The sequence below is a fragment of the Pan paniscus genome, chromosome 15 (assembly GCF_029289425.2).
Source record: "Pan paniscus chromosome 15, NHGRI_mPanPan1-v2.0_pri, whole genome shotgun sequence".
Lineage (NCBI taxonomy): Eukaryota > Metazoa > Chordata > Mammalia > Primates > Hominidae > Pan > Pan paniscus.
The window spans coordinates 108,082,528-108,154,062 of record NC_073264.2 but is presented as its reverse complement, the minus strand read 5'-3'; the positions used below and the strand labels follow the sequence as shown (position 1 = coordinate 108,154,062).

General features: G+C 44.8%; 2 protein-coding genes, 1 pseudogene and 1 gene segment (V, D, J or C); 1 reads left to right on the top strand and 3 right to left on the bottom strand.

Annotated features, from left to right (window-relative positions):
* Positions 1–1,240: 1,240 nt before the first annotated feature.
* On the bottom strand, positions 1,241–6,822 carry LOC117975729 (putative uncharacterized protein FLJ46235; annotated as a pseudogene).
* A 9,415-nt stretch (positions 6,823–16,237) lies between these two features.
* LOC129393895 (putative protein FAM157B) lies at positions 16,238–36,629 on the bottom strand. 4 transcript variants are annotated; one of them, XR_010109787.1, is made up of 5 exons: positions 35,706–35,785; positions 31,116–31,181; positions 26,081–26,276; positions 18,319–18,406; positions 16,238–17,662 (listed from the first exon to the last, which is right to left on the bottom strand). XR_010109787.1 is itself a non-coding variant. In XM_055098116.2 (4 exons), the coding sequence occupies exons 1-3, from the start codon at positions 36,117–36,119 to the stop codon at positions 18,339–18,341; spliced, it is 678 nt and encodes a 225-aa protein (XP_054954091.1). In that variant the 5' UTR covers positions 36,120–36,629; the 3' UTR covers positions 16,238–17,662; positions 18,319–18,338. The 4 variants fall into 4 exon arrangements, 2 of the variants coding, with proteins under 2 accessions (XP_054954091.1, XP_054954092.1); XR_010109786.1 differs by lacking the exon at positions 35,706–35,785 and having other exon boundaries at positions 31,077–33,331; XM_055098116.2 differs by lacking the exon at positions 31,116–31,181 and having other exon boundaries at positions 35,706–36,629.
* Positions 36,630–41,243: 4,614 nt separating this feature from the next.
* On the bottom strand, positions 41,244–48,494 carry LOC117975918 (uncharacterized). The gene is made up of 3 exons (XM_034938312.3): positions 48,096–48,494; positions 46,902–47,033; positions 41,244–43,611 (listed from the first exon to the last, which is right to left on the bottom strand). The coding sequence occupies exons 1-3, from the start codon at positions 48,203–48,205 to the stop codon at positions 43,071–43,073; spliced, it is 783 nt and encodes a 260-aa protein (XP_034794203.3). The 5' UTR covers positions 48,206–48,494; the 3' UTR covers positions 41,244–43,070.
* Positions 48,495–65,319: 16,825 nt separating this feature from the next.
* LOC100983792 (probable non-functional immunoglobulin heavy variable 7-81) lies at positions 65,320–66,507 on the top strand. The segment is given in 2 exon segments: positions 65,320–65,365; positions 65,450–66,507. Coding segments are annotated over 2 exon segments (378 nt in total).
* The last annotated feature ends 5,028 nt before the right edge of the window (positions 66,508–71,535 follow it).

The following is a 71,535-nucleotide window of genomic DNA, read 5'->3' as shown; positions in this document are numbered from 1 at the left end:
CAGGGGATGGTGCGAGGCAAGGGGCTCACGCTGACCTCTCTCAGCGTGGGAGGGGCCGGTGTGAGGCAAGGGCTCACGCTGACCTCTCTCAGCGTGGGAGGGGCCGGTGTGAGGCATGGGGCTCACTCTGACCTCTCTCAGCGTGGGAGGGGCCGGTGTGAGGCAAGGGCTCAGGCTGACCTCTCTCACCGTGGGAGGGGGCGGTGTGAGGCATGGGGCTCACTCTGACCTCTCTCAGCGTGGGAGGGGGCGGTGTGAGGCAAGGGGCTCAGGCTGACCTCTGTCAGCGACGGAGGGGCCGGTGTGAGGCAAGGGGCTCAGGCTGACCTCTGTCAGCGAGGCAGGGGACGGTGCGAGGCAAGGGGCTCACGCTGACCTCTCTCAGCGTGGGAGGGGCCGGTGTGAGGCAAGGGCTCACGCTGACCTCTCTCAGCGTGGGAGGGGCCGGTGTGAGGCAAGGGGCTCACGCTGACCTCTCTCAGCGTGGGAGGGGCCGGTGTGAGGCAAGGGGCTCACGCTGACCTCTCTCAGCGTGGGAGGGGCCGGTGTGAGGCAAGGGGCTCACGCTGACCTCTCTCAGCGTGGGAGGGGCCGGTGTGAGGCAAGGGCTCACGCTGACCTCTCTCAGCGTGGGAGGGGCCGGTGTGAGGCAAGGGCTCACGCTGACCTCTCTCAGCGTGGGAGGGGCCGGTGTGAGGCATGGGGCTCACTCTGACTTCTCTCAGCGTGGGAGGGGCCGGTGTGAGGCAAGGGCTCACGCTGACCTCTCTCAGCGTGGGAGGGGCCGGTGTGAGGCAAGGGGCTCACGCTGACCTCTCTCAGCGTGGGAGGGGCCGGTGTGAGGCAAGGGCTCAGGCTGACGTCTCTCAGCGTGGGAGGGGCCGGTGTGAGGCAAGGGGCTCACTCTGACCTCTCTCAGCATGGGAGGGGCCGGTGTGAGGCAAGGGCTCACTCTGACCTCTCTCAGCGTGGGAGGGGCCGGTGTGAGGCAAGGGCTCACTCTGACCTCTCTCAGCGTGGGAGGGGCCGGTGTGAGGCAAGGGGCTCACGCTGACCTCTCTCAGCGTGGGAGGGGCCGGTGTGAGGCATGGGGCTCACGCTGACCTCTCTCAGCGTGGGAGGGGCCGGTGTGAGGCAAGGGCTCACGCTGACCTCTCTCAGCGTGGGAGGGGCCGGTGTGAGGCAGGGGGCTCACTCTGACCTCTCTCAGCGTGGGAGGGGCCGGTGTGAGGCAAGGGGCTCACGCTGACCTCTCTCAGCGTGGGAGGGGCCGGTGTGAGGCATGGGGCTCACTCTGACCTCTCTCAGCGTGGGAGGGGCCGGTGTGAGGCAAGGGCTCACGCTGACCTCTCTCAGCGTGGGAGGGGCCGGTGTGAGGCAGAGGGCTCACTCTGACCTCTCTCAGCGTGGGAGGGGCCGGTGTGAGGCAAGGGCTCACGCTGACCTCTCTCAGCGTGGGAGGGGCCGGTGTGAGGCAGGGGCTCATGCCTCTGGGCAGGGTGCCAGAGGCATGGGCATCAACAGGCCACCGTGAGGGAGGAGCTGGGCCGCACGCGGGCTGCTGGGCGGCAGGCAGGGACTTGGGCCTGAGAGGCCGCCGTGGGGTCAAGAGCTGGGCCTGGAGAGGCCCCTGGGAGGCAAGAGAGGGGACCTGCATAGGCTGTTCTCCAACCATTGCTGGGCCCGTACAGGCCACCGGGCGGCAGGAATTAGGCCCGAAGAACTTGGCTGGAGAAAGTTCGGGGCCCACAAAGGCGGTTGGGAGCTGGGCAGGAGTTGAGCCAAAAGAGCTTGCTTACTTGCTGGGAGGCACGGCCGGGAGATGCCAACTTCAGGACAACTTGGGCCTGCAGAGGTCGCCGGGAGGCCCAAGCTTGGCGTGGAGGAGCCCACCGACCGGAGACCATTTGGGGCCTGCAGGTGCCATCGGAGGGCAGGAGCTCATCCTGGAGAGGCCACCGTGAGGCCTGACCTGGGCCTGGGGAGCTTGGCTTGAGGAAGCTGTGGGCTGTGGATATTGGATATATCCAATATCCGATGGAGCTGTGCCTGTGGAGGCTGTTGTGAGGCAGTAGCCTCATCTGCGGAGACTGCCGTGACGTAGGGTATGGGCCTAAATAGGCCATTGTGAGTCATGAGCTTGGTCTGTAGAGGCTGACTGGAGAAAGTTCTGGGCCTGGAGAGGCTGCCGGGAGGTAGGAGCTGGGCCAAAAGATTTAAGCACATTTACATTTATTAGGCACTTTATTTCCATTATTACAATATATAATAATATATTTAATATATTAATATATTTAACATATTAATATATCTAATAAATATATATATTTATTATATATCCAATATATAATAAAATAATTATAGAACTCACCATAATGTCGAATCAGTGGGCGTGTTAAGCTTGTTTTCCTGAAACTGGATGGTCCCACCTGAGCGTGATGGGAGAAAGTGACAGATCAATAGGTATTAGATTCTCATAAGGACAGCGCAACCTAGATCCCTCACATGCACGGTTCACAACAGGGTGCGTTCTCCTATGAGAATCTAATGCTGCTGCTCATCTGAGAAGGCGGAGCTCAGGCGGGAATGTGAGCAAAGGGGAGTGGCTGTAAATACAGACGAAGCTTCCCTCACTCCCTCACTCGACACCACTCACCTCCTGCTGTGTGGCTCCCTATGGCTCCATGGCTCAGGGGTTGGGGACCCCTGCTCAAGTGCATCCAAAGCGACCCTTCCCAAAACAGTCTTCACAGTGGTCAAGGGCAGAAACCACTTAGCTCCCAAGGCATGTGCCTCAGCTGGCATTTCATCACAATCAACAGTAAGAGGTAGCTTGAGTCACTGTGAGGTCACCTACTGGAAATCACCAGCATCCCATTTCCCACTGGCAAAGAGCTCAGCACTGCCCCCTGGGAAACCAAACCTATGCCCAAATCCCATCTGTGTGGGTTTACCTCCTGGGACCCTTCCTAACATATTAGTCAGAGTCCAATCAGGAAGCATAAACCACTCAAAAGTTTAAAGTGGTAACATTTAATATGGAGAATTATTCATTATAACAGGTGAACAGCATAATGAGAGATTGGCTAGCACAAAGTAAAGAGAACTCTAGAGAATATGGGACTAGCCCAGGCCAGGCATGGTGGCTCATGCCTGAAATTGCAGCCATTTGAGAAGCTAATGCAGGAGGATTGCTTAAGGCCAGGAGCTAGAGACCGGTCTGGACAACACAGTGAGACCCTGTCTCTATCCAAAAGAAGAAAAAAGTTAGCTTGGAGTGGTGGTGCACACTTGTAGTCCCAGCTACTCGGAATGCTGAAGTTTGAGCCTGGGAGGTCAAGGCTGCAGTGAGGCATGATTATGCCGCTACAGTCCAGCCTGGTGACAGAGCAAGACCCTGTCTCAAAGAACAAAACAACAACAACCATTTACAGACAGAAAAGAAATAGAGCTAATAAGCTGAGGAAAGATGTTGAAATGTGACAAGTAGAGTAACATGAGGTCTTTTGTCTATTTAAAATAATCAAACAAAAAATGACTTACTAAATTATAATACCCTGTGCTGGCAAAGGTGCAGTGAAATGGGCACTTTCTTATACTATGAGGGGTGTTGAAATTGTGTATAAGCCTTCCCGGGTAAAGCCTGTCAATTTTTTAAAATAATGGAGACAGGGTCTCACCATACTGCCATACTGCCTCCTCCAACTCTTGGCCTCAAGCAATCCTCCTCTCTTAGCCTCCCAAAGTGCTAAGATTATAGCTGGGAGGCACCCAAAACCCTGTCGATTTACATCAAGGGTAATGAGAATGTCCATTCACCATGACTCACAGTAATCTTACTTCTGGGGAGACAATTCAATCCAAACAAAAGATCATCTGTACACACACAGTAAAAATCTGGGAGTAACTGAAGACAGAGTTGCTAAGTGAAATAAGAAACAGTTCTAAGAAATTAAACTATGGTATCAGTAGGCACCTGGTAAAAGGTCAGTTGATGTTAGCTGCTACTTTTTTGTTGTTTTGAGACAGGGTCTCACTCTGTCACCCAGGCTGGAGTGCAGAGGCCTGATCATGACTCACTGCAGTCTCAGCCTCCCTGGGCTCAAGTGATCCTCCCACCTCAGCCTCCCAAGTAGCTGGGACTACAGGAACATGCCACCACACTAGGCTAATTCATGTGTTTTTCTGTAGGGATGGTGACTCCCCCTGCGTTTCCAAGGCCTATCGCAAACTCTTGGCCTCAAGCCATCCTCCTGCCTCAGCCTCCCAAAGTGTTGCGATTACCAGTGTGAGCCACCACACCTGGCCAGCTGCTACTTTTAGCAATATTATTAGTATTCCACTCAATTAAAAATTATTATTTTCAAGGCTATGCAACAGTATGTATCCTACAGCGTAATTGTAAAAACATATACAGTCGTCGTCCCTCAGTATACAGAATCAGTTCCAGCCCCCCATCTCTGCATATACCAAAATCCATGCTTACTCACGGTTCGCTGTCACCCCTCTGGAATCCACGTATACGAAAATTCCAAATATTAGTTGGGCATAGTGGCAAGCACCTGTAGTCTCAGCCACGTGGGAGGTTGAGGTAGGAGGATCGCTTCAGCCTGGAAGGTTGAGGCTGCAGTCAGCTGCGATAGCGCTACTACACTCCAGCCTTGGACAACAGAGGGAGACCCTGTCTCAGAAAAAAAATAAATAAATAAAACAGGTTAGAAACTGTAATGAGGTCTGCTGGGCAAAATTCCATATAAGCAAAGTATAAATTAATAAAGCAAATCGTGATAAATTACTACGATTCACTTTCTGGAGTTTCTGACAATAAAAGTAAGGAAAATGCAGAACACAAAGACAGAGAGTAAAAAGAGACATTAGGAAAGCATTCTACATGTTGAATAGGAAGACACTGGCCATGTTCGTGCAGCGGCAGTATGTCGTGACATGACATACCTTGGAGAGAAGTTAACAGATGAGGAAGTTGATAAAAATCATCAGAGAAGCAAAATACTGGTAGCGACACTCAAGTAAACTACGAAATTTCCATAACTTATGTCAGCAAAGTGGGAATACTGTACAGTGCGTGTTGAAGTTCCTATACAACATTGTTTACCTGCCTTTTGTTTGTTTGTAAGGAATGTATATACTAAAAGTTCTTCTTGCTGTCAAAAGAATATGTGTGAATAAGTCATTTTAACTTATTCTTCTGTTTTTCTTTTATCTTCCTGCCATCATCCCACAGCCTTACTTTAGAAATTTCTTTTTTAGAAAATTGAACAAGTGCTCCTTGTGGTGGCAAATACCTCGAGGATGGCAGGCAGGGGTGGAAGGGTCACTTGAGGCCATTAGTTTGAAACCAGCCTGGCCAACAAAGTGAGACCCCATGTCTACAAAACAATTTAAAAATTACCCAAGTATCATCATGTATACCTACAGTCCCAGCTACCTCAACTTACGGAGAAAGTTCAGGGCCTGGAGAGAAGGCTGGGAGGCAGGAGCTGGGTCTAAAGAGGCCATTGTAACGATGGAGCTGTGCCTGTGGAGGCTGTTGTGAGGCAGTAGCCTCATCTGCGGAGACTGCCGTGATGTAGGGTATGGGCCTAAATAGGCCATTGTGAGTCATGAGCTTGGTCTGTAGAGACTGACTGGAGAAAGTTCTGGGCCTGGAGAGGCTGCCGGGAGGTAGGAGCTGGGCCAAAAGATGTAAGCACATTTACATTTATTAGGCACTTTATTTCCATTATTACACTGTAATATATAATAAAATAATTATAGAACTCACCATAATGTCAAATCAGTGGGCGTGTTAAGCTTGTTTTCCTGAAACTGGATGGTCCCACCTGAGCGTGATGGGACAAAGTGACAGATCAATAGGTATTAGATTCTCATAAGGACAGCGCAACCTAGATCCCTCACATACCCGGTTCACAACAGGGTGCGTTCTCCTATGAGAATCTAATGCTGCTGCTCATCTGAGAAGGCGGAGCTCAGGCGGGAATGTGAGCAAAGGGGAGTGGCTGTAAATACAGACGAAGCTTCCCTCACTCCCTCACTCGACACCACTCACCTCCTGCTGTGTGGCTCCTTACGACTCCATGGCTCAGGGGTTGGGGACCCCTGCTCAAGTGCATCCAAAGCGACCCTTCCCAAAACAGTCTTCACAGTGGTCAAGGGCAGAAACCACTTAGCTCCCAAGGCATGTGCCTCAGCTGGCATTTTGTCACAATCAACAGTAAGTGGTAGCTTGAGTCACTGTGAGGTCACCTACTGGAAATCACCAGCATCCCATTTCCCACTGGCAAAGAGCTCAGCACTGCCCCCTGGGAAACCAAACCTATGCCCAAATCCCATCTGTGTGGGTTTACCTCCTGGGACCCTTCCTAACATATTAGTCAGAGTCCAATCAGGAAGCATAAACCACTCAAAAGTTTAAAGTGGTAAAATTTAATACAGAGAATTATTCATTATAACAGGTGAACAGCACAATGAGAGATTGGCTAGCACAAAGTAAAGAGAACTCTAGAGAATATGGGACTAGCCCAGGCCAGGCATGGTGGCTCATGCCTGAAATTCCAGCCATTTGAGAAGCTAATGTAGGAAGATTGCTTAAGGCCAGGAGCTAGAGACCAGTCTGGACAACACAGTGAGACCCTGTCTCTATCCAAAAAAAAAAGAAAAAAGTTAGCTGGGAGTGGTGGTGCACACTTGTAGTCCCAGCTACTCGGAATGCTGAAGTTTGAGCCTGGGAGGTCAAGCCTGCCGCGAGGCATGATTATGCCGCTACAGTCCAGCCTGGTGACAGAGCAAGACCCTGTCTCAAAGAACAAAACAACAACAACAACCATTTACAGACAGAAAAGACATAGAGCTAATAAGCTAAGGAAAGATGTTGAAATGTGACAAGTAAAGTAACATGAGGTCTTTTATCTATTTAAAATAATCAAACAAAAAATGACTTACTAAATTATAATACCCTGTGCTGGCAAAGGTGCAGTGAAATGGGCACTTTCTTATACTATGAGGGGTGTTTAAATTGTGTATAAGCCTTCCCAGGTAAAGCCTGTCAATTTTTTAAAATAGTGGAGACAGGGTCTCACCATACTGCCATACTGCCTCCTCCAACTCTTGGCCTCAAGCAATCCTCCTCTCTTGGCCTCCCAAAGTGCTAAGATTATAGCTGGGAGGCACTCAAAACCCTGTCAACTTACATCAAGGGTAATGAGAATGTCCATTCACCATGACTCACAGTAATCTTACTTCTGGGGAGACAATTCAATCTAAACAAAAGGTCATCTGGACACACACAGTAAAAATCTGGGAGTAACTGAAGACAGAGTTGCTAAGTGAAATAAGAAACAGTTCTAAGAAATTAAACTATGGTATCAATAGGCACCTGGTATAAAAGTTCAGTTGATGTTAGCGGCTACTTTTTTGTTGTTTTGAGACAGGGTCTCACTCTGTCACCCAGGCTGGAGTGCAGAGGCCTGATCATGACTCACTGCAGTCTCAGCCTCCCTGGGCTCAAGTGATCCTCCCACCTCAGCCTCCCAAGTAGCTGGGACTACAGGAACATGCCACCACACTAGGCTAATTCATGTGTTTTTCTGTAGGGATGGTGACTCCCCCCGCGATACCAAGGCCTATCGCAAACTCTTGGCCTCAAGCCATCCTCCTGCCTCAGCCTCCCAAAGTGTTGCGATTACCAGTGTGAGCCACCACACCTGGCCAGCTGCTACTTTTAGCAATATTATTATTATTATTCCACTCAGTTAAAAATTATTATTTTCAAGGCTATGCAACAGAATGTATCCTACAGCGTAATTGTAAAAACATATACAGTCGTCGTCCCTCAGTATACAGAATTAGTTCCAGCACCCCATCTCTGCATATACCAAAATCCATGCTTACTCATGGTTCGCTGTCACCCCTCTGGAATCCACGTATACGAAAACTCCAAATATTAGTTGGGCATAGTGGCAAGCACCTGTAGTCTCAGCCACGTGGGAGGTTGAGGTAGGAGGATCTCTTCAGCCTGGAAGGTTGAGGCTGCAGTCAGCTGCGATAACGCTACTACACTCCAGCCTTGGACAACAGAGGGAGACCCTGTCTCAGAAAAAAAACAAAATAAAACAGGTTAGAAATTGTAATCTAACCCTAACCCTAACGCCTTAACCCTAACCTTAACCCTAACCCTAATCCTTCCCTAACCCTAAACCTAACACAAAACCCTAACCCTAACCCCTAACCCCTACACTAACCCTAACCCCTAACCCCTAACGCTAACACCAAACCCTAACCCTAAACCCAAACCCCAACCCCAACCCGAACCCTAACCCTAACCAAAAACCCTAACCCTAACCCTAAACCGTAACCCCTAACCCTAACCCCTAACCCGAACCCAAACCCCAACCCCAACCAGAACCCAAACCCGAAGCCTTAACCCTAACCAATAACCCTAACCTTAAACCTAAACCCTAACCCCTAACCCCTAACCCGAACCCTAACCCTAACCCTAACTCTAACCAATAACCCTAACCCGAACCCTAACCCTAACACCCTAACCCTAACACCCTAACCCTAACCCTAAAACCCTAACCCTAACCTTAAAACCCTAACCCTAACCCTAACCCCAACCCCAACCCCTAACCCCAACCCCAACCCCTAACCCCAACCCCAACCCCAACCCTAACCTAACCCGAACCCTAACCCTAACCATATTACTCATGTAATTTTGGGTGTCATGTGTGCATTAGGAATGCTACATTTGTGTTCCGACGCTGCAGTTGGAACCAGCAATGCAGCACCCCGCCTTGGGAGAATCTCGGTGCGCAGGATTGAGAGAGGCTTTTGATTTCCCGTTTTCCACACTGAACCGTTCTAACTGGTCTCTGACCTTGATTATTTAGGGCTGCGACCGTGAAAGATTTTATTCGCCGTCCATGCGGCCCCAAGTTTTCCCAAAGCCAGGCAGTGCCACCAACATCTCTGCTGAGAATGCTGCTCCGCCTTTACGGTGCCCCCCAGGTCTCTGCTGAGCAGAACAGAGCTCCACCCTCGCAGTGCCCTCCGCCCACCCGCGTCTGACCTGAGAAGAACTCTGCTCCGCCTTCGCAGTACCCCCGAAGTCTGTGCAGAGGAGAACGCAGCTCCGCCCTCGCGATGCTCTCCGGGTCTGTGCTGAGGAGAACGCAAATGCGCCCTCGCAAAGACACGGCGCGCCGGCGCAGTCGCAGAGAGGCGTGGCGCGCCGGCGCAGTCGCAGAGAGGCGTGGCGCGCCGGCGCAGGCGCAGAGAGGGGCGGCGCCGCGGGCCCGGGCAGGCGCAGAGAGGGGCGGCCCGGCGGGCCCGCGCAGGCGCAGAGAGGGGCGGCGCGGCGGGCCCGGGCAGGCGCAGAGAGGGGCGGCGCGGCGGGCCGGCGCAGGGGCAGAGAGGGGCGGCGCGGCGGGCCGGCGCAGGCGCAGAGAGGGGCGGCGCGGCGGGCCGGCGCAGTCGCAGAGAGGGGCGGCGCGGCGGGCCCGCGCAGGGGCAGAGAGGGGCGGCGCGGCGGGCCCGCGCAGGCGCAGAGAGGGGCGGCGCGGCGGGCCCGCGCAGGCGCAGAGAGGGGCGGCGCGGCGGGCCCGCGCAGGCGCAGAGAGGGGCGGCGCGGCGGGCCCGCGCAGGCGCAGAGAGGGGCGGCGCGGCGGGCCCGCGCAGGCGCAGAGAGGGGCGGCGCGGCGGGCCCGCGCAGGCGCAGAGAGGGGCGGCGCGGCGGGCCCGCGCAGGCGCAGAGAGGGGCGGCGCGGCGGGCCCGCGCAGGCGCAGAGAGGGGCGGCGCGGCGGGCCCGCGCAGGCGCAGAGAGGGGCGGCGCGGCGCTGTTGGGGAAACGCGGCGCAGGGCATAGAGGCACGCCGGCGCGTCCCCGGAGGAGAGAGGTCGCTGGGCGAGCGGGAGTGAGGCGCGGCGCAGGCGCAGAGACGCCCGTCGCTGAGCTGACGGTGGCAGGGCGTGTTGCAGGCGCACAGTCGCACGCCGCCGGGCGGGGAGCGCGGGGGTGGCGCGGTGCCGGCGCAGAGACACGTCCCCGGCGGCGCGGCGCAGAGACGGGTGGAACCTGAGTAATCTGAACAGCCCGGTTCGGGCCCCCTCCTGCTTGCACCCGGGCACTACAGGACCCGCTTGCCCACGGTGCTGTGCCATTGCGCCCCCTGCTGGCGACTAGGGCAACTGCAGGACCCTCTTGCTTGCAGTATAGTGGCGGTACGCCGCCTGCTGGCAGCTAGGGACATTGCAGGGCCCTCTTGCTCACATTGTAGTGGCAGCACACCCGCCTGCTGGCAGCTGGGGACACTGCCGGGCCCTCTTGCTCCAAGTGTAGTGGCGGCTGGCTCCCCTGCTGGCAGCTGGGGACACTGCCGGGCCCTCTTCCTTGCAGTGTAGTCAGGGCACGCCCTCTTCTGACCGCTGGGGGCACTACAGGATCCTCTTGCTCACAGTGTAGTGGCAGCACGCCCCCTGCTGGCAACCAGGGCACTGCACGGTCCTCTTGCTCATGGTGTGGTGCCCCTACGCCACCTCCTGGCAGCTAAGGACACTGCAGGGCCCTCTTGCTCACAGTGTAGTCGTCGTTCGCCCCCTGCTGGCAGCCAGTGACACTGCCAGGCCCTCTTGCTGGCAATGTCGTGGCTGCAAGCCACCTGCAGGCAGATGGGGACTAGGCAGGGCCCTCTTGCTCCCGGTGTGATGGCTGGCGTCCCCTACTGGCCGCCTCCTGCACCACTTAAAGTCAGAGCGCCAGTTATTAATCCCCATCAGTTCTGTAAATTAAAACTGAAAAGGAGCTATTACTGGGAAGAGCTGATGTCCCAGTTATTAACTTGGAAGAAAGATTTTTCACCAAGAGGCAGTGCAAAGATGGAAGACAACTTCATTCAAAAGAAACACAGTGTAAAGAGCTTATTGTAGAAAAATAGGGAGGAGTGGGCTGATAGTGCATGAAAACAGCCTAAGAGTCCTGTGCGGGGAATTTTATTTTGGACTTCACATTCCTGCCTCTGTCTCAAGTCTCCGCCTGTTTTCTTTGGTTCTCCTGCTACTGCCTTAGGTCCCCAACTTGCCCCACTTAGGCTTGTGGGACCTCCTTACTGTTGATTGAGGTACATGTGTGGTGATCAATCCGAATCCACTCTGGCACCAGCCTCCTTCCCGCCATCCCAGGCAGGCTGACAGCGGTCACGTTTGTATCTACTGCACCTTCCTCTTTTGAATGTCCTTCTCTGCCCTAATCTGTACTTATGGTGCCAGGTTTCTCTTAAGAATGTCCCCTTTGTCCTTCTTATCAGCATGTAGCTAGCAATATTCTGACATTTTTATTGCAGAGTGAATGATGATTGGGGCATCTTAAGAGAAGTTCTAGGGTGTTTCTGCGTAGGTACCTCTTCTCCCTCCTAACCACAATTGACAAGTGCCCATCCACTCTAGCACTAGAGATGCTACTAATATGTGCATTTTTGGGGTCCCTCCAGGTGAGGCTTCCCAGACTTCCCCTTTTCCAGGAGCTCCCCCTCCTGTTCATGTCTAGCTATCTACTCTAACAGAGCCCACTATCCTGTGTCTTTCCCAAAAATAGTCAGGGAATGATTAATTGGAAACCATAAGAAATGATATGCATGTAGATGAAAACTTTATAACTTACACAAATAATCACTCAAAATCATCCTTACACTAAAAATGCAAAACTATACAATTTCTAGAAGAAACTACAGAAGAAAAGCTATGTGCCTTTGCGTCTGGTAATGAATTTTAACAAATGACACACAAGGTTGATATACACAGAAGAAATGACAAGGTGGATTTCTTAATATTTACAGTTTATACTCTGGAAGAGACCTTGTTAAGAGAACCAAAAGACAAGCCACATATGGAAGAAAATATTTGCAAAATACAGATCTGAGAATTTGTATTCAAAATATATTAAAAATTGTTAAAACTAAACAATAAGTTAAACAGCTCAATTAAAAATGCACACAGATCTGAACAGACACCTCAACAAAGAAGATCTACAGATGGCAAGTACACTTACAGAAAGATGCTCAACATACTAGAGACCTGAAAACCATAAAAAGCACAGCTGGTCTATATATAAGACCAAATATAAGACCAAATATAAGACCAAAATATGCCACCCCAAAATATAATGGTAGGAAACCAGAATATGCAACCCCAAAATATGTCCCTTTGGCTTAAGAATTATTCCAAGCTAATTATTTTGGAAAAAAAAATGCTAACAAAGGAAGTTGTGAAAACACAGTAGAAATTACTTGTGTAAGGAAAATTTACATCTATAAAGGAAATAACCATTTAATAACCTTTGTAATAACCTTTGTAATAAACCATTGTAATAACCTTACAATCCAAAAATAACATTCCTAAGTATTTTGACAACTACTTTGGTGTTATTTCCAATCAAAACCTACCATGAAACCCCGTCTCTACCAAAAATACAAAAATTAGATGGGCATGACGGCATCTGCCTGTAGTCCCAGGTAATCAGGAGGCTGAGGAGGGAGGATCGTTTGCACCCAGGAGGTAGAGGTTGCCATCAATACTTATGCCGAAGTGGCATATTTTGGGCTGACATAGTCTGATCCCCTTTGGCTACTATAAACATTTGTCTGCAGGTTTTTGAGCTACCTCTCTTGACACCAAGAAGAGAACGATAACTAAATCACTAAAGAGTCTTATCAATGGAGAATGCATGGACTTAAGTCTGTATAACGAACCTTACCCTTGTCTAATGTGCTTTTGCTAGTTAACTCCCCACTAATGCACCTCAAATCTTCTTTCTTTAAGTTGAAGACAGTATTTATGCTTGAACTGAAAGCCACCTGTTGGAGATTTACTCATTTTTCCCTGAGTATCTCCCATGTAACCATAAGGTATACATGTTTTTAAACTTTTCTGTTTTTCTCATTTTAATCTGTCAGTTTTTACAGAGCATCCCATCTAAGAATTCCGAAAACAAAAAATTATTTTTCCTCCCCTATTACAAATTGGGCATTTTTTCCAAAGCTAAACAAGTCTCACCTTACAATCCAAAAATAACATTCCTAAGTATTTTGACAACTACTTTGATGTTATTTCCAATCAAAAGCTACCATGAAACCCCGTCTCTAACAAAAATACAAAAATTAGATGGGCATGACGGCATCTGCCTGTAGTCCCAGGTAATCAGGAGGCTGAGGAGGGAGGATCGTTTGCACCCAGGAGGTAGAGGTTGCCATGAGCTGAGATTGCACCTTTGCACTGCAGCCTGGATGACAGAGCCAGACCCTGTCTCAAAAAAAATTTTTTTAAAGGAAAACTATAGCCATTATAGCTTATCAGATTCTAGTCTTGTTTCTTGTTTCTGGGCTATTTTTACCCCTTTGTAAACTGGATCCTGCCATCTGATGAATTTTGTCCCACAATGATACTTGGGGAACAAGAAGCCAAGTATTGTCTCTCCTACTAATGTATCTATTGTCAGTTAATTTGAAGGTCTCCAACCCTGGAACAAAGTTAGAAGAGGAAGGTTCTGCTCCCCAAAATGCATAACCAAATTGTGGTACATTCATGTAATGGAATACTATTTAGCCATAGAAAGGAACAAGCTATCAACTGACACAAAGACATGAGTGAATCTTGCATGCAGATTGCTAAATGGAAGAAGACAGTCTGAGGAGGATACACACAATGTGATCTCATTTAATGAGACACTGGAGAAGGCAAACTATACAGATGGGAAGCCATTGGCTCCATGGGGTGGGGGTTTGAAGCATTCCATATGATACTTTAATAGTGGGATATCTGCCACAATGCATTTGTTGAAATATGCAGAATTTTACAGCCAAATGGTTAAAGCAAACTCTATTCAAATTAAATACAATTACTCAGGATGTGGAGTATCCCAGGACAGAATACATCATGTGAAAAAGAATTTATGCTACAAATTACTATGGTTTGGATGTGGTTTGTCCCCGCAAAAACTCATGTTGAAATTTGACTCCCACTGTGTCAGTGTGGGGTGGTGGGGCCTAGTGGATGGTGTTTGGGTCGTGGGGACGGATCCCTCATGAATACATTAATGTCCTCCATGGGGGTGAGTGAGTTCTGTTCTCACAGGAATAGATAATTCCTGCAGGAGTAGGTAATTAAAAAGAGTCTGGCTTCCTTGGCTTCCCTCTTGCTTTCACTTCTGCTATGTGATCTCTGGGGCACCCCTTGCTCCCCTTCCACTTTCCACCATGAGGTGAAAAAGACTGAGGCCCCGCCAGATGCAACTGCCCAATCTCAGACATTCCAGCCACCAGTATTGTGAACCAAATGAACCTTTTTTACTTATAAATTACGCAGCCTCAGGTATTCTGTTACAGAACCACGAAATGGACTAAGACACAAATGTAGGTAAAAACTCACTGAAGGTGTAGGGAAAATGGTGTTGACCTAAGTCACTTTGAAAAGGAACAGAATCTGTAGGCTGAAGGCACATGAACTATACTTCATCATTGGATTCCACTTTATAAAGTTCTTTCCAACAAAAGCAATTGTGAACAATTGTAAAACCACAGTGTCTGTATCTGGAATAAAACAATGACTTACATAAGTCACAGATGGTGGGAACCAGGTTTCTCACTGTTGAAGTGGGAGATTACAAATTAGCAAGGCAAGAAGGCTAGAATGATTCATGTGATAGTAGATCAGAGGTGGAGACATCAACGTAAACTTATGTTTAGTTTAATATAGATACACACAGTTCTACATAGAAAACTTTATAATTAGGTGTGTATAGGTAGGTTAGACACACACATATACTTCCTAGCATTGCCAATGAGGGACAAGATACAATGTGCTCATTCAGCAGCCAGATGTAAGTTTTCCTACCATTCTGAAAGGAATCAGGCTCTTTGAAGAAATGTCTGATACTAGAACTGGGACAGTAAATATAGGAGCCAGGATAATCTGGAAGTATCAGAAAGTAAGTAAGTACTAAAAAATTTAAAATATATCAAAGAAAAATAAGAGCCAATAAAAACAGCTACTGATGGCCAACACAGGAATGAATTGTGCAACATAATACTGTAGTGTTGAATAATAACTAAAGCTTAAAGTCATTATCTAGGTGTCTGTATTTGTATACCTAGGTGAATAAGCAAATGGAGTTGCATAGAAATCTCCTTTGCAAAAGAATTCCAAATAATTGATGTAGACACTCAGCCACCAAGAAGGTGGAGCCAACTCCTCACTCCATAACTGTGGGCTCTGCATAGTGACTTGCTCCAAAAGAACACATGGACCCTAAACCCAAACCCGAACCCGAACCCTAACCTGAACCCGAACCCCTAACCCCTAACCCTAACCCTACCCTAACCCAACCCTAACCCAACCCTAACCGTAACCCTAACCCTAGCCCTAGCCCTAGCCCTAATCCCTAAGCCCTAAGCCCTAAGCCTAACCCCAACCCCAACCCCAACCCTAACCCTAACCCTTCCTCAGCCTCTCAACCTGCTTGGGTTACAGGTATGAGCCCCGGTGCCTGGCCAAACATTCCATTTTATATGCATATGCTAGGAATGAATAATCTCTAAACCAATAGCAATATTATACTTAGGAATAAATGGAATGAAATGACAAGACTTAGATGAGGGAAATTATAAGACATTACTTAAGGAAATTAAACTCCCAATAAATGTAAAAACTTATCTTATTTGTGGATTTGTAGACCACATTGTTAAGTTTCCCAAAGTACACGAAGCAATCCGTGGATTCAATGTTATTCCTACAAAAATCCCAAAGGCCTTGGGACAGAAGTGGATAAGCTGATCCTGATCACATCCCAATTTCAAATTTTATTACAAAGGAACAGTAATAAAAACAGTGGGATCCTCGCACAGGAATAAACAGAAAGATCAACTGAATTGAATTGGGAGTCCAGACAGAAAACAATACCTCTATGCTCAACTGATTTTAGACAAGGTCCATTACCAGTAAATTGGGGAAAGAATCCTGTCCTCAACAAGTGATGTAAGGCAACTTGCTATCCACATAAAGGGAAATGAAATTGTATCCTTACCTCATACCACATAAAAAATTAACCTACAATGGCTCAAAGACAAAAATAGGTGAAAACTAAAAACTCTGGAAGAAAACATACAGTTAAGCATTCATGACCTTACATGTAGCAATAGTTTCTTACATCTGACACCAAAAGCACAGACCACAAAAGGAAAAATAAATCAATTTATTTCCTCAAAATTTACAACTTTTACGTCTCAGAAGACATGAAGAAAAAAGTTGAAAGACAAAATGTTGTAATAGGAAAAACAACTGTCTTATAGTATACTCTCAACACTCAACACAGAACACTTCTGTTACCAGATACATCGGTTTTTTCCCCACACAGACCAAATCTTGGGTACCAGCTGGGTGTCCTACAGTGCAACCCAATTCTGACAGTAAATGGAGAAAGCATCAGACCCCACAGGCTAAGGACTCAGTCCTAGGAATACACGTCATGCCCCTTGTTGCTTGCAAATTTAAATGACAAACACAAGGATGGTAAAAAGAAAGTGACTTTATGCCAGAGCTTAGCTGAAGGGAACATACAGGCTCTTGCCTTAAGGGAAGCGCTTCCACTTTCTGGGCAGAAAGCAGGGCTTTCGGACTTGCCAGAATGGCATGCAGGGGATGAGGTGAGGAGGTGCAGGGTCTATGGGACATGCTCTGATGTTTTCTCCATTAGGTGATCTTGCTAGCACCACCATGGGCAGAGCCAGGTTGTAAATTGACTGTTGTCTGCTGCCAATCTCCTGGTGGGGGAGAGATATGGAAGTGCCAGTTTGTTTCAAGGTTTGGTCCCTGGAACTTTTAAGTTATCACACAGTTGGAAAAGTTTGCAGTATAGGAAGTGTCTGGTGGAGAGACAGTAAAGCTTATAATTGCATTCCTAAAGAGCTAAGTGCAGGAACAGCAAAATGGTAAAACTAATTCATTTCTTCTGTAAGAAAATATGGGTACTCCGTTACAAGACTGTAACCACTTAAGGTGCCAACCACAAACAGTAGGTTCCCAGGTTACCTTCTGTCTGACTTTGCTACAGATTGGAGGCTCCCACAACACCCTTATTGGGTTCAGCAATTTGCTACATCACATTGCACAACCCATGAACGCAGTGTACTTACTATTCCTGACTTATTACCAAGGATCTTTTAAACGCTACAAATGAAAAGCCAGACGAAGAGATGCACAAGGTGAGGTATGTGGAAGGAATGCAGGCCTCCCATGCCCTCACCAGACATGATTCTCCCAGTATCTCCTGTGTTGGGAGAGCAACACAGATGCTCTCCCAACCCTGTCCTTTATTACACAGGCAAATTGGTTACGTCTGTGGCCATAGGTGATCAACTCAACCATCAGCACCTCTCCCCTTCACAGAGACGGGACGGGGGAAGAAATTTCAAATCCTCTAATGACAAGGTTGCTTCCCTTGGCACCCAGCCCCACTGAGGCTATCCAGGTGCCCCCAGCCATCAATCATTTCATTAGCATACGAAAGACACATTACTTCGTACATTCCCGAGGCTTAGCGCTCTGTTTCAGGACACTGCAGCAGAGACCACACATTAACTCTTATTACGTTCCAACAACCTATAAAATGGAAGAAAATGTCGGCACATTAGATACTTCATTAGTGTCTGTTATCCAGAATGTATAAAGAACTTTTACAACTCCACAGCAAAGACAACCCAATCTAAAAATTGACAAAAGACTTTAATACACACTTCACCAACAAGCACATGAAAAGATGCTTAACATCATTACCATAATTAAAACCATAAAGAGATAACCCTTAACTCACACAAGAATAGTTATACTAAAAAATAACAAGTGTTGACAAAGATGTGCAGAAACTTGAACTCTTAAACACTGCTTGTGACAATATGTGACAATATGTGACAAAATGGTGCAGCCTACGTGTAAAATAATTTGATGTTTCTTCATAAAGTTACAAATAGATTTACCATATGACTCAATGATTCCATTCCTAGGTATATACCCCAAAGACCTGAAAACAGCTGTTCAAACAAAAACCTGTGTGCCCTTTAAATGTGTCAAGGTCATAAATATGCAGGAAAGTCTGGGGAACAGTTCCAGGAAAAGAAAACTGGATCCGAATGAAAAAAAAAAAAAAACACATTATACTCCCAAGTGTGGCACGAGGTAAAAGTGAAGTGAGTATGTGGACCGAATTATCATGTAGGAACAATACTGATTTCCTGATCTAGGGGTTATGTGGTAGTTACCTGGGAGAGTGTCCATGCTTTCAGTGCAATATACCAGAGTATTTTGTGCGACACTGCAAATCTGGTACGGCAATAACTGTTGGGGAATCTAAGGGAAGAAAAAGTTGTATTTTGTACTACTACGGGAAGTTGCTTAGAAATATGACATTATTGGAAAGTAAGTTACTTTTTAAAACAACCATGTCAATACCATGCCAACAAAGCAGACACATCATCAAAATCCATTACAGAGGCTATAGTTCAGCCAAAGCTGTAAAACCCTTAAAAAAGTCTCAATGTCAACAGGGTCCACTTACTAGATATTATTATATTTATTAGTATTAGAGGCCATTGTGTCAATATACTAGTGTTAGGGCATGGTATGGACATTTAGATTAGTGTTAGGGAATGGTGTGGATATTATATTGGTGTTGGGGAATGGTGCAGATATTACATTAGTGTTAGGGCATGGTGTGGATATTATTACATTAGTATTAGAAGCGATGGTGTGGATTAGATGAGTATTAGGGCATGGTGTGGATATTATTACATTAGTATTGGAAGTGATCGTGTGGATTAGATCAGTGATAGGGCATGGTGTGGATATTACTACATTAGTATTGGAAGCGATGGTGTGGACTAGATCAGTGATAGGGCATGATGTGGATATTACTACATTAGTATTGGAAGCGATGGTGTGGATTAGATCAGCGATAGGGCATGGTGTGGATATTATTACATTAGTATTAGAAGCGATGGTGTGCATTAGATCAGTGATAGGGCATGGTGTGGATATTATTACATTAGTATTGGAAGTGATGGTGTGGATTAGATCAGTGATAGGGCATGGTGTGGATATTATTCCATTAGTATTAGAAGCGATGGTGTGGACTAGATCAGTGATAGGGCATGGTGTGGATATTATTACATTAGTATTAGAAGTGATGGTGTGGACTAGATCAGTGACAGGGAATGATGTGGATATTATTACATTAGTATTGGAAGCGATGGTGTGGACTAGATCAGTGATAGGGCATGGTGTGGATATTATTACATTAGTATTGGAAGCGATGGTGTGGACTAGATCAGTGATAGGGCATGGTGTGGATATTATTACATTAGTATTAGAAGCGATGGTGTGCATTAGATGAGTGTTAGGGCATGCTGTGGATATTATTACATTAGTATTAGAAGCGATGGGGTGGACAAGATCAGTGATAGGGCATGGTGTGGATATCATTACATTAGTTTTGGAAGCGATGGTGTGGACTAGATCAGTGATAGGGCATGATGTGGATATTCTTACATTAGTATTGGAAGGGATGGTGTGCATTAGATGAGTGTTAGGGCATGATGTGGATATTATTACATTAGTATTGGAAGCGATGGTGTGGATTACATCAGTGATAGGGCATGGTGTGGATATTATTACGTTAGTATTAGAAGCGATGGTGTGGATTAGATGAGTGTTAGGGCATGCTGTGGATATTATTATGTTAGTATTAGAAATGATGCTGTGGACTAGATCAGTGATAGGGCATGGTGTGGATATTATTACATTAGTATTGGAAGCGATGGTGTGGATTAGATGAGTGTTAGGGCATGGTGTGGATATTATTACATTAGTATTGGAAGCGATGGTGTTGATTAGATCAGTGATAGCGCAAGGAGTGGATATTATTACATTAGTATTGGAAGTGATGGTGTGGATTAGAACAGTGATAGGGCATGGTGTGGATATTATTACATTAGTATTAGAAGCGATGGTGTGCATTCGATCAGTGATAGGTCACGGTGTGGATATTATTACATTAGTATTACAAGGGATGGTGTGGATTAGATGAGTGGTAGGGCATGGTGTGGATATTATTACATTAGTATTGGAAGCGATGGTGTGCATTAGATCAGTGGTAGGGCATGGTGTGGACATTACTACATTAGTATTAGAAGGGATGGTGTGGATTAGATGAGTGGTAGGGCATGGTGTGGATATTATTACATTAGTATTGGAAGCGATGGTGTGCATTAGATCAGTGATAGGGCATGATGTGGATATTATTACATTAGTATTAGAAGCGATGGTGTGCATTAGATCAGTGATAGGGCATGGTGTGGATATTATTACATTAGTATTAGAAGGGATGGTGTGGATTAGATGAGTGGTAGGGCATGGTGTGGATATTATTACATTACTATTGGAAGTGATGGTGTGGATTAGATCAGTGATAGGGCATGGTGTGGATATTATTACATTATTATTGGAAGCGATGGTGTGCACTAGATCAGTGATAGGGCATGATGTGGATATTACTACATTAGTATTGGAAGCGATGGTGTGGATTAGATCAGTGATAGGGCATGGTGTGGATATTATTACATTAGTATTGGAAGCGATGGTGTGGATTAGATCAGTGATAGGGCATGGTGTGGATATTATTACATTAGTATTAGAAGGGATGGTGTGGATTAGATGAGTGGTAGAGCATGGTGTGGATATTATTACATTAGTATTGGAAGTGATGGTGTGGATTAGATCAGTGATAGGGCATGGTGTGGATATTATTACATTAGTATTGGAAGCGATGGTGTGGACTAGATTAGTGATAGAGCATGATGTGGATATTACTACATTAGTATTGGAAGCGATGGTGTGGAGGTCAGTGATAGGGCATGGTGTGGAGATTATTACATTAGTATTGGAAGCGATGGTGTGGATTAGATCAGTGATAGGGCATGGTGTGGATATTATTCCATTAGTATTAGAAGCGGTGGTGTGGACTAGATCAGTGATAGGGCATGCTGTGGATATTATTACATTAGTATTGGAAGTGATGGTGTGGATTAGATGAGTGTTAGGGCATGGTGTGGATATTATTACATTAGTATTGGAAGTGATGGTGTGGACTAGATCAGTGATAGGGCATGATGTGGATATTACTACATTAGTATTGGAAGTGATGGTGTGGATTAGATCAGTAATAGGGCATGGTGTGGATATTATTACATTAGTATTAGAAGGGATGGTGTGGATTAGATGAGTGTTAGGGCATGGTGTGGATATTATTACATTAGTATTGGAAGTGATGGTGTGGATTAGATGAGTGTTAGGGCATGGTGTGGATATTATTACATTAGTATTGGAAGTGATGGTGTGGACTAGATCAGTGATAGGGCATGATGTGGATATTACTACATTAGTATTGGAAGTGATGGTGTGGATTAGATCAGTAATAGGGCATGGTGTGGATATTATTACATTAGTATTAGAAGGGATGGTGTGGATTAGATGAGTGTTAGGGCATGGTGTGGATATTATTACATTAGTATTGGAAGTGATGGTGTGGATTAGATCACTGATAGGGCATGGTGTGGATAGTATTACATTAGTATTAGAAGCGATGGTGTGGACTAGATCAGCGATAGGGCATGATGTGGATATTATTACATTAGTATTGGAAGCGATGGTGTGGACTAGATCAGCGATAGGGCATGATGTGGATATTACTACATTAGTATTGGAAGCGATGGTGTGGACTAGATCAGTGATACGGCATGGTGTGGATATTATTACAATAGTATTGGAAGCGATGGTGTGGACCAGACCAGTGATAGGGCATGGTGTAGATATTATTACATTAGTATTAGAAGCGATGGTGTGGACTAGATCAGTGATAGGGCATGCTGTGGATATTATTACATTAGTATTGGACGCGATGGTGTGGACTAGATCAGTGATAGGGCATGCTGTGGATATTATTACATTAGTATTGGAAGCGATGGTGTGGACTAGATCAGTGATAGGGCATGATGTTGATATTATTACATTAGTATTGGACGCGATGGTGTGGACTAGATCAGTGATAGGGCATGCTGTGGATATTATTACATTAGTATTGGAAGCGATGGTGTGGATTAGATCAGTGTTAGGGCATGGTGTGGATATTATTACGTTAGTATTAGAAGCGATGGTGTGGATTAGATGAGTGTTATGGCATGCTGTGGATATTATTACATTAGTATTAGAAACGATGGTTTGGACTCGATCAGTGATAGGGCATGGTGTGGATATTATTACTTTAGTATTAGAAGCAATGGTGTGGACTAGATCAGTGATAGGGCGTGGTGTGGATATTACTACATTAGTATTGGAAGCGATGGTGTGGACTAGATCAGTGATAGGGCATGATGTGGATATTACTACATAAGTATTGGAAGCGATGGTGTGGAGTAGATCAGTGATAGGGCATGGCGTGGATATTATTACATTAGTATTGGAAGCGATGGTGTGGATTAGATGAGTTTTAGGGCATGGTGTGGATATTATTACATTAGTATTGGAAGCGATTGTGTTGATTAGATCAGTGATAGCGCAAGGTGTGGATATTATTACATTAGTATTGGAAGTGATGGTGTGGATTAGATCAGTGATAGGGCATGGTGTGGATATTATTACATTAGTATTAGAAGCGATGGTGTGCATTAGATCAGTGATAGGTCATGGTGTGGATATTATTACATTAGTAATAGAACGGATGGTGTGGATTAGATGAGTGTTAGGGCATGGTGTGGATATTACTACATTAGTATTAGAAGCGATGGTGTGGATTAGATCAGTGTTAGGGCATGGTGTGGATATTATTACATTAGTATTAGAAGCGATGGTGTGGATTAGATGAGTGTTAGGGCATCGTGTGGATATTATTACATTAGTATTGGAAGCGATGGTGTGGATTAGATGAGCGTTAGGGCATGGTGTGGATATTATTACATTAGTATTAGAAGTGATGGTGTGCATTAAATCAGTGATAGGGCATGATGTGGATATTATTACGTTAGTATTAGAAGCGATGGTGTGCATTAGATCAGTGATAGGGCATGGTGTGGATATTATTACATTAGTATTAGAAGGGATGGTGTGGATTAGATTAGTGGTAGGGCATGCTGTGGATATTATTACATTAGTATTACAAGCGATGGTGTGGACTAGATCAGTGATAGGGCATGCTGTGGATATTATTACATTAGTATTGGAAGCGATGGTGTGGACTAGATCAGTGATAGGGCATGATGTGGATATTATTACATTAGTATTGGAAGCGATGGTGTGGATTAGATGAGTGTTAGGGCATGGTGTGGATATTATTACATTAGTATTGGAAGCGATGGTGTGGATTAGATCAGTGTTAGGGCATGGTGTGGATATTATCACGTTAGTATTAGAAGCGATGGTGTGGATTAGATGAGTGTTATGGCATGCTGTGGATATTATTACATTAGTATTAGAAACGATGGTTTGGACTAGATCAGTGATAGGGCATGGTGTGGATATTATTACTTTAGTATTAGAAGCAATGGTGGGGACTAGATCAGTGATAGGGCATGGTGTGGATATTACTACATTAGTATTGGAAGCGATGGTGTGGACTAGATCAGTGATAGGGCATGATGTGGATATTACTACATTAGTATTGGAAGCGATGGTGTGGACTAGATCAGTGATAGGGCATGGCGTGGATATTATTACATTAGTATTGGAAGCGACGGTGTGGATTAGATGAGTGTTAGGGCATGGTGTGGATATTATTACATTAGTATTGGAAGCGATGGTGTTGATTAGATCAGTGATAGCGCAAGGTGTGGATATTATTACATTAGTATTGGAAGTGATGGTGTGGATTAGATCAGTGATAGGGCATGGTGTGGATATTATTACAGTAGTATTAGAAGCGATGGTGTGCATTAGATCAGTGATAGGGCATGGTATGGATATTATTACATTAGTAATAGAAGGGATGGTGTGGATTAGATGAGTGTTAGGGCATGGTATGGATATTACTACATCAGCATTAGAAGCGATGGTGTGGATTAGATCAGTGTTAGGGCATGGTGTGGATATTATTACATTAGTATTAGAAGCGATGGTGTGGATTAGATGAGTGTTAGGGCATCGTGTGGATATTATTACATTAGTATTGGAAGCGATGGTGTGGATTAGATGAGCGTTAGGGCATGGTGTGGATATTATTACATTAGTATAGAAGTGATGGTGTGCATTAGATCAGTGATAGGGCATGATGTGGATATTATTACATTAGTATTAGAAGCAATGGTGTGCATTAGATCAGTGATAGGGCATGGTGTGGATATTATTACATTAGTATTAGAAGGGATGGTGTGGATTAGATGAGTGGTAGGGCATGGTGTGGATATTATTACATTACTATTGGAAGTGATGGTGTGGATTAGATCAGTGATAGGGCATGGTGTGGATATGATTACATTAGTATTGGAAGCGATGGTGTGGACTAGATCAGTGATAGGGCATGATGTGGATATTATTACATTAGTATTGCAAGCGATGGTGTGGATTAGATGAGTGTTAGGGCATGGTGTGGATATTATTACATTAGTATTGGAAGCGATGGTGTTGATTACATCAGTGATAGGGCATGGTGTGGATATTATTACATTAGTATTGGAAGCGATGGTGTGGATTACATCAGTGTTAGGGCATGGTGTGGATATTATTACGTTAGTATTAGAAGCGATGATGTGGATCAGATGAGTGTTAGGGCATGGTGTGGATATTATTACATTAGTATTGGAAGCGATGGTGTTGATTAGATCAGTGATAGCGCAAGGTGTGGATATTATTACATTAGTATTGGAAGTGATGGTGTGGATTAGATCAGTGATAGGGCATGGTGTGGATATTATTACATTAGTATTAGAAGCGATGGTGTGCATTAGATCAGTGATAGGTCATGGTGTGGATATTATTACATTAGTATTAAAAGGGATGGTGTGGATTAGATGAGTGGTAGGGCATGGTGTGGATATTACTACATTAGTATTAGAAGCGATGGTGTGGATTAGATCAGTGTTAGGGCATGGTGTGCATATTATTACATTAGTATTAGAAGCGATGGTGTGCATGAGATCAGTGATAGGGCATGGTGTGGATATTATTTCATTAGTATTAGAAGGGATGGTGTGGATTAGATGAGTGGTAGGGCATGGTGTGGATATTATTACATTAGCATTAGAAGCGATGGTGTGCATTAGATCAGTGATAGGGCATGGTGTGGATATTATTACATTAGTATTAGAAGGGATGGTGTGGATTAGATGAGTGGTAGGGCATGGTGTGGATATTCTTACATTAGTATTGGCAGTGATGGTGTGGATTAGATCAGTGATAGGGCATGGTGTGGATATTATTACATTAGTATTGGAAGCGATGGTGTGGACTAGATCAGTGATAGGGCATGATGTGGATATTACTACATTAGTATTGGAAGCGATGGTGTGGATTAGATCAGTGATAGGGCATGGTGTGGATATTATTACGTTAGTATTGGAAGCGATGGTGTGGATTAGATCAGTGATAGGGCATGGTGTGGATATTATTACATTAGTATTGGAAGCGATGGTGTGGACTAGATCAGTGATAGGGCATGGTGTGGATATTATTACATTAGTATTGGAAGCGATGTTGTGGATTACATCAGTGTTAGGGCATGGTGCGAATATCATATGGGTGTTAGGGCACGGTGTCGATATCATAGTAATGTAGAGCACAGTGTGATTATTATATTAGAGGCCACTGTAAGAATATATATTAGCAGCCACTGTGTCTTGGACGTTGACCATGATACTAGGGTATACTCCAAACAGTGAGATTTGGGGGTTTTATTTTTCTAGATTAATTTCTTCCTCTGCTAAGTACTCTAAAGACTCACTCCTTGGCACTCAGGGCCGTGGACAGGAGCTTTTTACTCACCAATGAAGAACACCAAATTAACATGACCCTCGTGCTGCCCTGAGGAAGTTGAAGCTCCTCGCTGCTTCTGGCACCTCAGCGGGAAGTTGGTTGGGGCGGGATCGCGCGCCCTCTGGTGGAGCCATGGTTCAGCACAGACGCTCTTGCTCACAGTTTCTCGGCGCATGTGCGCCCCCTCCTGGCTGTCCTGAAATACCTATAAAATTCAATATTCAGTTTATTCAAACCGAAATAAAGGCCACTATATCCATACCTTTCCCATAAATGGTGATGGAAGAATTATTTGGAAGCCATATAGAATGAAGTGACTCTATACACAAATTAAAACACAAAAACCTACTCAAAATAGTCCAGAGACTACAACTTGAAATGCAAAACTATAAATAATCTAAAAGAAAACCTAAGAGACATTGGATTTGGTGTTGAGTTTTAACACACAGCATCAAGTGCCAATTCGTGAAAATACTGAGAACAGACTTTATAAAACTAAATTTTCTACTATGAAAAACCCTATTCAGAGAACAAAAAGACAAGACACACTGTGAGAAGATATTTACAAAATACAAACGTGATTTTAAAAACTGTATTGAAAATACACAAACAACTCTTCAAACGAACACTAAGAAAACTAAAAACCCAAATAAAACTGGGTAAATATCTGAACAGACATCCAGCCAAATAAAATACATAGATAGCAGGCCAGGTGTGGTGGCTCATGCCTATAACCCCAGCACTTTGGGAGGCTGAGGCGGGTGAGTCACCTGAAGTCAGGAATTTTAGATCAGCCTGGCCAACACAGTGATACCCTCTCTCTACTAAAAATACAAAAAAATTAGCCAGGCATGGTGGTGGGTGCCTGTAATCCCAGCTACTTGGGAGGCTGATGCAAGAGAATTGCTTGAACATCGGAGGTGGAGGTTGCAGTGAGCCAAGATCACGCCACTGCACTCCAGCCTGAGTGACAGAACGAGACTCTATCTCAATAAAAAAAAAAAGAAAAAAGAAAAAAAAGAAAATATACAGATAGCACATAATCACACAAAAGGATGCTCAATATATCTCATTAGGAGACTGGAAATTAAAATAATGCTGAGATATCACTGCACACCTAGTACAACTGTGGGACTCTTAAAAAAGCTCAACAGTAACAATTGGAGGTTGAAGAACAATAGGTACGGCCATTCATTACTGGCAGAATGCATGAATGGGTACAGCCACTTTGGGAAACAGTTTGACAGTTTTTCCCAAAGATAAACAAGTCTTACCTTACAATCCAACAAATGCACCCCTAAATTGTGTATGTTTAGACAGCTGCTTTGAAAAATTATGTTCAAACAAAAACTAGCATGTAATTATATACGAGCCACTCTACTCATCATGGCCAAAACTTGAAGTAATCAGAACATTCTTCAATAGCTGAATGCATAATCAATTTGAAGTACAACCATGCAATGGAATGCCATTCACCAACAGAAAGGAATGAACTGTCAATCCATGAAAAGACATGAATGAATCTTGCATCTATGTTGCTAAGTAAAGGGTGGCAGTATGAAGATGCTATACATTATATGACTCCATTCATATGACATTCTGGAAAAAGCACAACCAAAGAGATGATAGTCAGATCAGTGACTGTCTGGGGTGGGGATTTGAAGTATTCTGTATGCTACTTCAGTAGTGGATATCTGACAGTATGCATTTGATAAAACCCACAGAATTTTAATGCACAAAGAACAAATCACAATCTACACAAATTAAATTATTTAGGATGTGGAAGTATCTAAGGACAAAATACAGAGTGCAACCAAGAATCTAACTGTATTACCAATGTATGTTGCAAGTGGTGGGCCAAAGGTGCTGAGCTGGAAATGAGTAGAATCCATAGACTAAAAACAAAATGTACTATATACATGAACAGTGGACTCTATTTTATAAAGTTATTTCCCATAGGGATAATAGTTAATTTTGAAACCACTATATCTGTAAAAAGAAAAATAACCATGATTTTCCTCTATACTATCAACATTCCACTTTTAACAGCAAATTGTGGGGGGGTGGGGTGGGTGTTTCCCACACCAACCAATTTTCCAACTCTCTGGAAAACAATTGGGTATCCTGTAATTCAACTGTGACACTGATTACCTGGAGTTAGTATACACCCTACAGGTTAAGGGCTTAGTAACACCAGACTGTCCACAACCTCAGATGCCAATCACAAGTAATGAATCCCCAGTTTACCCAAACTTCTATATGACTTGGCTAGAAACTAGGCATTCCTACACCCCCTCTTCAGGTTTGACAATTTGCTATGATGGCTTATGGAACTAGGAAATACTTACTTATGTTTACCAGTTATTATGGTCTCAATGTGTGTACACCCCCACCCCAAATTCCTATTTTGAAATGTAATCCCCAAAGGGATGGTATTCAGAGGTAACCGAGAGGTGATCGGATCATGAGGGTGCTGTCCTCATGAATGAAACCAGTGCCCTTATAAAAGCGTCTAGGAGCCCGTTTCCCCATTCTGCCATGTCACGACATGCTAGAAGGCACTATCTATGATAGATGAGCCCTCACTAGACATCAAATCTGTCAGCCTTGATCTGGAACTTTCCAAATTCCATATTTTAGGAATTTTTATGGAAGCTTCATCATGTAGACATGACAGATTATTAACTCAATTTCCAGTCCCTTCACACCCTCAAAGGATTGCATGTTAAGCTAAAAGTTACAACCTTCTTATCATGGCTTGGTCTTCCTGGTGACCATCCCCATCCTGAAACCATCCAGGAACCCACAGAGTGTCCTTATTAGAACAGAAGCCATTCCTATTATCCAGGAGATTCCAAGAGATTTAGGAACTCTGCGTCAGGAACCAGGGCCAAAGACCAAATATTAGAACACAAGATGCTCCTACTGTTCAGGAAATTGTAATAGTTTTAGGAGCTCTGTACCAGGAACTGCAGACACAGACCAAGCATATATTTCTTATTAAGTCCCAACCTGGAATCTTGATCAAGAATGAATTCCTTGTTCCCAATGGTACAAGGGATGAAATAAATGGCAGATAGATAGTAGGAGCCAGGTTCCTCACTATTACAGTGAGAAGTTACAGATAAAAAATAGGGAAGCCTAGAATGATCTCTGTCATAATGAGTCAGAATATATATATACAACATAAGTATAAACTCACATTTAGCTTAACATATACACAGATGGTTCCACATAGAAACCTTTATAATTAAGTGGGTACATATAAGTTAGAAGACACACATATATTTCTTTGCACTATCAGCTGTAAGTGTCATGATGCAATGACCACATTTAGTGTCCAGATGTAAGTTTTTCATACCATTCTCTAACAAAAGAAATCAGGGCTATTAGAAGAAATAGCTGAAACTAGGACTGGGACAGAAAATATATGAGCCAGGGTACTTTTGAAGTAACAGAAATAAATTATAAAAAAAACATGAAATTATGTAAAAGGAGCCAGTGGAAAGAGCTACCAATGGCCACAGGTATGAACAAAGAGCAACAAAATACTGTAGAATTAGATAACAACCAAAAGATTAAAGTAACTATCTGTGGATCCATACTGGTATAAATAAATGATTAAACAGATATGCAAATGGGCTGAATAGAAATCTCTTATACAGAAGAATTCCAAATACCTGATATAGACACTCAGCCATCAAGGAGGTGGGGCTAACTCCCCACTCCTTAAGTATGAGCTCTGCATGATGACTTCCTCCAAAAGCATACATACAATATAGACATGGGAAAAAAGTAACTTCACAGTGAAAAACCTGAAAACACTGCCTCAACCACGTGATAAAAGTTAACATTAATGGTGATAACACATCTTGAGAGCATGAAGTGACTAGACTAGCACTTGCAAACCAAAAATAAAATTCAAAGATCTTTCCCACAACCACCTCTCCACCAGGGGACACCAAAGTTAACCTGGAAGACTGGTTCAGGCTATGATGGGAAAGAGGTGGTCAGACATGCCTCAGTATGCCCTCCTCCCTTTTGGAATTCAGGAAAAGCCAATCAGCATTTAACATCAACACGACCTTAAATCTGATAAGAAACATTTACAATCTATTCTCTCTGAAGCCTGCTACCTGGAAGCTTCATCTCCATGATAAAACCTTGGTCTCCATAACCCCTTATCATAACCCAGACACTCCTTTCTATTGATAGTAAGTCTTTCAACAAACTGCCAATCAGAAAAATTTTAAATGTACCTATAACCTGGAAGCCCCACCCCACCCTAATCCTTTGGGTTGTCCCACCTTTCTGGACCAAACCAATATATATCTTAAATACACTTGATTGATGTCTCCTATCTCCCTAAAATGTATAGAACCAACCTGCACCCCAACGACCTTGGGCACATGTTCTCAGGGTCTCCTGAGGGCTGTGTCATGGGCCATGGTCACTCATATTTGGCTCAGAATACATCTCTTCAAATATTTTACAGTCTTTGACTCTTTTTGCGGACACACTACACATCTGCTCTGCTTCCCCCAAACCCCTAAACCCAGGCTGATTATGAGAAAAACCCCAAGTAAACCACAATGGAGGACATTCTACACAATACCTGACCAATCCTCCTAACACTGTTCCAGGTCCTCAGAAGTAAAGTCTGAGAGACTGCCACAGCCAAGAAGAGCCTGACATGATGACTAAATGTCCTATGGGATCCTAGATAGGATCCTGGGAGAGAAAAAGGCAGAACTAAGGGAAACCAAATAAGATGTGAGCTTATTTAATAATATAGTAATATCCAGTCATTAACTATGACAAGAAATGATATAAGATGTTGGTCAGGAGTGGTGGCTCATGCCTGTAATCCCAGCACTTTGGGAGGCTGAGGCGGGCGGATCACCTAAGATCAGGAGTTCAAGACCAGCCTGGCCAACGTGGTGAAACCTCATCTCTACTAAAAATACAAAAATTAGCCGAGCGTGATGGCAGGCGCCTGTAATACCAGCTACTCAGGAGGCTGAGGCAGGAGAATTGCTTGAACCTGGGAGGCGGAGGTTGCAGTGAGCCGAGATCACGCCACTGCACTCCAGCCTGGTTGAGACTCTGTCTGAAAAAAAAAAAAAAAAGATGTTAAACCTATCTGATACATGTTGATATGTTAAAAAGAGGGGAAACTAGGTTGCGTCTACATGGGAAATCTGCATTTTCTTCCCAATTTCTGTATGAATCTAAAACTAATTTAAAATAAAACCTCTATTTAAAAATTGTAATTTTTTCAGATATCTGCTAAATTATTTCTACTAAAAATTAGTAATTGGCAGTAACTACTCCTACTTTTAAAAATAAGAGCATTCATGATACTGCAAAGTAAATTATACAGACTAATACATACTTTCAAAGAAATGCCCCTTTTACATGTTTTATGTTAAGATAACATATATGTGTAAACATGGTCGTATCATTTTTCTTATGGTGTAGTTCACTCTCTAAGAAAGCTGGTCATCTTAGAACCAGGGAAAAAAATTCACATTTTGGAGACTATTTCAATTTACGGCTGGATGTTTTCAAAGTATGACTTTGTGAAAAAAAAAAAAAGTTCAAATTGATTCCTTGTGACTGGATCACTTATTCTAATGAATGCTTGCCTTTATTTTGTTTCCCAGCATTTCTTTCAGCTACGATACAACAGAAGCAAATATTTGCCACTGGAAAAAATATTCAAAGACACTCTTAGGTTAATCTATAGCTGATGACAGTCAGTCTAGTCTACATAGCAAGCGGCTTCAAGATATGATTATTTAGCTAAGCGGGAAATGGGACGTGACTGCTGCCTCATTCCCACGCCTCTCTGGACCTGATAATTTAGAGGAAGCTCACATTTGCAAGATAAAAATTTTCTTTTCCTTCTCAGTATTAAATATGCTGTCACAATAGAAGAAAGCTTTACTGACTTCTTAAATGATGTGTTGAGACCGGAAACCTAAAATGATAGTTACTGAGAATAGTGCTAATGCCCTAAGTTTTTAGTCACACCCTCACCTAGGTAGGAACCTAACCAAAAGGGGAGAACTGTTGAACAAATTACGGGAGGTCATTGTTTTGGTCACAACTCCTGCATTAGGCCACACTGAGCAGGCAAAACCAGAATGGAGACACTCACGCTGAATGACACACAACGAAGCTGAAACTTTAAGGAAGTAGATAGATCCCAAAAGAGCTCCCTTTTTCCCTGAAGAGACTCCAGTCTACCTGAGTCAGCATAAAGAAGTCCCCTCTGCTTTAATTCTTACCAAAACAAGTAACTTGAAGTAATCTGATATTAACAAATCAGTTGTTATTTTCTATTGCTCTATTTCCGCCTTACACAACACAGTGTTCTGCTATTGCCCAGAGGGCACTGAGACCAAATAAAACTTGAAAATGCCACACTGAAAGCAAATAAGTCCTAATAACTCAACTTACAACGATAACAAAGAGTGACACCAATGCCCAAAGTTTTGATCAATATCTCAAAATTGAGAGGCTGACCAAAAGGGAGGAATTCTTACATCAAACAACATTTGGGCTTTAGAAGCCTCCCAAGGAGTCCTTGTAAAGAGTCGCGGCCGGGCACCGTGGCTCACGCCTGTAATCCCGGCACTTTGGGAGGCCGAGACGGGTGGCTCATGAGGTCAGGAAATCGAGACATCATGGCTTACAAGGTGAAACCCAGTCTCTACTAAAAAAAAAAAATACAAAAAAATTAGCGGGACTTGGTGGCGGCAGCCTGCAGTCCCAGCTACTCGGGAGGCCGGGACAGGAGAATGGCATGAACCCGGGAGGCGGAGCTTGCTGTGAGCTGAGATCGCGCCACTGCACTCCAGCCTGGGCGACAGAGCGAGACTCCGCCTAAAAAAAAAAAAAAGAAGAAGAAGAAGAAGAAGAATCCCAACCTAATTTACTATAGAAACAAACTGAAAACCTGACTTGGGAATGTATCATTGTAACAAATAGCGGCGGTTCAGCCAATCACATCAGCCGAGTGTCAGTCAATGGCCGGCAGCCAGCTGTTCAAAACAAGTTCCAAGAAGGCAAATCCGGGCTGTAACCAGGTCTGTAACCAATCCAGCCACCTCTATACCTCACTTCTGTTTTCTGTATGTCACTTTTTTTCTCTGGCTATAAATTTAACCTGCACATATTGTGTGGCAGATCATTCTGAACCATTTTTGGTCTGGACTGCTGCCTGATTCTAGAACCACAAAAAAAAAGCCAATTAAGATCTGCAAACCCATATTTGTTGTAATTTTGTATTTTAACAGTTGTGCCCTACAAAAGACATTAAGCTGAAATTAATCAAAAATCATTTACGGTCATGATTAGGTCATAAAAAATTGTCAAACATAACAATTCTTCAAAAAAAGCTAAAAAGTATTTTTTAAAAATATTGTTGATGGAAAAAAGAGTGCAAAAATTGATAGGAAAATTATGTACAAAACTAAAAACAGAGGAGAAATTAAAAGTCAAATAATTGCATCAAACTGGAAACCTAGAAAAAATGGGTGATTTCCTAGTAAAAATACACATTAACAAAATGGGCACTGAAATAAGGCAACTATGAATATACCAATTAGCATAGAAAAGCTAAGAAAGGTCCTTAAAGATCTCCCAGTGGAAAAAGGCCCCAGGACCATCTGGGTCCATAGCTTAGTGTAAGCTGACTTAACTAAATGGTGATTTTACACTCATGCATTGCATACATATGATGGTGGTCCCATGAGATAAAAATGGAGCTGAAAAATTCCTTCCTAGCCATCCTGTCATAAGCTCATGGCTCAAAGCATTACCTTTTCTCTGTTTTGATACCATGAAAGGAAAATAAATCTCAGGACCCCCAAATCACTAAGCCAAGGGAAAAGTCAAGCTGGGAGCTATGTCAGGCAAACCTGCCCTCATTCTATTCCTAACTAAGATAGCTACAAAGATAAAAAGCTACATACCTCACTCACAATTTGCCCACAAAGAATTTCCTTTTGGACAAAGGACAGACAGCACTCAAAGTCATCCCTCACCTGAGACAGATGCATATCTGATTGCTTCCTCTGCCCTATTATTTATGTAAAAATGCAGATTCATTGAGCCAGACTAAATTGTGTATTCAGTGGAAGGCTGATCAAGGATTCAAAAGAATGCAACCTTTTGTCTCCAACCTACTTCTGACCTGGAAGCACCCCCACTTCCTGCTTCCAGTTGTCCCGCCTTACTGGGCCAAATGACTGTATATCTTACACGTCTCATCTATCCCTAAAATGTACAAAAGCAAGCTCTACCCTGGCCACCTTGGACACATGTCGTCAGGACCTCCTGAGGCTGTGTCAAGGGTGTGTCCTTAATCTTGGCAAAATAAGCTTTCTAAATTGACTGAGACCTGTCTCAGATATTCTGGGATCACAATCTACAATCACCATGGTGTTATAAATGACTGCAGCATTCAGTACAGAGACATGCTGTACAGGTTCGTAGCCTGGGAGCAATAGGCTATACTATGTAACTTAGGTGTGGAGTGGGCTACACCATTTAAGTTTTATAAGGACACTCTACAGTGTTCACACAAAGATGAAATCACCTAAGGATAGATTTCTCAGAAAGTATAACATCATTACGAGATGCCTGAGTGTACTTTAAATGGTCAAAGCCTAGGAGAAAAAAAGAAACTTAACTCTTGTTATGGGTTAATAACAAAGCTTAAGAGATTTAACATAGTTCATCTAATCTAAGATGCCAATGATTAAAAAACATTATTTTATGCACCATCACAAATAGGTTGCCAATTAAACCGACTTTCTGAATAACACACAAATGTGAATTTACTTCTATTAATGCCAGGAAAGTAAAATGAAAAATAAATTATGGTTTTGACATGTTAAAGCAAATAAGGCGGGGGTTAGCCTGAGGCCTTCCCTAAGCAAACAGAAACCGAACTTGGAGGCATTTGAACTGACTTAAAAAAATTAACAAACCAACCACAGTCAATGCCAAAAAGCTCAGCAGCCAGTTGGCTGTATGACTAGGGACGCTGAGGGAACCATTCCCATAACAGGCGGTCGCCTGGCTGGAGCCACTGAGGAGCCTCACTTAGGGGCCACCCTAAGAGCTCAAAGCCCCAAGCCGATTTCCGTTCTGGTGCTTCCTGCGTGATTCATGAACCATTCCTTTGCTGAAATAAACTCCGCTTAAATTTATTTTACCTAAAATCCTTTTAACAGACAAAGTCCAGTATTTACACTTAAAATACGGTTGTGAAAACTCACATCTACATCTGCTCTTCAATATTTTTCAAGTACTTTAACACTCTAAGAAAAACGAGCCACTGGAGCGCAAATAAAAGCAAGTCGTGGGGTGCGCGTCTCCCTGGGGCTCTCCATGTTGCCCTCAGGGTTTCTCCCTTCTCTGTCCCAGATCCACCCCAAACAAACCCAAATTGGTCAAAAATTAAAAAATGAAACAACTCAGTTATGCTATAATAATGAATAACAAAGCCACTTAATGATGGGCCACTTTGTAAAATAAAATAAATACAACTTGAGAAAGTGGAGCGCGAGGCAGCGCGGCCTCCTCAACGCTGAGCCGGGACAGAAAGCTTTTTCCTCACCTTTCCTCGGGCAGCCTCGGGGACCATGAAGCCACAGCTTCCCCAGTCGTTCCTGAGGAGCTGAGGAGAAGGAGGCTGGGGTCGTCCCTGGCCACGGTCCCCAGGTGTTCCTATAGAGCCAGCGGCGTCTCCCGAGTGGGTCCTGAGGAGGAGGAGGCTGGGTCCTCTCAGGTGTCCCTGTAGGGATGGAGGCGTCTCCTGCGTAGGTCCTGAGGAGGCGGCTCGGCTCCGCCCCCTGGAGCCGCAGGGCGTCTGTGCCGGAACCCGGGCGCCTCTTGAGGTTCTGTGAGGCGGCATCGCGCCCCCTGACGGCCGTCGCAGGCGGTGCAGGATGCTCAGGTGCTCGCGGTCGAGCTGTAGCCTCGACCCTCCGGTGAATCTCCGAAGTTCACTGTTCTGACAATTACACGCCATGACTTTTGAAAAACCAGCTGAGGCCGGGCGCGGTGGCTCACGCCTGTAATCCCAGCACTTTGGGAGGTCGAGGCGGGCGGATTGCGAGGTCAGCAGATCGAGACCATCCTGGCTAACACGGTGAAACCCCGTCTCTACAAAAAAATAAATAAATAAAAAATTAGCCGGGAGTGGTAGCGGGCGCCTATAGTTCCAGTTACTCGGGAGGCTGAGGCAGGAGAATCGCTTGAACCCGGGAGGGGGAGGTTTCAGGGAGCCTCCTCTAAACAGAAAAGACCGACCCCCAGTCAGTGTTTTATTTTCCCTGATGACCGCAGGCCATGAACTTATGGAACAATAACGTAATTAGGCTCTTGGACCCAGGGAAGTAGCTCCATGCCACCTGCCCTCATTTGCTGAACATTTTGGTTTCTCGGATCTGCTACTCAGTTTCCAGTCTCTTCCTCCCTGCCAATGCTGCCAGCGTGCCTCTTCTGCAAGCAGCAACCGCCCTCCACCTTCCATTCTCTACTCTTTAGCCGTCATCTGGCTGGACTTTTCAGAACGGACTGCAAAGGAGAATAAACTGGCTGAGTCTGAGGGTGCACTCACATGCAAAGTTGCAAGCTTTAATGTACCCATCTTGGCAGATTTTGGCTCCTTAGAGTTCTTTCTCATTTGGGGATCTCATGTGCCCTCTCATGAGGTGGGCTCGCTGACTGTCTGCGCTGGTGGCATCTGGCAGCACCTTGTCAAGTGCACCTAGGTAAGAACCTGGCTGCACCTGATGCTTAGCCAAATGGGGAGCCCACAGTTCTGTGTATCAGGTGATGTTTAATCTCTGGAGGCTAATGATCGTGAGGGAGCGATACTGTCTGGGACTGTCCACATATTGCGTCTGAGTCACTGAAGGAAAAGAATGTAGGGTCTGTTTGCTGGGACTGGACACCTCCATAATCACATGCTCCGTGAAATGCAGGCAGGAGATCTCGCTTTCTACCTCTGGGATGGGAGTGTGCAGTTTCAGAGTGAGACTAGCTCACACAACTGACTCTTTATTTGGGAAAGAGAAATGAAATCAGATGCAGCAATTTAATATCCACTAAGATGATATCTTAATCACAAACACTCTTCTGGTTTTTATAAATGTGAATGTTATTTACACTAGGTTAAAAAACCTGAATATCCAACAGCATGACACCGACTAAAGAAATACTGGCGCACTCTGGAACCTTGCACACCACTTATTGGTATGGGAACAATGGGAACACGCCTATGCAAAGATGTGCATGGAAATTAGAAGAATGCAACACTGTAGAACAGATGTGACTAGGTGCATGATCAAGAGCACACAAGACCAAGCCTGCCTCTGCACACACAAGACCGCGCCTGAGTCTGCACCACGTGACGGGACCATTGTGGAGCAAGCCTGGGAGATTCTGATGTAGGCAGCAGAGGCGTCACTTAGGGACCAGACTTCCGTGGGAAACCACCATCTCCTTCCAACCCAGATGCACTTCGTGGGAAACGCGAGCAGATGAAGGTCATGTAGGAGACGAAAGAACTCGCTCCCCAAGCCCATAGGCCTTTGTCCTCCACCCATGGACCGAAGCATCTTGTTAGATGACGGCCGCCCGCAGCCAGGGCCAGTGGAGAACCTGCCATGGAGCAGAGGTCCGTAAAGAACTGCTGACTGTCACTGTCCCTACTTGGGGGCCACTGGGGGATCTGATGCATCTCACTACCCTTTGTAAAGGAATTATTGAAAATGTCAGCCCTCTAACAAGGCATAGGTTGATTAGTTACAGGATTTAACATTTCTATTTTAAAAGGCAGCATTGAAGAATGTCTTTACAAAGGCTGTACAAAACCTGCCATATTCTTTGTCACACAGATTGACTCATGTGCAATGCAGCCATTTAATGAAACACTGGCATTTACCAGATGTAAACTTATTAGCAGACGACAACTAGAAATAATGTGCTGGATGTGCCCATTTATTTATATGAATATAACCATCTCTCTAGATGCATCGAAAGATACACAACATGAGATCCACTTTATTTCTACAAGTTTATGATCAGGTGGTCAGGACAGGGAAAGAAGAGGAAAAAACTTTAAATCATGGACCTTTATTCTTAGACACCTTTATCCTACATACACAAGGGACATGCATGGTTGAAATAATGGAAACAAGGTGGATAAAAGTGAAAGTAACTTAAACTGCTTTACCCAGGAATGCCCAATTCAGGTGCTGCAGAGAAGAGCATGAGAACCGGGTGTCTTCGGGACAGGTGTGCCTCTAGGAGCAGAGTGGCCGTTCATCAGCAGGGAGGAGCAAGGCCTGGGTCGGGGGACACTGGGGCTGCTGTCCCAGAGGCTGGCAGCGTAGCCCTGAACCCCCAAGGCTTCACTGAGTCTCCCCTCAACCACCTAAACCAGAATAAACTGATGTAGCAGGACTCCTCAAACACTGTGCAGGGTCTCCATGTCCTCGATGGCCCCTGATGAGCCACAGTACCCTCAGGTCCTGGTGAAGGAGCTGGTGCTGCCTCCTGCCTTTCCCCACGTGGGGTCCTGCAGCTCATCCGACACAGTCTCAGATTCCCTCTACAGAACCTGCCCACAGATGTCTTCCGAGACTGGCAATACTGGGAGGCCTGTGGCCCAGACCCAGGAGGAACCAGCTGAGAGGCTCCGTGGAGGTATCGCTGATGGTGTAACCAGAATGAAAATGCCCACTTCTGTTCTGCTCCCTGAGAACAACTGTCAAGCCAGCATGAGTTTCCAGTTGGAACTTTTCCTTTTCTCCCCATGTTTGTCGCTGTTTTAATGGACATTACCTGGCTATTAAATCCCCCGATGAACTCACTTTGAAAATTATCTATTGCACTGGGCACCCTTTCAGGAATCACTGAGTGTTAATTTTCTCAGTCTGAGTGATAATTTATGAGTCAGACAAGGACAGATCTGAAGCCAGAGGCTGCTCCTGTTGGGAAATCCCTGAGGATGATGTTCCGGGGAAGCCTCCAGCCTTGGGAGTCCCGTGGAACTGAGCCAGCCCAGGTCATGAAGGGAGCTGGTGCCAGACACTGACTGGGGACCTGCTGGCCTCTGGGCAGACCGCTCTGTCCCTGCACTTGGCCTGCCGGGTATCCCTGTGCAGTCATACCAAGTCCTGTGCTCAGAAGGGCCTCAGAGTAGTTTAAAGTTCTGCTGCCGCCCCTGGAAGCTCATGATTTTGAACAACAACAACAACAAAAAACCCACGTTTTCCACTCGGCCCCACACATTATGTGGCCTGCGCAGCTGTCAGGCTGTGGCCACAGTGCTGGCATCTCTCACACAATGAAGGCTGCTGGAGTCCTGGCTGACTTGTTTTGACTCTTTTGTGAGGCCCACACCTAAGCTAAACACTCACGTGCCCCCACGCTGACTCCCCACACTCTAAAGCATGAATCTGCCCCTTCAGCTGGGAGAGGGTCCTCATGTCATCTGGGTTTTTGGAGAGAAGGTCCTTACTAGTGTCAGAGGCATTTGAACCAGAGCGACTCCATCTTGAATAGGGGCTGGATGAAATGAGGCTGAGACCTGTGGGCTGTAACCCCAGGAAGTTCAGTGTTCTTAGTCACAGGATAAGTAGGAGGTCTGCACAAGGTACAAGTCACAAAGACCCTGCTGATAAAACAGAATATGGTAACGAAGCTGGCTGAAACCAAGACGGCAACGAAAGTGACCTCTAGTCACCCTCACTCCTCGCTATACACTAATTATAATGCACTAGCATGCTAAGAGACAGTCCCACCAGTGCATGACAGTTTACAGATGCCATGGCAATGTCAGGAAGCTACCCCATGTGGTCTAAAAAGGGGAGGAACCCTCAGTTACAGGAATTGCCCACCCCTTTCCCGGCAAAATCTTGAATGATCCACCCCTTGTTTAGGATATCATCAAGAAATAACCATAAGTATATTCAGTCGAGCAGCCGACATCACTGCTTTTCCTACGGAGTAGCCATTCTTTCATTCCTTTACTTTCTTAACAAACTTGCTTTCACTTTATGGACTAGCCCCGAATTCTTTCTTGCACGAGGTTTAAGATCCCCTTCTTGGGGTCTGGATTGAGACCCTGTTCCAGTAACACCATGAAACTTAATTCAACATTATGTAACCTATTACATATCAGTGCAAAATGACAGAAAGTTGTTTCTACATAAACCTAGATAAGTGATTTGGGAAATCAAGATCAAGGTAACTTGAGGCTGCTTTAAAAATTGCTTTTGAATTAGGTATAGACAAGATAACTCTTAAAAATGAAAACTAATTGGTGAACGTTTGGAGAAATTCTGGTCTTAGATTGTCTCAAAATGTGCCCAACTTCTTGGTCCACTTTAAAAAATATGAAATTGGGTGGCTAGGAAGGAGAGTTAAGCCTGGGGTTTATACTAAAGAAGAAGAAGAACTTCAATCAGCAGACCAATGCTAAATACAAGCTTGTCCCTATATGGAAATATCTAGATTCATGAATGGAGCCAGAAGTGGCCAGATGGTGATGTCGACTAGAGGGAGGGTTGGAGGCCTGGGACTGGGGCATTGGCTAGGAAGGGGTGGGAATATTCATGAATGGAGAAGTGGCCAGATGGTGAAGACGACCAGAGGGAGGGTTGGAGGCCTGGGACTGGGGCGTTGGCTAGGAAGGGGTGGGAATATTCATGAATGGAGAAGTGGCCAGATGGTGATGATGACCAGAGGGAGGGTTGGAGGCCTGGGACTGGGGCGTTGGCTAGGAAGGGGTGGGAATATTCATGAATGGAGAAGTGGCCAGATGGTGATGACGACCAGAGGGAGGGTTGGAGGCATGGGACTGGGGCATTGGCTAGGAAGGGGTGGGAGGGCCTCTCCGGAGTCACAGAAGCCTCATGCATCTTGACCAGGACGGTGGATGCATGGCTTACATTGGTCACAACTTGTCAACTTGTATGACTGAAAACTGAACATCACATTGAATTGGACTCAAAGGCAAGACCTGAGGCAAAATTCATGTAAGGAGGGAGTTTGGGCGAAGCTTGAGGACTGCTGCCTGGAAGCGTAGATTCAAGTTGCCCTGAATACACCTCCTATTAGCAGCTGTTACAGGTGGGTTTTTCAAGGGAAAGAAGAGGCTGTTCCAAGTTGTTGACCAAGGATTTATGTTAAGGTAACATAATCTATTGCTTGGCTCTATATTGTTAAGCCGTAGGGTGTGAGTTGCAGTGTCTGCTGCTGCACTAGGTTAACCTGAGGCAACAGCCAGCATTTCAAGAGACGAATACACAGCTCCAAGGCGGGGAGTGGGAAGTCACTGCCGCCTCACTTGACTGCCTCTCTGGGCCTGATCGTTTAAAAGGACTTGCATCATCCCTCAGCACAATTTCTTTCCTTTTCTCAATTGTATGAAAATTATACCTCAATAAGTTTACTATAGAAATTAATGAGTAAATATGTATAAGTTTTCAAGTTAAAAATATATGTAAAATATGTTTGCTCACTTTTTTAACCTATCTTCATCGGTTTTAAAAATTAACTAACAAACCATGATGGCTTTGGAAACATGTTCTTCCATTTGTTACTTTCATAATGAAAGAAGAAATGTATTTTAAATAACATTTAAATTTAATTTTTTCATTATCATCTGGGAAGCCCCAGCCCTTTGTGAAAGGAAAACAATGTCCACTTTAGAGTAAAACTTGCTGATGGAAAAACCAGACTCTGTAGAATATTTTAAAGAGGTTATTTCTGAGCCAACAGGGGTAACCACAGCCTGGGAGACAGGCTCCAAGGAGTCCTGAGAAAGGACCTGAGGTCGGGTTGCAGTTTTTTTTTAATTTTTTGAGATGGAGTCTCACTGTGTCACCAGGCTGGAGTGCAGTGGCGCGATCTCGGCTCACTGCAACCTCCGCCTCCCGGGTTCAAGAGATTCTCCTGCCTCAGTCTCCCGAGTAGCTGGGACTACAGGCGCCCGCCACCACGCCCGGCTAATTTTTGTATTTTTAGTAGAGACGGTTTCACCGTGTTGGCCAGGATGGTCTCGATCTCTTGACCTGGTGATCCACCTGCCTCGGCCTCCCAAAGTGCTGGGATGAGAGGCGTGAGTCACCGCGCCCGGCCGCACTTTGGTTTTAACATTTCAGGGAGGCAGGAGTTACAGGCAAAGGCATACAGCCGTGCACAGAAGGTCGGCATTGGTTTGAGCTGAAAGGGAGGGACATCTCAAAGCTGGGGCTTACAGGACATCGGTGGATTCAGAGATTCTTTAATTTGCATTTGGTTGGAGGAGGAAGGTTCTGTCTAAAACTTGGAAGCTGTGTAGCAAGATGATGACCTGCAGGTGTGACTTTACCCTTGCCTGCATGGGTCCTGTTTATAATTTGGTGTCTTATTGCCACAAAGAGTCTGTCTGTCAGTCTTAAGATCTCCATGACCTCTAATGCTGGTCCGTGGTTGCATCTAAGCTGCAAAAGGGAAGGAGCGTAATGAAGCGTGGCGGACCTCCCTTCCCATCGAGGCTGGGAACTCAGCTTTTCAGGTTTCTCTGGGGCCCCTTTCAGTTGTTTAGGGGGCTTAGGGTTTTGTTTAGCTTACCAACTTTTCCTATTAGAAATTTAGCTGAAGTTGAGGTCACATAAGTCTTCTGGAGCATTCCCTAACACAGAAAATGCCCCGCCCTTTAGAATTCTAACAGGACAGAGAAAGTGGAGGCGAGGAGCCCACCCTCTCCAACTCCTGCTCTTACGGGGGCCCCAAGACCCAGAGGAGGGGCCTGCCTGGGCCCTGGGGAGGGCACCCAGCCTGTGCTCCCTGGAAGGGTGGGTTACTCCAGGCAGGCCACTCCTGCTGGCATGGCGATGATTCAGTTTCAGCCCTGCACCTGCAGCCTCTGGCTGCAGCCGGTCTGCAGTGTTTCTCTTTGTTCCCCCTTCCATCTTCCTCGACCTTATGTTCCCATGCTTCCCAGCAGGAGGGGAGGCCCAATTTGCGTTTCCTTTTCTGTAATAAAGCCTGCTGATGGGTGATTGCAGCTTTCTCTCACTGCCAGGGAGGAACTGGGGTAGGCTCCAGGCAGCCAGAGGCACCACTGTGCTTCCGTGGGTTTCCCCGGGGCACCTTCAAGTTCCAGTGTGAGTGCTGTTGAGATTCCGGGCGTCCAGTGCACACACGGGAGACGGCCATTGCCTCCCCTCCAGCCCCAGCCGCAGTGCACAGGGCGAAGGCTGTCTGGGTGAAGGCTATTTGTGAGTGAGGCCAGGGAATGAGGGGCAGAGCTCTGCTGTAAGAGCAGAGCAGGTGATGGAGAGGGTGGGAGGTGTAGTAACAGAAGCAGGAAACTCCAGTCATTCGAGACGGGCAGCACAAGCTGAGGAGTGCAGGCCACCTCTACGGCCAGGAAACGGATTCTCCCGCAGAGCCTCGGAAGCCACCGACCCTGCTCCCACCTTGACTCAGTAGGACTTACTGTGGAATTCTGGCCTTCAGACCTGTAAGGGAATACATTTTGGTTGTTTTAAGTCACTAAGTGTGTGGTAATTTGTTGCAGCAGCCACAGGAAACTAGTATTGTAGTGAAGCCTCAAAACCCCCCTGAAGGGGCTGGGCTCAGTGGCTCATGCCTGTAATCCCAGCACTTTGGGAGGCCGAGGTGGGTGGATCACTTGAGGTCAGGAGTTCGAGACCAGCCCAGCCAACATGGTGAAATGCCATCTATACAAAAAATACAAAAACTAGCCGGGCATGGTGGCACATGCCTGTAATCTCAGCTACTCAGGAGGCTGAGACAGGAGAATTGTTTGAACCCAGGGGGGCGGAGGTTGCAGTGAACTGAGATTCCACCACTGCACTCCAGCCTGGGTGACAGAGCGACGCTCCATCTCGAAAACAAAACAAAACAAAAAAACCCCACCTGAAGGTTTCCAGTTCTGCCAGCAGTCTCCCACCCAACCCCCAGAAGCAGACATTCCATTGCTGTGGGCCATGGACAGGCAGAAGGAAGCATCTTCTCATGGCAGAGGCCTACCCAGGAGAAACCCAAGGGAAGGCACTGCTGGGCTGGCCCCTCTCTGCCAAGGCCATATTCTTTTTTGTTTGAGGCCAGTTTCACTCTGTCTCCCAGACTGGAGTGCAGGGGCACAATCTCAGCTCACTTCAACCTCTGCCTCCCCAGTTCAAGTGATTCTCCTGCCTCAGTCTCCTGAGTAGCTGGGATTACAGGAGTGTAGCATGCCTAGCTAATTTTTGTATTTCTAGTAGAGATGCGGTTTTGCCATGTTGCCCAGGCTGGACTCGAACTCCTTGCCTCAAGTAGTCCACCTGTCTCAGCCCCGCAAAGTGCTGGTATTACAGGAGTGAGCCACTGCACCCAGCATTTGCCAAGACCTTTGATGGCAGGCTTTTTCCAGGTGATCAGTCCTTGTCTGGTCTGGCTCTGCCCCACTCTCCTCACCTAGTTGGAATCCCTAGCTACTTTTCAGTAGAGGAGAGTGTGTACCCCAATCCCAGCTTGGTTCAGATCTGCATTTAACTCATGGAACCTGGCTGCTCCCCAGGTCCTGAAGAAAAAAACGGTCTCTCTGTGGGTATGATAAAAGATGGGCCTGTCCCCAGGACCCTGTGAGAGGGAAGCCCAATGTCCCACCAGGTTGGCAGGGCTGGGGAAGGGAAAGTGTTATGGCAGCCCCAAGAAAAAAAAGAGGCAGCAGAGGGAGCAGGACAGCGCTCACATGGAACTCATGCCACTGCCTGAGTGAGGGGAGGGAGGAGTGCATGCCAGTGACGTCAGGGGGCAGAGAGGCGCAGTTCCAGGGCGGCTTTCCCCCTCACTTCCTGCCATGTTACTCTGATTGCCTCCAGGTGAGCCTGCCCACTTTGTGCCCAGGGGCCTGTAGAAAACCACAGCTCCCCATGGTTATGGCCCCAGGAGTGGGGCAGAGCAGGGAGGAGTCCTGGACAGAGGAGAGGCAGGGGCAGGAGGGAGTAGGCCTCAAACTCCAGGAGGGGGCCCTTCTCATGGGTCCTGCTTTCTGGCTTCTCCTTCCTTACCCCTGGGCTGATCACTTGGGGAAGAACTGAGACAAAGTTTCTCAACCTCAGGCCCAAAGGGTTTAATTACTGGGCCCTTAGGGAGGTGTGAGCCCCCTGAAAGGATGCAAGGTTTTGTTTTGTTTTGTTTTTTGAGACAGAGTTTCGCTCCTGTCGCCCAGGCTGGAGTGCAGTGGCGTGATCTCACCACACTACAACCTGCGCCTCCCAGGTTCAAGTGATTCTCCTGCCTCAGCCTCTGGAGTAGCTGGGATTACAGGTGGCTGCCACCACGCCTGGCTAATTTTTTGTATTTTTAGTAGAGACAGGGTTTCGCCATGTTGGGCAGGCTGGTCTTGAACTCCTGACCTCAGGTGATCCGACTGGCTCCGCCTCCCAAAGTTCTGGGATTACATGAGCCACTGTGCTTGGCCACGACGAAAGGTTTTGTGTGGAGAGCATGTACATGCCTTTCTGGGAAAACAGTCCACAGCTCTCATTCTCAGCAGGCTTCACGGTCAAAAAAGGTTAGAACTCTTGCTACAGAGCTGTGGAAGCAGCCAGGTGAGGGGCCTGCCAAGGGCACTCTGGGCACTACCTGGGCACTCTCGAGCCCATCATCCCCTAGGCAGGCTGTACTGCTTGGTATTTGCAGAGCTGAGGGGGTGGGGCATGTGGGGACTGTGAAATCGCCCTGAGATGACCCACAGTCCTCAGCTGGGAAGTGAGCGCTGCATCTCCTGCAGCGTCCTCCATCCCTAGAGCCATGGGGCCAGGAGAACTGGCCCTTGCAGCAAGTGAAAAGCCTATTATTGATTCCCTCCCTAGCCATGTAGACAGTGAACCAAGACACTCATATCAGGTAAATGCCTTGTTCTCTGTTACCGAGGTAACCAGTAGGCATTCCCAGATACAGCGAAGGTCCTCACACCAAGATATGCACCTGGCCACCTGAGGAAAGAGAAAGGACTATCTGAGGGGATGGAGCTGAGCTGGGTGTGGAGTGGTCCTTGTGGGTCCTGGAGAGTGGGAGGGGGAGCAGCATGAGCCAGGCCTCGAGGCAGAAGGACAACCAGGAGAGAGCCTGGAAAAAGTGCTAGACCCACAAGGGCTCAAGGCTGGCCAGAGGGGAGGTGGGATAGGCTGCAAAGTCCTGAGGTCTGAAGATTGGCCCTGGCAGGAAGAAACCAGGTAAGGTGGGGTGTTACCTACACCCTCGGGGCCAGATGCAGGCCAGAGCCAGCCAATTACCAGGCCCTTAGGGAGGTGTGAGCCCCTTGAAATGATGCAAGCTTTTTTGTTTTTGTTTTGGAGACGGAGTTTCGCTCTTGTCGCACAGGCTGGCACCTTTGCCCAGAGCAGGCACCAAGACTTCTGGCTCTGGGTGTGACCTCAGTCTGGGTAAAAGCCCCAGCCCCCACCAGGACCACCTACCCCCTAGACTACTTCAGGTGCTGAGCCCAAGCCAGGGGCAGGAAGCTAAACTGATGCCTAGGGTAATCCCAACAAAGTCCCTGGTTCCCCGCAGCTATGAGGCTGACAGGGAATTACAGCCCAAACCCCAGATGCTGGCTCTCAAACTAACACTGAGCCCTCAGTGCCCACAGGGAGATACAATCAGCGCACTTTCCAGATGGGGAAATGGGATCAGAGAAGTGCAACAGCCTTGCCCAATGCCCCAGACCAGGGCTCCAGGCCCACAGTGTTCTTTTGTCACTGTGTTCAGAGGGCAGCAGCTGCTGTGATGTACCCACCTGAGCCTGGCAGCTTTCTCCAACTTTGGAAGCCCAGGAGCATGGCCCCTGTCCACAGATGCACCTGGCATGAGGCGTGCCCAGAGGGACAGAGGCAGATGAGTTTCGTCTCCTCCACTGGATTGTGAGGGCCTAGAAGGAGACAAGGGTCTGCTTGAGAAGGCAGTGAATAGCGAGCAGCCTGAGGCAGTGCCCCTCTGGATGGATGCGCAGTGCCTGGATGGAACCTGGCTCAGACAGAGCTCAGTTCTGCAGGTCCCTGAGGCATGGAGAGTTCACAGCTACCAAGTGTAGGAGTCTGGATTCAAAGCCAACGGCGTGACTCCAAAGTCCCTGCCCTAGCCCCTGGACCACCCTTGCAGGCCCATCAGATGCCCAGGCCAGCAGCACAGCCAGCCAAGACCAGGGAAACTTGGGGAGCCTCAGAGCACCCCCAGGTATTCCAACCTAATCCTGGTACCCCGCCTCTCACCACCCTTCTTCCTGCTTTAACCTCAACCGCTACACAAAGCCTGGGCCACTTAATGTGGCATCAAACAGATGCCTCAATAAATCAGTCTAATCTTGAAAAATAAAAAGACTTAACAGATATACAATTGCACGTTAGAATGCTAAAGACCATAAACATATAACAACTTAAAGTACATATAAATTCAATATATATCCAATCATTGTAACTATGACACAGTAGAATATTAAAATACTATTTTCAAAATGTATACAAGCTTAATGTTCTATGTATTCAAACTATTTATTCAAAATACAAATCATCAACATAAATTGCCACTAATATTCAGTCCCTTCACAGGACACATGATTCACTGGGAGTTAATTAGCAGCCGGCAGGCAGTGACACACAGCAAAAATGAAAACCAAGAGGTGAAATAGTTCTGAAATAAAGGTTTTAAAGCTAACAGAAATCACTGAATTACGAAGTCATTAGCACTAATTCTGAGCCAACTAACTAATTAATATGAGATGATACAATGTCCTATACTTTGGTAAATACAGACTATGTTTAAACAATGTCTGTAACGTGACTTGTAAAATGCTCCTGGCTTTACAAAGATGTGATTAAGATGTAGTAACACATGCTAAACCACTTCCCCCTGCAGAGCATGTGGTAACTTTCATCAGTCACATTGAGAGTCCAGAAGATAAAGGAAAAGGTCATGGATTTCGCTGAGAACTTACCAGAGTTGAACTCCCTCATTTTCCGTTCCCCAGCATTGGCGGGTTCTGGGACTGGTGGCTGTGGTGGCTCGTTGGTCTTTATCTCTTAGAAGGTGGGGAATAATCATCATCTTGAAAAAGAAAAAATGGTCATTACTGAAGGGACCATCTTAGGTTACAGCCACCTCTGGGTCAATTCCCAACATTCAAAAGCTGAGCAGGGCTTTAAAGCTATCTTATTAATAATTATTTCTGTATTGCGAACTTCAGCATACTTTTTTCTAGTTACATTTGAAATGTTATTCTTTTGGGATGTGCTCAAGTGAGTACTGCTTTTTCCTCTGCCTTGCTTCATTACTTTTTAGTTTCCTTCATTTGAATCATCATTGTAAGTCTCCCCTTCTCCTCAAATAACTTTCAAATTGCTGCCAAGAACTATGTTCTATCTTAAGGCTTTTGAGAAAAAACTTTCTATGAAGATAGCCTCCTAAAGTTATACAAATATAGAAGAAACGGGATAAAATAAAGCTTAGATTGGAAAAAATATTTAAGATTATACAAAATTCACGCGTAAACAAGGGAAGCTGAGTAATTGTATGTTCAAATACTTTTAACAAGTGCAAAACATGTAGGCTTAAAGAAATAGAGCTGGCCAGGCATGGTGGTTCACGCCTGTAATTCCAACAGTTTGGGAGGCCGAGGCAGGCAGATAACTTGAGGTCAGGAATTAGTGACCAGCCTGGCCAACAGAGTGAAACCCTCTCTCTACTAAAAATACAAAAATTAGGCCAGGAGTGATGGCTCACGCCTGTGATCCCAGCACTTTGAGAAGCCGAAGCGGGTAGATCACCTGAGGTCAGGAGTTTGAGACCAGCCTAACCAACATAGAGAAACCCTGTCTCTACTAAAACTACAACATTAGCCGGGTGTGGTGGCACATGCCTATAATCCCAGCTACTCGGGAGGCTGAGGCAGGAGAATCCCTTGAACCCAAAAGGCAAAGATTGTGGTGAGCTGAGATTGTGCCATTGCACTCCAGCCTGGGCAAAAACAGCAAAACTCCGTCTCAAAAAAAAAAAAAAGAAAAAATTAGCCAGGCGTGGTGGTGCATGCCTGTAATCCCAGCTACTTGGGAGGCTGAGGCAGGAGAATCGCTTGAACCCAGGAGGCTGAAGTTGCGGTGAGCTGAGACTGCACCATTGCACTCTAGCCTGGGTAGCAGAGCAAGACCCTGTCTCAAAAAAAAAAAAAAAAAAAGGAGAGAGAGAAAGAAAGAAACAGGGCTACATTATTTATGAAACAGATACTGTTAACTCAGTCACCAGAAAGCCTGTGTATAAATGAGCAGTGAGATATTCAAGCACAGCACACACACACTTCTCAGGACAGCTGTCATGAGAGTTCCATGCTCGTTTCCTTCTGGATACATCAGCAACTCACTCTGCTATGATCCTGCAATATATCTCATGTTAGAATTAGAGACATCTGGGCCAGGCACAGAGGCTGACGCCTGTAATCCTAACACTTTGGGAAGCCGAGGCAGGCAGATCACCTAAGGTCAGGAGTTCAAGACCAGCCTGGCCAACATGGTGAAATGCTGTCTCTACCAAAAATACAAAAAATAAGCTGGGCATGGTGGCACGCGCTTGTAATCCCAGCTACTCGGGAGCCTGAGACAGGAGAATCGCTTGAACCCGGGAGGTGGAGGTTGCAGTGAGCCGAGATCATGCCACTGCACTCCAGCATGGGGGACAGAGCAAGGCTCTGTCAAAAAAAAAAAAAAAAAACAGAAAAAGAAAAAGAAAAAGAAAAAAGAATTAGAGACATCTGGATCAAATCAGCTGCCAGTCTCGCAAAGTGTCGGGTAACATCCTATTAAGATTGCTGCTTACACATCATCTATAAAATACCGAAAATATCATTTTAAGAAATCTTTTTTTTATTTTGAGACAGAGTTTTGCTCATTGCCCAGGCTGGAGTGCAATGGTGTGATCTCAGCTCACTGCAATCTCTGCCCCCTGGGTTCAAGCAATTCTCCTTCCTCAGCCTCCTGAGTATCTGGGATTACAGGCGTGCACCACCACACCTGGCTAATTTTGTATTTTCAGTTGAGACAGGGTTTCTCCATATTGATCAGGCTGGTCTCGAACTCCTGACCTCAGGTGATCCACTGACCTTGGCCTCCCAAAGTGCTGGGATTACAGGTGTGAGCCACCATGCCTAGCCAAGAAACCCTTATTTTAAAACAAGCCAGGCGTGGTGGCTCAAGCCTATAATCCCAGCACTTTGGGAAGCCAAGGCGGGTGGATCACTTGACGTCAGTAGTTTGAGACCAGCCTGGGCAACATGTTGTAACCCCATCTCTACTAAAAATATATTTTAAAAATTAGCTGGGCATGGTGGTGGGCACCTGTAATCCCAGCTTCTCAGGAGGCTGAGGCAGGAGAACCACTGGAACCTGGGAGGTGGAGGTTGCAGTGAGCGGAGATCACGCCACTGCACTCTAGCCTGGGTGACAATAGAAAGATTCCATCTCAAAAACAAAACAAAACAAAACAAAACAAAAAACCACTAAAAAAAAAGACTCCATTTCAAAAACAAAACTAAAACCAAAAACACAACACAAATGTAGTACACAAATGAAAATAATTACTGTGTTAAACACAGTTTCATAGAAAATAAAAGACCAATCAAATACAATAAGCTGCCTTTTTAGATGGGTATGTTATTCTTCTTTCACAGCTAAAGAAACAGGCTCAGAGAATGTTATTTGATTGGACCGTGTTGCATTTCTGGACAGTGCAGCTGAGATCAGACTTTGTGTGTAACTCTACTAGCCTACCAGGGTGCCTCTCATAAAGGTAAGAAATGTAAATTTGGCCTAATATACAAAGTTGCCAGGGCAGCACTGGGTCAATTCTACATACAGTACTTCTATGTTCATCAAGGGAAACCTTAAGGGAAAGTGAAAATGCTTCTAGAAGGCGACTGGACATCAGCGCCTTTGCTTGTTGCCTTTGGGCTCTTCTTCTAAGGCCAACAGTGACCTGAAATTATTGACTGGCTTTTCCAATCAAGTGGACAAAATGGTACCAAGGTCGCCAACATCGATGTAGAACATCGATGTTCTACAACATTGCTTAACGCAAGGGGAGACGCTCCTGACTCAGAGTGTTTAATTGCTCACCTACTTCTTTTTCTGCCCTCTTGGGCTTCTGAAATGAAAAGAACCCTGGGGTGATACAGTGAGTCAAAGGGGTGCCAACCGCATTACAGCAAAATAGATTCCTAAAAAATCCCTGGCCTAAGATGACAGCCTTGGCTGGATCAGTTTGAATGTGCTGATAGTGGACATGGTAGAATGAAGGTGGTTGAAATGTTCATATTAAAGAACTTCCACCCAGATTGCAAGAAAAGAGAGAGGAATGGAGATGGCAGCACGAGCCCCCACAATAAAAGCAGATGTTTTGAGATCAGTTATATTTCTTCTGACAAAAATTAAAGACAGAAACCAAAGTTTAGCCTGAGACTACAGTTAATTGGGCAATAAGCCAGAGGCACATATGGCATAGACAGATTTAAACATTTCTCCCTGATATTAATACAAACACTAAAATTACAAATACATGGATTCCAAATAAAACAAATATTTAAAAAATTTAATGAATAAACACTGGGGTCTACAGTAGTATTTGAAGGAGATCTCACAAACAGGTTTGGGTTTTGAAGGTTAGAACTGGTGGTCTAGAGAATTCATTTCATTCCAGAGAAAGAAAGAGAGGAATTTCTTGGGTTCCTTCAGGAATGCGTCTAGCTTTGCCTCATCTTTGTTTGAACTATGGATACAGCAGAAGAAAACATGAGGATTTCACAGATTTAAGGTGCAAAAAGTCACTGGGTTCTCTAAGAAGTCTGGGATTCTTCTGCTGGAAAAATAAGTTTGTTGAGAAAAAATGAGTTGGAGGAGGCTGTTATTGAAGTGAAGCAGAATTGTTTTTACTAATCTGCTTATTACCCACTCTGTAGTGTGGAAACAAATTATTCATGCACAAGGTCCTCTTACTGTTCCTAGAATGCAGTGGAAAGAGAACAGATTAGTTTTCCTCCCTCAGAACACAACCCCTAGAAACATCCTACCTCAGATGAGATATTGCCTAATTATTTTCAAAAGACAGTGAAACATCATGGATGTAAATGTTTGCTGCAAAATAAATACATGCTAGAAACAGAAGCATCTGGGTCACAGCTATATTAGAGCTACCTGTGTTCCCCTGTCACTGACATTAAAACAAAAATGTCCAATACAATCATTCACAGCATGGGAGACGGGAAGTTGAAGGATGGAAAGGCCAGGCATAAAAGGATTTCAGAATTTACGTCCATAAGGAAGTGGCTTTGTGCACTGTCTGTTACTGCGTGCAAGGTGAAATTTGAAGAATGAAAACGTGCAGTAACAAGGGCTCCTTTGTCCAACTCACCTCTCCAGATACCAAGTTTCAGACATGTTGCATTTTAATTGAAAGGTTGATATAATTTTTTTTAAAGAACACTTGCGGTGTTTGAAGTGACAAAGGCTGCTGTGACCAAAAAGCAGGGAAAGGGAATTTTTTTTTTAAAAGCAAACAACAACAACAAAAACCCCACAGAAAAGCAAACAACAAACAAACAAAAAACAGAGGAAGAAGTCGAACACCCTGGGCTGTGACTACTTCCAGGAAGGGGCTACAAGAGGCAGTTGGAAATTCTATTTGTTTTGCAACTGTGGGTTTTCCGGCCTGCTTCCTTTCAAAAGTATATTACTCTGCTTTTGGTTCATGAAGTTATCCATTTCTGTTTTCTGGAACAGCTATGTATTTTCTTTATCTATCATCTATCTATCTATTTACCATCTATCTTTTCTACCTTTCGCTATCAAGAGCTTGGGTCAAGCAGGATAGAATTCCAGTGTATGTTCACTCTACCATTTAAAACAAGAGCTCTTGCAGGCATTCTCCATCACATCATAAACCTGAGCTTTCTAAAACAGGGTGTGGCAAACTACCATGCATGGACCATGTCTGACACAGTCTGCGTTTGTAAGTAAAGTTGTAATGGGACACAGCCAATACATGTGTTACATAATGTCTCTGGCTACTTTCATGGTATAATGGAAGAGCTGAGTCATTGAGAGAGAGACCATATGGCTTGGAAAACTTAAAATATTTAACATTTAGCCCCTTGCAGAAAATACTTGCTGACTCTTGTTTTAAAAGATCTCTGTTTAGAATGCTACCTATTGTGTTCTGGATAGAATCACAACTCTTTACCACAATCAACACAGCTTCAGCCCTGCTTCTACATCCAGCCTCATCTATTTCTGCTCCTCCTCCTTATTTTCCTCCTGGCCATGCTGATGGATTGTCAGCTTCCCAGATGTGCGAGAATCTCTCCTCCCTTCCCAACATTCTCATGCTCTCCCTCTGCCTCTCAAGAACTTCCTGCCCCATCTCTCATGACAAATCCTTTATACATTCTTTAAGATGCAGCCCCTTTGCTCCTTCCTTAAGGATGTCTCTCTGGCTCTATTTTGGGTGACGTGCTCCTTCTGCATCTCCCACAGCCAGCCTCTGTGTGTCAGCTACAGCATTTCTTTGCATCTCTGTGTCATATATCACCAAATCTGCCTGAGCTTGGGTGAGTCACTGCATGACAACTTCAGACTCCACCAGCATTGTCCCCACTAACCACGAGGCTTAGACATTTGTCCAGTATGCTCGGGGTTGCGGGGTGGTAGCAGTAAGCAGCTGGTGAGCATCATTTCTTACATCAGAATCAAATCTGTAGATCTCTGCCATTCATAAGTATTTGCAGTTTAAAATTAGCATAAAGATTTTCCTTAAAATACAAACAAATGCCTTGAGTAGGCTTTTGGAACGTAGGATGTTTCCACTGGTTCATTTCTGTGTTCAGTATTCCTACATGAATCTAAACACGACTCTGCTCTTAGTAGCTATGTGACCCTGGGAAAGTCACTCAATCTCCCTCAGCTAAATTTTGTTGTGTGAGTAATGAGGAGAGAGTTGTGATTTGTATTTAGTGAATAATAACAAACAAAAGGCATTTAGCTTTCTGGAACCAGGTATGTAGTAGATCCTCATGAAATACTAGCTCTGTTGATAAAACTAGACCAAAAGAAGCTTACAAAGTCAACGACAGTATGAGGCAGTGAAGGATGTAGAGGAGAAGCTGCTGCTGCAGCCTGTAGTTCCTGGAGGCCCGTTTTTCCCATGATTTAGCAGGAACACACTACCTTTCCATGAGGAGACACTGTCCACAGAAACCAAGGCCATTCTTTGAAGACAAAGATGTCTTAATAGCCTTTACATTAATAGTGAAATATAAATAATAATTTATTAGTAATAATAATGTGAAATTATTTACATTACCCCAACCCTCACCTTCACCCTCACCCTCACCCTAACCCTCACCCTCACCCTAACACTAACCCCAACCCCAACCCCAACCCTAACCCTAACCCCAACCTGTAACCCTAACCCTAACCCGTAACCCTAACCCTAACCCTTGGGTGAGAAAGATTTTCCACAAACTTCAGCTCAGTTCAGGCACACACTGTCCCTGAATGGGCATTTACCCTCAGATGGGTACACATACCTGTGAACATGTGGACTCTTCTGTCAGACAAACACACCTCTAGTCATGTGGATTCTTCCCTCAGACAAACACACATGTCCCCACATGGATTCTTTCCTCAGACTACCACATATGTCCTTACATTTACTCTTTCCTCCGAAAAGAGACATTTCCTCATGTGGACTCTTGTCTCAGACAAACAAACATTTCTCCATATGAACTCTCACTCAGATAAGTACACATATTTCTACATTGACTATTTCCTTACACAAGCACATATATCCAATATTGAACTGTTTTGTGGCAACATGATCTCAAGATAATGATAATTATAAAACCCTTTACTGACAGTGTAGATCTCCATTTTTTCATTGTAATTTAACTTTGCCTTACTGTTAAGAACAGTAGTTTGCAGCTCCAAATGCACTGATTAAAGACAGACGTCCATTTTCTCTGGAAATGTATTTTTATGTTCTTACTGGATGTATTTGCTGATAATGTTTGCTACTATGAAGATACCTGAACAGTGTCCACATTAGAGAATAAGAGAAAGTAATGGACAGATTAACCCTGTGCATCTAGACCCAGGAATCCTTTGACCCTACCCTCCCTGAAATGGAGACACAGAGGATGGATGAGCAAAACTGAGCAGTGCACCCATGATCACAAAAAGAATGACATGGAAATGTGCCTCTTCCCACCTCATGAAAGGCAGCTCATCCTCTGTTCTTTCAGGCCCTTGGTGAAGAGCCACCCCATGTCTGTCCCTTCCTCAGTGTCCACACCATGAAGTCTGCACTGATCTGGGCTTCCCTTCTCATCACTCACAGTATTAGTGTGCATTGTGAATCAGGTCCAGCTGTGGCTGCTCTGCATGGGGCTGCAGTCAGTACGTTTCCTCTGTGTTCATGTAAGTCCTGTTGAAGCTTACTGATGGAGTCAGAGGGGGAAACATTGTACAGCCCAGCGGTTCTCACAGACTCTCCTGCAAAGCCTCTGATTTCACTTGTACTGGCTACAGCATGAGCTTGGTCCAGCAGGCTTCATGACAGGGATTTGTGTGGGTGGCAACAGTGAGTTCTCAGGGTTACTCTCCATGAGTACAAGTAAATTAACAGTCCCAAGCAACACCCTTTCAAGTGCAGTCTACCTTAAAATGACCAATGTGAAAGCCAAGGACAAGACCTTGTATTACTGTGAGTGACATAGGAGCGGGAACATCTGCGTGAGCCCAGACACAAAATCCTCTGCAGGGAGACAGGAGGGAATCGCATGGTAGATGCTGATTGGAACTACCATGGGTCGCTCAGAACTACCAGGAGATACTCAGAACCACTAGGGGGCGCTCAGGACACCAGGGGACGCTCAGGACAACCGGGGGTGTTCAGGACACCAGGGGGTGCCCCGAACCACCAGGGGGCACTCAGGACACCAGGGGATGCTCAGAACCATTACTTCCTTGTAAATCCATGATTTCTTTACAAATGTTACTTCCAAAACATTAACTTAGAACCGGGAATTTTTTTTTTTTTGACAGAGTCTCCCTCTTGTCGCACAGGCTGGAGTGCAGTGGCATGATCTTGGCTCATGGCAACCTCCAACTCCCGGGTTCAAGCAATTCTCCTGCCTCATACTTCTGAGTAGCTGCCACCACGTGCCTGCCACCATGCCTGGCTAATGTTTGTACTTTTAGTAGAGACGGGGTTTCACCATGTTGACCAGGCTAGTCTCGAACTCATGACCTCAGGTGATCTGCCCCGCTAGGCTTCCCAAAGTGCTGGGATTACAGGCATGAGCCACCATGCCCAGCCTATTTGAAGTTTTAATGCTGCGTGTTTTCTGAGTAATGCTAGCAATGATCTGTCAAAACAATTTTTAAAATAGGTTATTTATATATTTTATTAAAATACTATTATTAAAAGAGTAAAATTTTAAAAATTGCACCTGCAATCTCAGCACTTTGGGAGGTTGAGGCAGGCAGATCACTTGAGCTCAGGAGTTTTAGAACAGCCTGGCAACACAATGAAATCCTTTCTATACAAAAAAAATAGCTGGGTGTGATGCTGCCTGTGGTCCCAGATACTTGGAAGGCTGAGGTGGGGGGATCCCTTAATCCTGGGAGGTTGAGGCTGTAGTGAGATGTGATTGTATCACTGCACTCCAGCCTGGTTGACAGAGTGAGACCCTGTCTTAAAAAATGTGTATCCTCGATACAAATTGTTTCCATGAATAGAGTTTTGTGTTTTTGTGCTGTGATACTCAAACAATTATATATGTTTTCTAACATTAACTCACCATATGCATGGTGTTTTGTTTCTTTTTCTTTCATCAGCTGAAAGTGGAATGGAAATTAAACACCACTTTAAAGGCTCTTGTTCTCCACTTTGGTTGGCTCCTGGTGTCCTGTTTTTCAGACTATTTCTCCATCTTCCCTTTTACTTTAAAAGTCTTTTATCTTCCTCAGTCTCCATGCAGGAAATAAAAATTCCCTTTACTTTCTGTCCTCCAAGTCTGGTGAACAGTTTCCTTCTCTTCATAATAACTGAAGCCAACCAAGTTTAGGAGGATAACAGTTCTCCTTAGAATATGCTCATCTACCTGCAGACTCTCTGCCCTCCTCACCCTTTTCTAGGGTCCTGCAGACATCACCCTCATTCCATTCCCTCCCTTCCCTAAGTACGACACAGTGGGCTCTGCAGCTCCTGCTGCCTTCTGTGTGCTCAGCCCTGGGGCTCACTAGTGCTTTTGTTGCAGGACGATCAAAGATGGGAGAGACCAAACAGAGTTCAGGAGAGTCCTTTATTAAAAGGTGACCACCTGGCTCAGTTGGACTAGCATCCAGGAAAGTCTGAGCCCTGGACAAAGAAAGCAGCCACCTTTTACACAGTCAGTGGCCGGGAGCTACATGATGCAGGAAGCGTAATTACAGAAGAGAGAACAAAGGCAGTTATTTGTTACTTCATGTCTTACATCCTTGGTAATACATGGTTCTGTAACATATACTTAACAATCTTATGACCTTGCAGCTGTGCTGGGGAGGTAAGCAAGAACCCTCTGAGCTTCAAGGAATGTGAAACCAGTGAGAACAGATAAGGCTCACTGAGCACAGAAGGAAAAACAGGCAGTTAGTATTCTCTAACTTAGACTACGGGGGAGGGGCTACACACTACAGTAAGCCCTGAGGGGAAAGTTAATTTTCTGGCTTTACATATTGTAAAATTCATAAATTACTTCTTCACTTTGATGATGAAGCCCAAATCCCCATGTGCTTACACCCTCTCAGACCACCCTCTAGGAAGCTGCCATTGTGAGTGAGCCCTAAAAAGCATGGGCTTGGGTTTAGATTCATATTGCTGGAGGTTCTCTATTATAAAGGCATGTTGGCAAATAAAGACTACAGCTTGTATTGAATATTCATGCCAAAGAAGTTTTTTTCAAAACTTTTCAAGTAAAAAATTTTATCTTGCCTAGTTCGAAAATTGCCATCTAAATTCAACAAATAAGGTAATACAGTTTTAAAAGTGATGTTTGTCTTATTAGTTATTCAATTTATTAACAACAGACTGATATTTAAAATAAATACCATTGCACATTTAAGTGCCATACTGTTCTGGGATTTTTTAAGGAATCAGAGAGACCGACTCTGTTCAGGAGGATATTTATTATTTAGGTTCAGGAGGATATTTATTATTTAGGTGCACCGGCCAAGTCGAATTAACATCCAAAGGACTGAGCCCAGAACAGAGTTCAGTTACCTTTTAAGCATTTTGTGGAGTGGGAGAGGGGAGATCTGTGCAGGGTGAAGCATACTACAGAAGTGAGAAACAAAGACAGTTATTCAATTGAAACATGTATTACATCATTTCTTCCTTTTCAAGGAAAAACATGTTTTGCGACTTGAGTTTATCTTTCTAGTGACCTTGCAGCTACACTGCTAGGGAATCAGGGTCTTCACAATGCCTGAGAAGGGAGGAGAGGTAAGGCTCATTAGCCACAGAAAAACAGGCAGTTAGTATTTTAAAGGACTGCAGCTCTTTCTCTTTTTCAGGGAGAATTGGGTTTTCTTACATACAACTGAGTTTCTGCTTACACATTCTTTAATTTCTTTTAATTCCTGTTTCAATACTTGACAAGAATGGCATTTACATACAGTTTTACCAAAACATGTATTTAAATATATTTGTCTTTTTAATATTGGAATAGGCAGACATACACGTAGATCAGCATTATTTTGTACTAAAATCTCAAACTGCAAACACAATTTAAATTCAATTAAATAATTAGAATAATATGAAACAAATGGGTGTGTTGTTTTGGTGTTTACATATACATTCACTTTTGCATGGGCACATGTATGAGTCTTTGCTGGGCTGTTGCGCACGTATGTGTGTTTGTATGACCAGGAGGTTTTCAAATACATCATTAAATTACATAGTTATATTAATCTTGGCAAGGCACGGTGGCTCAGGCCTGTAATCCCAACACTTTGGGAGGCTTAGGCAGGCAGATCACCCGAGGTCAAGGGTTCAAGACCAGCCTGGCCAACATGGCAAACACCCATCTCTATAAAAAATACAAAAATTAGCCAGGCCTTGTGGCATGTGCCTTGAGTCCCAGTGCAACAGGGAAATGCGGGGTCAGAAATCCCACATGGAGTCCCTACTGGGGCACCACCTAGTCGAGCTGTAAGAAGAAAGCCACCCCCCTCCAGAACCCAGAATGGTAAATCTACTGACAGCTTGCACCGTGTGCCTGGAAAAGTCATATACACTGAATGCCAGCCCATGAATGTAGCCAGGAGGGAGACTGTGCCCTGCAAAGCCACAGGGGCAGAACTGCCCAAGACCATAGGAACCTACCTGTTGCATCAGGGTAACCTGGATTTGAGACATGGAGTCAACAAAGATTATTTCAGAACGTTAAGACTTGACTGCCCGGCTGGATTTCAAACTTGCATGGGGCCTGTACTTTTGGCCAATTTCTCCCTTTTGGAATGGCTGTATTTACACAGTGCCTGTACCCCCATTGTATCTAGGAGGTTGCTGACTTGTTTTTGATTTTACAGACTCATAGATGGAAGGGACTTGCCTTGTGTCAGTTGAGACCTTGGACTGTGGACTTTTGAATTAAGGCTCAAATGAGTTAAGACTTTGGGGGACTTTTGGAAAGTCAAGAATGGTTTTGAATTGTAAGGACATGAGATTTGAGAGGGGCCAGGGGTGGAATCATGTGGTTTGGCTGTGTCCCAGCTCAAATCTCATCTCGAATTTTATCTCCCACAATTTCCATGTGTCATGGGAGGAACCCAGCGGGAGGTGATTGAATCATGGAGGCAGTTCTTCCTTGTGCTGTTCTTTTGATACTGGGTGAGTGTCGTGATATCTGATGGTTTTAAAAATGGGAGTTTCCCTGCACAAGCTCTCTCTTTGCTTGCTGCTATCCCCATGTAAGATACGACTTGCTTCTCCTTGCCTTCTGCCATGATGTTGAGGCCTCCAAAGCCATGTGAAACTGTAAGTCCATTAAACTTTTCCCCTTTAAATTACACAGTCTAGGGTTTGTGTTATTAGCAGCATGAAAACAGACTAATACAGTAAATATCAATCTCTTAAAATATGTTGTGTCTGCATGTGACATAGCAGAGTCTAATACAGGTGGTAAAATAAGTAATCCATGGACCTTCAGATATTAAATCATAGGGTTATTATGGCTGTGTCCCTGAAGGAGTGGACCAGAGGTCATACGCACTAGTGGCAGTACCTTTGGCAAAGGGAGTTCATGGGTTTCTGAAAGTTTTGATAATTTTAATTTAAAAATTAAATTTACCATTTATTTCCTCTTCAACCTTTCCAGAAGATTGTTGGCAGTAAGGACAGCATAGTATTAGAGTAACACTCATGAATTAGAGAGTTATTTTGTAATTAGTCTCCTGAGATTTGCATGAGTCAGTTGATATAGAAATTTATATGTCACAAGTTGAAATATCAATATCAAGAAGATTTCATCAACTGTAATGGCTGTAGTTTTTGGCAAGGCAGTGCTTCAATTCAGCCAGAAAAAAAGACAACAATAAGACTTTCAAATACAAGGGAGTCTGACCTCAGTCTCTCTCTCTCTTGTAAAGACAAAGCTGTGCCAATCAAGATTTTTCTTCAAGCTCTCAGATAGAATCAACATTGGGAATGGAATTTCCAACTTCTCCTGCTCTCAAGTTGAGTGTTTCTGATGTCAGACACGACCTATAGAAATGATTGTGGCTGCAAGTGACTGACAGGTACTGAGTCTAACAGGGACTGAGCCTCTATATCTCTAAGTGCCCTGTCCTAGGAGCAGCTACCAGAGTCAGCCCTAGACTGGAAGTGCCCTCACTGACCCTCTGCCTCACCTGTGCATTCTCTGGCCAGTTCAAGAAATTATACCCTGGAACCTCTTCTCCCAAAAGTACTCCAACTAGTATGTATGACCTATGGTCCACAACCTAAAGGACAGAGTCATAATCATTCTATGACTTGGTGTCCAGAAGGCTTGTGCACTTTAAATTTTACCGCTAATATTAGACTCCACTTTATCACATGCAGACACAGCAGAATATTTTAAGACATTGATGTGTTATGCTGAAAAATTCAACAGTACATAAAAGTTTACTTCCCATCACAGCCAGTGGTTACTACTGAATAAGGATCTGCCATTCCCTAGGGAGGAACTATAATGAATGGTGTGCCCTGTTAGTGGTTATGGATTCGACCCATCTTGTGGCAAATGGCAACATCTTCTTCTTTTATAAGATTAGTTTTCTATTGTGTATACACACCACATTGTCTTTATCTATTTGTCTATCTACTGACAGATTGTTTCCATATCTTGGCTGTGATTAATAGTGTTTCAATAAATATAGGATGCAGACATCTTTACAAGGTGGTAATTTTAATTCCTTTGGGTATATTTCTAGAAGCAGAATTTCTGATCATATATTTCCAGTTTTAATTAATTTAGGAGCGTTTATACTGCTTTCAATAATTGTGGAAATATAGAATGGTGTAGCCATTATGAGAAACAGTTTCAGCTTTGAGGTATGATTTATAAACAAATAATGTTTGATTATGGTTCTTCATGAGAGTTTCTAATGAATATGATGGAAGTCCAAGAAACTTTCTCACCTTAAAGCAATGATGAATTTGCACCCTTATTCCCTTAAAAACAAAAGGTTGAAAGTATGCATGATGGAGGTTGTTGGCAGTGTTCAGAATGATCTCATAAGAGGAGAATCTGTTGGATGAAAATGTTGGGTTTTCAGTCAAAGACACACCAATGCTAAATATGAAACCATGAAGTCAAGTGAGGATCTAGAATGTGTTCACTTGAAGCAACAGCATATTATCAAAGGCAGCTATTGCTCCATCAGAAGGGTGATGAACTTTCGAAACCAGTAAAGTGTGAGAGCACAGTAAGTGATAAAATTGTCACATTTACATAAGTTTAGTATGCCAAGGGCTTGTACAGATTACTCATACACATATATACACAATGTATTTTTGCATACATAGATGTCTAGAGGATAATCCTCTTAGGAAAACTTCTTCAGGTTACAGAAACCTGTGTAAGTTGTAGACCTCATGGGAAGTGTCTCTGTATGAATACTGGTTTATTTTTCAAGAAGGGAAAAATTATCCCTGTTGGAGTAGGCTTCCAATTGTGTAGATTTCTTAATTGCTTCTTGAGTTGTAAGACATGAACCAAAAAATCTACTAAGTAGAGTTTCATGGCTGTGTTGTTAAAAATTTCTTATAAGGTTTCTGTCAATTATTTGAGACTGGTTTTCCTGATGTTTTTCTCCAATAGATAAATTTTCACAAGATCTCAGGAAACCACCACTCAGGTGCTTTTGTTTAAAAGACTAACTTCCCAGGTAAAGAAGCTCCTGTTTAACCATAATTAGCTTGTTTCTCCTGCAAACCATCAAGTTTGAGACCTCATTGTCAAGAATCATGAAAATTTTACACCCCAATTTACTGAAAATCGTGACTCTTTAATATTGATTGGCATTGACAAAAGTGGTTCATTCTCAGAAGTGTCCTATTTTACTGGTCCAAAATATCAGTGAACTGAGAATCCTCCATTAGCTCCCTGTGTCTGCAGCACTGAATAGATTGACAATCTTCAGAGTCATCCATGAAGGAGAGATTCCTGAGGTTCATGGGATTTTTGTAGACACTCAGGTGAACAAAAGAAGGAAACAGAATTGAGGGCTTTCTGCCATTTCCACATCACTAGGAATAATTACCATTTAAGTGTAAAGGTCTACATCATTCAGAATACCCTGCATAATAGGCTGATGCAAAAAAACCCAACCCCACAGAGACTCCGCAGCAACCCTTACAGTTCTTTCAGGGAAGAAATAATCTCCAAGTTAAGGGAGTCAGTAAAGTTGCTCTGAGATACAGTAAAAGTTGGATTGGGCCCAGATTTGTCTGAGTTCAATGCGATTATTATACTCAGCTGCTGCTCCAATATGGACTGAGTATGGATAATTTAAATGAGCCTGGCTGTGTGGTTTGTTATATGAAAATCTGAACTAAATAAACATAAAGGGTACGTCTGGACTAGCGTGAGGGTGAGAGATCCTGGGAGCTCCACCCACCCATACTCTTATCGCCCTTTCCTCCAGGGAACTTCCAGTTTCTCAGGGTGAGAATCCACATAGATCCCTTCATGTCTCTATTATCAGGAGACCAAATCTCTGATAAATACACCCAGACTTTCTTCAGACAGACAAACCAGGGGAAGAGCATTTTTAGAACAGTATCTATGTGAGGAAAGGTAATCCATCGCCATTACAAGCCCATACCAGCAGCCTTCTTTTCATGAAAATGGGTAACATTAGCCAATAGGAGTACATTTAAGAAAATTTTCCTGTGATGTTACAGCCAGAAAAGAGCAAAAATCAGCTTCACTTCTGGAGACTTCCTTTATAGATCACAGACCAGAGAAAGAAGACATCTACAGGATTAAAATTCAACTGTAAAAGCATGTAATGCTTCCGTGTTCCACACATTACGTCTCACCAGTTTAGTCAATAGGGACTAAATATGAGAGTGTGGCAATGCACAAACTCTATCTGAGGAGGAAAACAGGAGAAAAAAGCTTTAGGAAAATAGAGCAATTTGAAGCCTCTGACAACAGCAACTTCAGCACCAATGAAATTATTTCACCCTCATTTGTCTCAAATTTACTTTTCATGAGGCATCTGCAGGGTTCCACAGTGAGACCAGGTGAATTCAATGTGCATGCACTTCCCAAGAGTCCACTTGTATTCTGTTTTCTTTAATTCTGTTTGCAGAAAGTAGACACATATTCAATCTTAGTTCCACTGTAGGGAGTGCTTTTCATGAGAAAAATACCAGAAAAAAGGGCAAACATGGGGCCCACTAATGTAAAAATTAGCCACAATGTGTATGTGTGTGTGTGTGTGTGATGTGTGTGTGTATGTGTGTGTGTGTGTGATGTGTGTGTGTGTGTGTGAATAGTAGAGTTGGAGTGGGCTTCTATCCACATGCACCTGCACCTACAGGTATTATCAGGTACAATAATCAACTGCAGAACCCTAAAGGAAATAAGAGTCCCCCCAAACCCCTGAAGAGTGTTTGGGTTCACCGTGTGTCCAATGATTCAGTGCCTCTCGAGCTCCAGGAAACGGCTCCCTGGTGATGCGTGAGATCTTTTCTTGGGGTCTCCCTGCAGAGTTCGCTGGGTTTCCTAAGGCTGATTCACTATTTCAAAAGATGGTGTGAGAAGCATATGGTGTAAATAAAGCGGAATTCTGAGCCAGGGCACAGCCACTTTATACTGGGCTAGAGACACTGGTAGGAATATACTCTGTCAGCTCAGATAGAAACCTCCCTGCAGGGTGGGGGCAGGGCTGCAGGGGGCGCTCAGGACACACCGAGCACAGTCTTCCGCCCCAGAGCAGGTGCACACGAGGCTGGGGAGAGGTTCCTCTCAGGGCCTGGGACTTTCTTTAAAAATATCTAAAATAAGTATTTCACAAGGACTGCTGATGTTTGTATAAATATCCTATTCAATTGTGAGCATTTATCAAACTGGATGTTGTAATGAGAACCACTTTTATAATGGCGATTTCAAACTCTGCTAGTTATCTTAATAATAGCAGCTGGAGGTCAGGAAGAGATTATTACTTATAAATAAGTGCAATTTTTGGAGAGACACACTCATTCCCAAAATAACGCATTCACATATTAAGGTCTAGAAATGGTTCACGTTGCCCCTGAGACATTCAAATGTGGGTTCAAAGTGAGGTGCTGTCCTCGGGGCGTTGTTCCCCAGTGGAGGAAGCCCTATCAACACAGAGTTCAGGGATGGGTAGGGGATGCATGGCCTCTAACAGGATTACGACTCGAACCCTCAGCTCCTACAATTGTGTCGTCCGTGTGTCATGGATTTTCTCTTTCTCATACTGGGTCAGGAATTGGTCTATTAAATAGCATCCTTCATGAATATGCAAATAACTGAGGGGAATATAGTATCTCTGTACCCTGAAAGCATCACCCAACAACCACATCCCTCCTTGGGAGAATCCCCTAGAGCACAGCTCCTCACCATGGACTGGACCTGGAGCATCCTCTTCTTGGTGGCAGCAGCAACAGGTAAGGGGCTCCCCAGTCCCAGGGTTGAGGCAGAAACCAGGCCACTCAAGTGAGGCTTTACCCACTCCTGTGTCCACTCCACAGGTATCTACTCCCAGGTGCAGTTGGTGCAGTCTGGTCATGAGGTGAAGCAGCCTGGGGCCTCAGTGAAGGTCTCCTGCAAGGCTTCTGGTTACAGTTTCACCACCTATGGTATGAATTGGGTGCGACAGGCCCCTGGACAAGGGCTTGAGTGGATGGGATGGTTCAACACCTACACTGGGAACCCAACATATGCCCAGGGCTTCACAGGACGGTTTGTCTTCTCCATGGACACCTCTGTCGGCACAGCATACCTGCAGATCAGCAGCCTAAAGGCTGAGGACACGGCCATGTATTACTGTGCGAGATACACCATGTGGAAACCCACATCCTGAGAGTGTCAGAAATCCTGATGTAGGAGGCAGCTGTGCTGAGCTGAGGCAGTGATGCAGCAGTTTCCTTAACTTCCATCTTATCTCATTTTGCATCGACATCCACCTTTATATTAGCCAAGAATGTGGAATAGACGGGTGCTCCTAAGAGATCCTTAACTTGCCCATTTTAATGGGTTTTCCAGAAGATGTGAGAAGCCACTTTGTTAGCAAAGCATGCCAAAGCCATGCCCTGCTCCAGACACATGTGAGCCCATTTTCTGCTCTTTGCTTAACTGACGAGCTCTCATCAGTGCACCTGGGCTAATTTCACATCAGGTAGAGGAATATGTTCTAAAGGAAAGCTAATTTTGTAATAGCAATTCCTGCTTAATAACCTTCAGCTTCATTGTTTTTGTGTAATCTATCAACAAATTATGTTAGTTCAAGGTTCTCAATGGGAGTTTCTAATAAATAGCAGGGATGTATAGAAGTTCCCCTAATTAAAACAATTGTGAACACAATCTTGGTATTCAGCTGTGTCTCCGCCCTTCTTACCATTCACCACAAAGTAATTCTCACTTCTGGAAGCTGGGTTCATTTTCAAATTAGTTTTTTTTTTTCATTTTAATATCTCAAGGTTATTGTACATGACTATTTTAGCAGAAATTGAATTTTGGGAAATTGAACTAACCAACTGAAAATAAATTCACAACTAAATAACAAGATGCCAGAATATAATTGGCTCCAGGCTTTGTTAATTCAGCAGTTTACCTACCTAGGCATTATATTTACACATCTTCATGCTACTTTTACAGTCAACTCCCATTATGTAAGAAATGGTCATACACCATTTCTTACATATGGTAAGATATCTACGATGGATATTCAGAACTACGATAAACATCGGATGCATCCAGGTTTGTCTGAACTCACTGAGATTATTACACTCAGCTGCTGTTTCAATGTGTCTGAAGGTGTAAATGACAATTCCAATGACTTGGGTGTGTGGATGGTTTTACATGAGACTTTAAGGATAGAACAATATTGACCCTGTTCCAAAATCTGTCCTTGTTCCATGATCACACTCATCTCCCAGAACAGCTCCTTCAACACATTTCCTATCTGGATGAAGAGGACTCTGTGCTTGGTGAGGGGAGGCCACAGGTAGAGAACTGAGTTCTCAGAGGGCACAGCCAGCATCCTACTCCCAGGGTGAACCCGAAAGACTGCGGCCTCCCTCATCCGTTTTCATCTCTCCATACAAAGGCACCACCCACATGCAAATCCTCACTTAAGCGCCCACAGGAAACCACCACACATTTCCTTAAATTCGGCGTTCTGCTTACATGGGAAATGCTTTCTGAGAGTCATGGGCCTCGTGTGAAAAGAACATGAAAGACCTGTGGTTCTTCCTCCCCCTGGTGGCAGCTCCCAGAAGTGAGTGTCTCCAGGATGCAGATATGAAGATATGGGAGGCTGCATCTGAGCCCAGGGCTCACAGTGGGTCTCTGTGTTCACAGGGGTCCTGTCCCAGGTGCAGCTGCAGGAGTGGGGCCCAGGACTGGTGAAGCCTTCGGAGACCCTGTCCCTCACATGCGCTGTCTCTGGTGACTCCATCAGCAGTGGTATCTGGTGGAGCTGGGTCCGCCAGTCCCCAGGGAAGGGGCTGCAATGGATTGGATACATCTATTATAGTGGGAGGAGCTACTACACCCCGCCCCTCAGGAGTTGAGTCACCATGTCAGTAGAAACGTCCAAGAACCAGTTTTCCCTGAAGCTGGGCTCTGTGACCGCAGGGAGGCGGAGGGGGCGGGCGCAGGTGCCGCTCAGGACCAGCAGGGGGCGCTCGGGGCCCACAGAGCACGAGGCCGGGTCAGGAGCAGGTGCCGGGAGGGCGGGGCTTCCTCATCTGCTCAGGGCTCTCCCTCCTCGCCAGCACCTCAGCTGTCTCCAGGGCTCCTCTTTCTTTATTATCTGTGGTTCTGCTTCCTCACATCCTTGTGGCAGGCAAGAAAGGAGGACGACAGGCCTGGTGCGGTGGTGTATGCCTGTAATCCCCGCACTTTGGGAGGCCGAGGCGGGTGGATCACCTGACGTCCGGAGTTCGAGACCAGCCTGACCAACATGGAGAAACCCCGTCTCTACTAAAAATACAAAATTAGCCAGGCGTGGTGGCGCATGCCTGTAATCCCAGCTACTCCGGAGGCTGAGGCAGGAGAATGGCTTGAACCTGGGGGGCGGAGGTTGCTGTGAGCCGAGATCGTGCCATTGCACTCCAACCTGGGCAACAAGAGCAAAACTCCGTCTAAAAAAAAATAAAAGGAAGAAGACAAATTTTCCTCTTACAGTCGAAGTATCAACAATACTAGGAACTTGCCTACGAGTTCCTGAATGGCCCCTTTTTTCCTTCTTGATTAAAAAAAATTTCTAATGCTTCTCACCATCTCTTGATTTGTGTCGTCAATTGAATTGTGCCCTCTTTGAAATTCATATGCTGAAATCTTAAATCCAGTGGATCTATATTGGAATTTTAAGTATATAATTAAGGTTAAATGTGGTCATACGTGTGAGACCCTAAAGCAATAGACATGTTGTCTTTATAAGAAGAGGAAGAGACACCAGAGACCTCTCACTTTTCAGTGCACATAGAAAGGAGGCCATGTGGAGACATAGTGGACTAGAAGGTGGCCCTGTGCAAGCCAGGAAGAAGCCGCACCAAGAACCAGCCCTGCCAGCACCGTGATCTTGGACATTCAGACTGCAGAATTGTAAGAAAGTCAGTATTTGTTGTTTCTGCCACCCACTCCTGTTGTCTTCTTGTGAAGACCCACACAGACTAATACTACATAACTCTGTTAGCTTTGTCTCCTAGAAGGAGAAGCAGGCCCCTGAGGCTGGGCACATCTCAGATTTCCATATAAAGTAGGCAAAAATAGTAACTCTTATAAAAAAATGTGTCAAGGCCCTGTTGGCCATTGTTTTTCTTTTTTCTTTCTTTCTTTCTTTTTTTTCTTTGAGACAGAGTCTCGCTCTGTCACCAGGCTGGAGTGCAGTGGCGCGATCTCGGCTCACTACAACCGCCGCCTCCAGGGTTCAAGTGATTCTCCTTCCTCAGCCTCCCAAGTACCTGGGACTACAGGCGCCCGCCACCAACCCTGGCTAATTTTTGTATTTTTAGTAGAGATGGGGTTTCACCATGTTAGCAAGGATGGTCTCGATCTCCTGACCTCGTGATCCTCCCGCCTCACCTCCCAAAGTGCTGGGATTACAGGTGTGAGCCACCATTGGCCATTTTTGGTGGAAAGGTCTCTGAAACCAACCCTGGTGTCTGTGCCACAAAAGTTGTCTTTTATCTTTTATTTGGACATAACAAATGGACAGTGAGTACCACCTGGATGGAGACCGACCACTGACCATCTTCTGCTGTCTCCTAAGTATGTCAAAGAAAACCACATCGACATCACTGTTTTTCTTCAACCTCCTCGAATGAACTATAGAAATGATCCCTGAAAGTATAGTCTATTCCTTCAACTTTCTAAATTTGCACTGAATCTCTTCCTAAATGAGGAGCTACAGGGGGTCTGAGTTTTATTCCCTTCTTTCCAGTTTTCCCCAAGTACAAAGAGCAGAATAGACTTTCAGTGAAATTTGGCTGACAATGCCCCCCGACACCACATCACTTTCTAAAACCCACATCCTGCATCCATCCTTCTCTGGACACCCCTCATCGGGCTACCCAGGAATGGCCAGAAGCTGCCATCAGCTTCTGGGCTGAGGCCACGAGCTATACACACATGTGATTTCAGTTACACAGACTCTACTGCAGGACCACACCTCTGTTCTGAGGCGCTCAGGCACCTGCTGATCTCAGTCATTCTCTAATAAATCACACACCTCTTATTAATAAAGGTCCAGATGGCCCCATCAGCTGCAGAGCAGTGGAGTAAAGCTCATGGGTGGGTCCGTCAGGCAGAAGTCAGACAATGGGATGGGTAGGTTGGTCACCTCTATTGTCACTGAGGTTCCCAGTGGATTTTAACAGAATAAAACAATATTAACAACAAAGGGATCTTGAAAGTATTTAAGGTCCAGGAATTTTGTTTGGGGGGCTAGAGAAAGACATTTTTAAACAGAAAGCCCTAAAGCACATACAGCAGCTGACAGAGTGGCCACTGTGCACATGACAGCTGAGGAGACAGATGGTAGGGGACATTCCCCCAAGATGTCCCTGGGTGTGTGATGGTTGGACTCCTCATGCATATGAAAATAAGAGCTGGACTCAGGTAGAAACAAGGGCCATACCCCATAGGAAAGGAAGAAAAAAACAGATGGGCACCCCTGGAGAGAGCTCATTAGATTTGGTAGGTTTAAGATGAAAATTTCTTCCATGGATTTTAATGTTCTAAGCTAAGTAAGAATCTCTTCAATAAAGTGAGAATTAAAAGGAGAATGGAGCTAGGAGTTGAGAGAGGAAACAAATAATGAGAGAGCAGAGAGCAAATCCACAAAAAACTGTCACATGACAGAGGCCAGAATGGAGCTGATGCAGCTGCGTCATTTCCTGTAGACCTAGTTGACCATATGGAGAAGAGGCTTGAACAAATGGGGACGTTCTCCAACCTTCCAAATCAGCCTTCTTCTTATGCTTGAGTAGTAATCATGGTTCTGGGGGTGACCTTCCAAATTTTCCTGTCTGTACCTCTTCCACCAGGGGTAGAGTGTCTTCCCAACCACAGTGGTTTCTCTCCAGTGTCCTCAGCTTCTCCTCCTTTGTACTTACCCTGCAGATTAAGGATTTCTTCTAGATGGAGTTTCCTGGGAATCCTCTGTTTTCTTTTGTTTCTGTTGACTCCACCACACCCCATAGGTCACAGGTTTTATTGGATTTCCCCTGGAGACAGTGGAGGTGGATCCAGGCGTTCAACAGTCCTCGCTGTTCTTCCCTTCCTGTCAGCACCACAGGACAGCAGATAAGGGAGTTGACTGTGGATTTTTCAAATTCCTGGGAAAAGCCTGCAAGGACTAGTATATTCACACTCTAATACCATTAGCACATGCATCCAAAAAAAATCCTCACTAAATATTTCCAGGTTAGCCTGTTCCTCTCTCAATGCCATCCAGTGGCACCTGCCCTGGGTTCACTAACATGCGGGCCCCAGTCCTCTCTGCAGGCGTCTCTCTCCTCACATTTCAGTCTTCTTGCTTTCTCTGTGAAACTAACTCACAAATGTTACAGGTTTTTCTTCTTCCTTTATTCACAGTTTTTCAGGTTTGTTGTTAATGAGGACAGAATAAGATCATAGTTTCCTCATTTTTCACATTCCCACACTGAGTAGATTTCTATATAAAAGCCAGAAACTAAGAGAACAGATCAAATATCCACATCCATTACAGGTGAATGTTAAACAATTTGACATAAGATTATGAAATAAAGTACAATGCAGAATTAGAATCAAGGCATCCTCATTCACATAAAGTCATGGCTACATTCACAAATAACTGCGCTGAGTGGAAGTAGCTAAAGTATTAACAGTGCACTTCATAAACTTCTATTTGAATAAACTGTAGAAGGTAAAACTATTCTAAAGTAACAGAGAAGAGAATTTGGTGGGAATTGGGTGTTGAAAGTAATGGGGTGTTGAGATGAAATTACAGAGAAGTGACAGAAAGATTTAGGGGTTAACTTAATTGCACACAACTTAATTGAAACCCTGATTAAAGGGTTGCACACATACATTAACATATTCCAAATTGTGCAGTATATATTTGAATTAA

Excerpts from the sequence above, each read along its gene's own strand:
- LOC129393895 (XM_055098116.2), bottom strand. The coding sequence starts at position 36,119 with ATGGCGTGTAATTGTCAGAACAGTGAACTTCGGAGATTCACCGGAGGG. Across the intron at positions 26,277-35,705 it reads CCGAGGCTGCCCGAGGAAAG|GTATTTCAGGACAGCCAGGA; the intron begins GTGAGGAAAAAG and ends TGAATTTTATAG. Across the intron at positions 18,407-26,080 it reads TAATTTGGTGTTCTTCATTG|ATTCCCCAACAGTTATTGCC; the intron begins GTGAGTAAAAAG and ends TTCTTCCCTTAG.
- LOC117975918 (XM_034938312.3), bottom strand. The coding sequence starts at position 48,205 with ATGATGATTATTCCCCACCTTCTAAGAGATAAAGACCAACGAGCCACC. Across the intron at positions 47,034-48,095 it reads AATGAGGGAGTTCAACTCTG|GCCCTCACAATCCAGTGGAG; the intron begins GTAAGTTCTCAG and ends GTCTCCTTCTAG. Across the intron at positions 43,612-46,901 it reads GAGAAAGCTGCCAGGCTCAG|GTCTGAAGGCCAGAATTCCA; the intron begins GTGGGTACATCA and ends ATTCCCTTACAG.